Source organism: Orbicella faveolata, unplaced genomic scaffold (assembly GCF_042242905.1).
Source record: "Orbicella faveolata isolate gen_17 unplaced genomic scaffold, um_ofav_v1 contig_46, whole genome shotgun sequence".
In the NCBI taxonomy this organism is placed as follows: Eukaryota; Metazoa; Cnidaria; class Anthozoa; order Scleractinia; family Merulinidae; genus Orbicella; species Orbicella faveolata.
In genome coordinates, this window is record NW_028301576.1 from 10960291 (window position 1) to 11030808 (window position 70518).

Here is a 70518-nt window from a genome sequence, read left to right on the forward strand (position 1 = left end):
TAGCCAAACAATAATTCTTTCACATTTTCAACAGATTTTTTTCCCTGTCACGCGACAAAAAAAATTCCTCGAAGACTAGTCACTGGATAAAGTTAAGAAATTGCAATGTTACAAAAGATAAACAAAGAAGACACTTCTCAACATTTTGCCAAACTTCAGAAATTCGGCAAAATGATTTGTACAAATTACAAAACCCGGCATGGAGTGCTCTGTTGGTGTACCTATGTAATACACCAATATGGTGGCCAAAATAATATCATCTGGAACTTACATTGGCTATCTAGTCTACTGATTATCTGAATTGAACCAGCAAATATTTACAAAAGCACTTTGCCTACTACTTTAACGCCTGAAAACGCTAAAAATCACTAGATAACTGAACAATTTTCAACCAACGCGACCATAGCTTTATGTCACACACTGCCATAAATCTGAAATTCAAAATGTCCCGTTTTCCAAACTAAGCACGCTATTGAGTTGAAAACAGATATGAATTTAGCACCCCTTGTCCTTCATGAGAATAAAACCTTTCATGGCTCATTAGTTGTGGATTTTGGAATTTGATGACATCTAAGAAAACGATCTAAACCCCATTTACACGCGCTAAAAAATCGGCACGGCACGCCAAATTTTTGGCACCCTGCCTAAACAATTTCGGCACGGCACTACCCATTTACACGACCGAAAATGAAAGGTTTTTCTCCAGCTGGGCACGGTTCCAATTTTTAATCGGCACCTCTTCTCTCCATCTGTTTTATCCCCGGGAAATGGTGGATAAACAGCTTGCCGTCATCTTGCATCACATCTTAGGAGTAAAATGTGACTTAAATCGAAACAGGAAGAGCCATCTTCGGTTCAACAAGGAAATTGATCGACATCTCGGCGAAATAAGGAAAAAAAAGACGGAAGGAGAAATGGTTGTTAGCAGCGATGGCGCACGTGGCTTGTTTCAACTTCCGTGAAAGAAGCCTATGGGTGAGACCGAGTAATCAGGCCTGGTTTGAGATGGCAGACACCGAGTTTGATGAGCAACAGTGGTATGAAAATTTTCGAGTTACCAGAGATGCATTTGAATTCATTTTGAACGAGATTGAACGTGAAGTAACGCGACGAAATACGCCAATGCGTCAAGCTATTAGTGCTAGGATCCGACTCGCTATGGGAGGCGCGGTGGCCTCATGGTTTGTGCGATCGTCTCCGGATCGAGCGGTCCGGGTTCGAGCCCTGGCCGGGGACATTGTGCTGTGTTCTTGGGCAAGACACTTTACTCTCGCAGTGCCTCTCTCCACCCAGGTGTATAAATGGGTACCGGCGAACTTAATGCTGGGGGTAACCCTGCGATGGACTAGCATCCCATCCAGGGGGGAGTAGAAATACTCCTAGTCGCTTCATGCTACAGAAACCGGGATAAGCTCCGGCCTGATGGGCCACTTGGCTTGTATGCAGACTTTACCTTTACCTTTACCTCCGACTCGCTATTGTAGTGTACTACTTATCTTCTACAGCAGAATACCGCACTATTGCAAATCTTTTTAGTTTATCTATATCATTTGTGTGTAGCTGCATAAACGAAGTCTCCAGTCATTGTTCAAAAGATAAAACAAAGTTCATTACTCTTCCAAAAGGAGAAGAAGTGAATGAGGTCATGAGAATCTACAAGGACAAGTGGCAATTTCCTATGTGCGCAGGTGCAATAGATGGTACACGTATTCCAATTATTGCTCCAGTAGTTGATCATGCTGACTACGTGAATCGGAAGGGTCATCACAGCATCGTTACGCAAGCTGTTGTGGACAGCAAGTACCTTTTCAGAGATGTTGTTGTGGGGTGGCCGGGCAGCGTCCACGACGCTCGAATTTTTTCCAATTGAGGTCTATACAAGAAGGGAAATGAAGGTACTCTTTTCAGCAGTGATGTCAACGAAACCATACAAGGGTGCGACATACAACCGCTCCTTCTCGGTGACCCAGCCTACCCACTTCTTCCCTGGCTTGTCAAAGGTTATCCAGAGAATTCAAACACATTTGATGTCGAAAGGCATTTCAACCACATGCTAAGCCGAGCAAGAATGACAGTGGAAAACACATTCAGAAGGTGGAAAGGGCGTTTTCCAGTCAGAAATTTCTGAAAAGAGTGGATATGCAGGTGGTAACGCTTGTAAACGTTGTTGTAGCGTCCTGCATATTGCACAACATATGTGAGCTGCAAGACAATGTCTTCCTTGAGGATTGGGAGCCGGACGTGATTCCTCTTGGTCAACCACCTACGGTGGTTATTGTTGACGCGGCAGCGAGAACTGATGCTACAGTGTTGAGTGTTCGAGTGACATTTGAAAGTACTCTTCAGCCCACAATTCTAGTAACGCTTCTGTAAGCTTCATCTGACCAGTTTATTCCTCGGTTTTTCTTAGGGGAGCGCGAACGACGTGTCTCTTCCGTCGACATTTTTGTGACAACTACGCATGCGTTATGGTAAAAAGGGCCTGGAAGATCCCTGGCACGGCACCGGAGAGCTTTTACACGAATGAATCCTTTTGCACGGTACCTCGTTTACCCGTGCCGAGACTACCTCCGGGAGGTAGTCTCGGCAACCCTAAAATTTTGGGCACTGGTGCCACATTACATTTGGGACCGATACGTTTACACGTCGAAAATTGGGAGTGCCGTGCCTTAAAATCGTCAGCACGGTGCCAAAAATTTGGCGTGCCGTGCCGATTTTTTAGCGCGTGTATATGGGGTTCTACTCTGTTTACCAATGAGTCAAGCTAGCTTTCAAAAAGTGCAATTTTTGCTGTTTACCATTCTAATATGAAATTAGGTAATTTATTACGTATGAAGCAATTATAGATTACAAAAATGAAAGTTCAAGAGAACCCAATTAAACAATAATACTGATTTCTCTGTCATGCTTTGAACACTATTACCCCAAAGTCAAAATTTGGCTGAGAGTTGTCTCAAAAATGTCATACTTAATGTCCCCAATGTCACTAAGTGATTCATTACTTTTTGGGCATGCATTTATGAATATGAAAACGGCAGGCCCAAGAATGAAATTAGTAGTATACCACGCTAATAGGGGGGCACAACCAATCAAAGAGCAGTGCATATCATTAAAAAAGGCTCTCGATCAATCAGATTGCTGGATTTGCTAATTTGCATATCCAAGATGGCGCATCTGAAAACACGTGACATTATTGACCAATCAGGAGGCGAATTAAAAATTCAAGATGGCGGCACCCATAGTGTGTAAAAACCGGCCATGTTGGAAAACAACCCACCAGCCTCGACAGAGGACCTGGGATCGGTCTCACCAATTTCCATGGCAACCCAATTGTTAAAAAATCAAACAAAAACCAAGCAAAGCATCAACACAAAGCGTCTGAACAGAAACGGTTATTGACTAACAAAAACTCCGAAGGGCGAAATTGATTACAACTTCAACTTTTTCTTGGCCTGCACGATTCTCTTCACAATCGTTTCAGTCATCGTTTTACTGCCGGGTAACTTGTCGATGGCCTTGAACATCTTTGTATCCGCTTTCCACTTGTCCCTCAAATTCTTAGCCAAAGAATAATCAATATCGTTATGTTTGGCAATCTCGTCTAGTCGACTGATGCCTGGATTACCTCGTTTTAGTCTCTTGGCCAAATTGGTCCCAGGCCCCATGTGCTGATACCCAGGCCAGTGAAATTCAATCCCGTGTTGCCCAGCCATTTTTGAACGTCGAAACCACGTCCAAGTTGATGGCACTTGTGCATACGGGTATTAGTTCGTGTCATAATCGTGTTGTAGATTTCTTCTCAGTTTTTTACCCTCGGTCCAGTCTTCCCAACCACTCGTAGGTTTTAAGCGTTGCGCCTCGTTTTGACGTTTGCCCTCTCCTCTGCGTTTATCACTTGTCTTCGGACAGCTGTGAAACTGCAATGGGTATCTTAGAAGGGGGTCGCTTCTTTTTAACACCTGAGGTGGAAGGTCTGACGGGTGTTTTATCTTTTTTGATATGTACTTCTTTGTTATCACCTCGAGAAGCGCTCTTGATCAATTTTTTGAACATGATTTCCAACGAACTATTCACCAAGGCTCCTTCCTCGTCCTCTTAGCTAACATCAGCACTATTGCTCGACAAAGGACCAACTTGTCTGATGCGTTTGGTTAAGCGACCTCTCTGACGAGCTAAAGGTTTAATTATCTTGATGGCAATTGAATCTGGAATCGATTTATCACATGACTATCACATGAGTATCACATGAGTATCACATGACTTTCGGCGGCCAATCGACCCACTTTGTTCAACAAGGCATTTTCGGTGATTTCTCCTTTGTGATACTGAACTAATTGGTCAAACTCTTTCGTGGGTAACATCATGACCTCTTCTGTCATTCTCGAAATGTTGTTGGAGTAACGTTTTGTAGCAGTTTTGCCAGTAACGGAATTTAGTCTCTTTCTTCTCGAGTTTCAGGGTCAATCGGGCTGTTGTGTCTTTATCTCGACTGCAATTCGTACACAGAGTACTAGTATCTCCGGGTGGCGTGGTGTCTCTGATAGCATGACACCTTTCGCACAGGTCTTCAAACTTGAAAGTCAAATACTCTTGATTGAGGTTCTTGTACTCCCTCTTCCAGTACTGCAAATTGTCTTTCAATTGTTCCAGTCTTTCGTTGGCTTGTTGTAGTAACTTGACCAATTCACTCAAGGTGTCTTGACGTTTACGTTTAGGCTGTTCGGGACGAAGTCGTAACCTTGCAGTGGATAACCTCTGACGTCTCTGGTGTTTAACATCGACGTGCTTAGAACACGTTTAAACCTTGCCAGAATCCTTTTGTTCTTGGAGATCTTCTGTTTGCCTCTTGATCGAGTTTTTTGCGTTTCCCCACCTCATGTAGCGTTGTCTTACAGCAATGCAGTTAAACCACAGTGATCGGGTGAGCGGGAATTCTGCTTCATAATAGATTGAGAACCATTTCGCTCATGGCATTGATTTGATCCGCATCAGCATGTTCTAACATCTCTTGCCTCCTGCTCTGATTGGCCACTTTGAGAATGGCCTCCAAGAAAGGCCATTGTCTGCGTAATTGAGTCATACTTCCCAAGGTGCAGGACGTCTGTTGTAACTGCCTGTGACACCCTTTGCACCCATTCTCTTATACTGTTTGTCCTTTACGAGCTTGTACCAGATCTTGGCCGTGTTCTTGAGAACAGTAAACAGTGCACCTCCACGTTGTCTCTTACTATAGTGATTCACACAGTCTTTGATGCCTTTTGCTACCTGACTCGCTAATTTCAAAGCCAGCGTAGCAAAGGTGGGGGTCCCAATAAAAAAATACTGGCTCCTTCGGCGATCTTGTCTACTAATCGATGCTTACGTCGAGCCAATGCTCCGCCTCGCTGTCTACTTCTTTTCTTGGTCTTTGGTTTATTTTTCATATTCGACGTTTACACGAAGCAGTAACCTGCTACACCAGAGATTCCTCCTAGAGCCGCCGCCTTCCTGCTGCTACTAAAGCTGGAATGAGAGCTGCCAATAATAACAATCCCCTTTTTGTGTCCTCCTACGTCTCCCTGGTTTTCTACGAACTGTTCGTTTGCTCTTGCACGTAGCTTCTCAATTTGATCAATGTTTTGTCATAAGTGGTGTAGGCAAAGCGACACATGTCGTTTTGAACGAAAACGTTTTGAAGTCGTTTCATCCCTTAATTACAGTTTCAGCGGCAGTTAAACAGAAAATGAGGGTACTGTTTTTCAAGACAGATCCTACTACGATGCCTGCTGCCACGATGATCAAAGCCAAAGCGTTCAAACAACTGTGGCACCACTTAAAGTGGTAAAACATCTGGCGATGACACCACCACTGACGGTGTTAAAAGGCAAACAACCCATCCAATTGGTACAGCAAATCTGGGTTTACCAGCTGGGTGCTTTTCCTGGATCCGTTCATTAGAGATACGGCACTGATTGAATCTTGGGAAGAACTCATGACAATGTCTCGATGAATTTGTGACACCGTATACATCCTTCATCCTTTAAAAGGCGGCCGAGAATCCGATGATCGTCGGAACCGCAAAGATGTAAATCCAAGACCATGTATCCGAATGAACGTTCTGTCAAACGTTGAAAAGTGTCGGGTAAAACTTGTCATTGGTTGGGAAAAGCTTGAAGCAGTAAATTCCTCATGCCTAATTGATCTCGTGGATTCTTGAAGGCTACAATGTAGTGGGCGTTTCTGGAAATACTCTTGGCATATTTCCCCAGCAGAAACATGTCTTGGCAGAAGTATAGCACTGTGATGTTCTGATGCAGGGTTCTTGTTAAGAGCTGGTAACCGGTTATTTTTACCGGCTGTTTCACTGAAATATTTACCGAAATTATCCCACGAATGTTCGTCTGATCAAAGGTGAAATCCCATTGCGTTTATGGGAAAATATTGCTTTCCTCTTCCAACCAATGCTGTGAAGATATCTAGCAGATGTTACTGCTTTAAAAATACATAATTTGTTGAAACAATTCAGCTTGTTTTTGCCAATTCACCCCTCAATACGACGTCCGCCATGTTTCCTTTCCATTCCTCTCGCGGCCAGGGGAAATCCCCCATAATCCATTGAGAAACGTTTACAAAATGGCGTCCACATGTGGAATTTGACAGAAAGGTCTTTTGGAATTTGGTTTTCAACCAAAGCGTCAAAAAAGCGGTGGTGAGTGAAAATCAGTAAAATAGCATAACCCTACTTTCTTTTTGCCGAGTATTAAATTAATTTAACAGCCGCTGACACGCGACAGTGATCAATACGAACATCAAGTTAACACTTGAACTCGCTTGCCCGTGAAGTGTGTTCTGAATCCTGAGCTTTGAGCACTTGTATTTTCCCTGTTACAGTTAAAGCTTAGTACTATTTCAAAGTAGTTCCTAGTATTAAATTTGTTGAAGAAAAGTAACATAAGAGAAAAAAAGGAGGACAAGAGTTGCACAATATTTAAGAGACACAGTCATGCAAACTGTAAGTAAGAGACCGAAAAATGATTATGTTACGCTTAGTGGTGCAAACTTCATTTTCAGGTTTCATCATTGAATTATTTGTTCTTCATCTACAGATGACTTGCCCTCTATTTCTACTGCCCCTGATTTATTCCCTGTATCTTCTATCACTTCTAACACAACCGCGGCTATGTCTAGTCTGTCTACTATAGAAAATGCGCCTTGGGCTAGTTCCTCCTTTGATCTTGCATCGAGCTCTACAATTGTCTCCGCTTCTATCAATGCACCTCGCACCTCCCAGTTTAGCAGTAATGTAAGACCTCTGGCAGCTGAAGAGATGCTCGAGACATTAAAAACATGTTTTCTGGGTCACACGTTACATAGCTCCTACAATTGCCAAAACAAGTGCATGAACCTCTCACCTTCAGAGTTGAGAAGCCAGAAGCAACTGAAGTTCAAGTTTAATCATAACTGGCTATTTGCAGACTTCACATATTGCAAGCAGACTGGCATTCACTGGTTGGTCTTCGGTGAACAAAGTCATGGAATGTTGTGCATACTGTGTAACAAACATGCAACTCAGAATCTACGTAACAAGTCCAAGACCTACAGTAGTCAACCAACGATGCGATTTTGGAAACTGGCACTGGAAGAACACGCTGCAAGCAAGCAGCATCATGCTACCATAACAGCTGAAATGCTTAGCCGGGTTTCTGTACTTCATCAAGAGTATGTAAACCAGGTAAACTCGAGAGACAAAGTGCTGTCTAATGTTTTCATGTAATTTTCTTGCAAAGCAAAAAATTTCTAAACGGAAGTTGACCCCCTTTCTTGAATTTCTCGAACAAAGAGGGCTAAATGATATCCAGTATTTTAGGCATCGTTCTGAATATTCAGTGAGAGAAGTATTTCTTACCATTGGCATGACAATCAAGGAGATGATCCTGGAAAACGTCCGAGAAGCAGGGATTTATGGTTTTTTGGCTGATGATGCTACTGATGTTGCAGTTGTGGAACAAATAGTTGCTTTTGTCAGCTACATCAATCCCCCGACTTCACGACAGGAAGTCAAATTTCTCTTTATTGAGGATGTCCTGAATGACCCTGAGGCAGATGGTGCTTCTGCAGATGTGCTCCTTAATGCATGTGCCCATCAATGCAATGCATGTGTCCATCAATGGCCCTGCTGTTACCCCAAGGAAGAAAGCCAGATCATTGACAGAGCTGTCAAACGATGGAGTCAGGTCCCACGAAGGAAGTTACCGAAAGTGCAGTGTTCCACTCCTATGCATGTTACAAGTGTAACAACAGGTTCAAACGGGTGACCAGGAAGATGTTGTCAGCAATTCTGATGATGAGGCACAGGATAACACCTCAGTCAGCGAAGAACCAGCAGCAGAGGCTGCAGTATCTGAAGATGTTCTTGAAAGTCTGGCGGGGGTACACCCAAAATTTGCTGGAAAATTCAAATTTTTGTTTTTCTCGGATTTTGCATCTTTAGGTATTTAAGTTTACTATGGAGTAAGAGTTTATGGCAGTATTTTTTCTTTTATGCCTTTGCGAGCGATTTTAAAATTCCCGCTTCTGTTGGCTAATTTGGTTGCCATAGCAACGAAAAAAGGAATTCGTTGTTTTCCAGTTGTTTATAATGATTTTATGCAGCTTTCTGGACCGCATATCACTAAGGACACTGCATTCACTGAAATCACTGTGTATAGAGAACGAGCAAGGACGATCAAAGTCATTTGGAAGCGATATATTAGCGTAAAATTTACTGGCAATGGTCGGAAAGACGGTGAGATCTTCCTACAAAAAGAAAAGGAAAGGATTTTCTGGGACGCAGAGACATGGAGCATAAGGAAAGAAACCCGCTCCTGCTGATGATTTCGAAACACAACCAAGCACATGTCGTGTTGCAAATCAATCGGACTCAGACTCCGAAAAACCCATTGGTTCATCAAGGAAGAAAATGGAGAATACAAGCAAAAAGCTTTCCATAGAAAACTCTGCCGATGAGATTTCATTCCAACCCGAGGAAAGCAAGGGATACAGAATCATTGACCTGGAAAACTTATCCAAGGCGGTCTCAAGTGCCCACGCGTGTGATGGTGAGAAATTTTCGTAGTGCTATCATAGAGTCCTTACCAAATTTTCCAGATATGGATTTTGTCCTGGTTTTTGCTTTCGACTTCGGCTCCTGAATTCTAACACATTTTTTTGTGTAGTTACTGACCTTTTAGATTGAAGGGCTAGCTCCAAGAAGGCATTGTTATGTTTAGGTTATTTTACACTGCAATATGTGTTCTGTTGTTGTGTGTTCCTATCAAACTGCATGGCAATTTTTCAATTTTTACTTAGTTACACTTAATTTTTCTGTTTAGGGAGTTTAACCCTAGAAGATGACACAACAAAAAGAAAGGGACTAATGTCAGAACTGTCTTTACAGTGTAACACCTGCCATGAGTCTACGCCATTTCTAACCTCCACCAGTGTGACCCAGCGAGGAACATCGTACGACATCAACCGCCGAGCTGTTTATCATGCCATAGAGACTGGTGGTGGCTATGAAGGCCTTGCTACATTTTGTAGCATCATGAACATGCCTTGTCTCACGAAAACTGCGTATTATAAACAAGTAGATAACATCTTAGAAGCACTAGAAGATGAAGCGAAGGAAGAGATGAGGAAAGCTGGAGAACGACTCCGACAACACATCTTGGATGAAAATCCGGATAAAGATGAGAATGACATCCTCGATGCTGCTGTCAGCTTTGACGGCACATGGGCAAAGCGAGGGTTTACTTCATTAACAGGTGTAGCGTTTGCCATCTCAGTAGACACTGGAGAAGTCTTGGACTACCATGTCTTGTCCAAATCATGTCAAAAATGTGCCCTAAAAAAAGTAAAATGCACCGATGAAGAGTTTGAAGAGTGGCTGTTAGAACATGAGTGTGATATTAACTTTACTGGTAGTTCTCCAGCCATGGAAGCTGAAGGAGCTGTTGTCTTGTGGGGTAGGTCAATCGAATGCCACAACCTCAGGTATAAATGGATGGTAAGCGATGGCGACAGTAAGGTATTCAATTCTGTCGAACATATTTATGGCGAAATGTGGAAAAATTGGACTGTGTGGGGCATGTTCAAAAAAGAATGGGAAAACACTTGCTGAACCTCAAAGCTAGAACAATGGGTAAACTGGCTGATGGTCAACTGATTGGAGGTCGTGGGCGACTGACGGAGGGAAAAGTTAAACAGCTGCAGAAGTATTATGGTCTTGCAATTCGCCAAAACACCATTAAAAAGTCAAACCCAACAGAAAGAGAGGCGGATGTTGCAGTTTATGCCATGAAAAAGAACATCATTCCAACTCTTCATCATGGTGTTAAGTCACAAGACCCAGCCAAACAACATCGCTTCTGACCTCCAGGAGAGTCTTCGTGGTGCAAGTGGCAGGAGGATGCAGCATCTGGTACTTCAACGTACAAAGACGATGAGTGCTTACCAGGTCTTTCTTCAGTCAGAAATTGCTGTAAGCCTTTGCAAGGCTGTTAGAACTTCTGGTGAAACTGCAAGGCCACGTGGTAGACCATCTTCAACTTCTCCTGTTCCCGCTGCTACATCATCAAAGAAAAGGAAAGCTACATCAGTGCCAAACCTAAGCCAGGATGTACAGTTTTACCAATGAGGCCATTTTCCAGAGTTTCAAGAAAAGCAACAGTGATGCCGACACTGCAAGACCAGTTACTCGCACGTGAAATGCTCCAAGTGTAATGTACACCTCTGCTTGGTTAAGTCAAGGAACTGCTTCAACATTTTTCATGGTGTTAATTAGATAACTGTTTTACAATGTTGGTCGATTTCATCAGACACTAGAATTAACAAGTTTTGATAACTGTAAATAAAAAGAGAACATGATAGTAAGATAGGGAAAATGCCATAACAAACGTAAAGATGCCAAGTCAGCATTTTGTTGTATTATGGCCACAGGAAAATATCCCCAATTCCCAAACTTGTTTGTCTGTTTGTCTCTAGCTGGGATGTCCCAGCTATCCCACATCCCTCCAAGCCTTAGGAGGCGTAAATTCCACTGACATGTGCTGATGAGGCAAAAGATCTGGACAGACCATAACAAACTCAAGCATGTAATTGTTTTATTATCTTAGTTGTTTTTCTTGGCACACAGTTCATTCACCGACGATAGTTCCATCATTCCAGGAAATTCCCCTTGCACACATGCAGCTTTGGATCACATGAGAGAAGAGGTAAACCCCTTAAACTACGCACGACTGATGCGTGATCTTGGCGCTTGTAGTGCTATAGGCAATCAGTCTATTCAGTCACGGGAAGTTGCATCCACTCCACCTGGCCAAGATCCTGTTACTTCAAGTGAAGATTGACATTATTAAAGAAGGCTTGTACAGAGCACAACTGCTGGTTAATGTAAGACAGCAGATATCAAAGAACATGGAGAGGTTGCACTATTTCCTCCAGGTATGAATGTACCAAATAATGTTGAAAATTAGAACTGAAATGTTCATTGAGTAGTCAAGGTCTAGTATTGGTAAATGCACAGTTCAGTATAGTCAGGCTAATCACTGTAATTTCAGTGTCTTGCAAGAGCCTTTTGCATCAATGTGCAAAAGAAAAATACTTCAGAGGAGAGTGTTACATTTGAAAGACCAGCATTATAACAGGAGAAGCGTTCTCATACTTCATCCTTTGAAGCTTGGAACTTTTTACAAAACAAAATTTCCAAGACAGGATTTTTTTCTTTCTTTAAAGGGTTTGCACAATGAACATCAGCCTTTTTCTCCTGGCTTGAATTTTCCACCTTTTTGGACTTACATTTCTGAAGAGAAACAGAGGTGCAAGTCCTTATGGATGCCTCCCTCAGATACCCAACTTTTTTAGTGTCTTCACAGATGTGAGAAGTTGAGTCCAGTCTTTAGGATAAGTTCGCACTCATTTAACGAAAAATTCATATACTTTAATATTTGGTGGGAAATATGGCACTGACTTGTACATGGAACTTATATTCCAGAAAAGTGTTCCCTATAACCTTTCAAAAGGCAAGCAATGCGACAAAGCCCAAAATAAGAACCAAAGAGAGAAACAGGAGTTTGGGGTGTCAGCTGTTTATTTTACCTGTAGCAACTTGATAGCTTTGATCCAATTAATGACATTACTGTTGCAAACTGTTGACACCTCATGTTTGCATACTAAAGAGAAAGTTTCTGACATATTGTGGGCTGATGCTATGGAAAACATAAACAAAGATGCGAACTAGTACAAACAGGCTGTTAGGGGATTACTCCTCCATGATTTTTCAGATGCTCTCAAGCAGCTATAAAGTGGACAACTGAACAGAGGGCTAGTGGTGTGGCCAAAATGAAGCATCTGACTGACAAACATGGTTGCTGAAAACATGCAGTGTTCGATGTAAACAGCTACAGCAAAATGTGCACATGCATAAAGGTGTCATCTATGTCACAACTGGGGCTCCATAGTTAACATGAACAAAGATGCTTTGCTGCAACGAAGCAGTTTTGGGTGTACTTTTCAAATTTCCAATGAATGTACGTCATTTACATTGTATATTATTTAAGTAGGGCATAATTCACACTCAACTCTCAAATACCTGCCACAACTAGAACCAGCATGTCACCTTCCGGAAAGCCCAGATCAGAATTTACTCTCAACAGTATTCCCAACATTCACCTTGTAACAGGAGTTCCCATTGATTTAGAATCCATTAATTTTACTTAGTAACATGAAGCCAACCTGAAAACACAGAATTAAAAGTACTGAACACAAGGAATTGAGACTTAAAGTGCATGCCCCAAAGAACCAAATGAAACTCAAAATCTTCCTTGCCCCACAACCCAAAAACCCTTGTTATTGAGACCAATAGTCAATGCTGATCGGATCCCTATTAACCAAGCCCCTAGCGTCACAGGACACTCTGGAACTATCCAGTCTGCCACCATAAGACACAGTGCCAACCAACTTTTGGCTCTGGATAACCAGAATAAAGCCAGACTCTCCAGCTACGAAAGCAAAAAGGTAAACCTTCATGATTTTGGTGAGGACAATGCAGTGCTACACAATTTCATACCAGCACTTGAAAAGATAGCCCTACAAGATCCCCTCCACAAAGTAGCAGATAAAGTGAATTGCTACAAGTGCTGAGGCCTCTACCTCAGCTATACATTATGCACTTTCTCAGAATGTAGTTTCTGTGGTGTTTTTGCACATCCAGACAGATGGGTGTTACATAGAAAGAGATTGAGGTTGAGATGGAGATAGACAAACTTATATACCTTAGCAATAGCTCTTTCAGGATTTATTAAAACAACATTCATTTTTTCTTTTCCTTTTATTTTGCTTATTCTTTTTTATGATTATTAATTTTTGTTTTGCATCCCAACTACTTCTCAGCTACTCTAAAATATAACATAAAATTAAGTTCATGTTATTTTCTGGTTAATGAATTCATAACCATCTATTTTCTCTTTTATTTACTTATTCATTCATTAGTTTCTATGTTTATTTGAGCCATGTAAGCGTTAATGTAAAGTCTGGAGCAGTTTGCACACAATGCCACCATTTCCACAAAATTGCACGTAATACAGACACCAATACACCTACTTTTTTGTGTTGGTGACCAAATCCTGAAAACTAGCTGTCAGATTTGCCACTAGAATTCCTTAACCCATTGACTCCTGGAGCTTCTTGCCAAAAATGCATTTTTTGGACATTTTGGAGATTTTCAGCCTAAATATGAGCCAAATTAGCTCCAATCTACTCAAAAAGACATTTCCAACATGACAGCATGTCTTCCTTTCCACTAGCACCACGTTTTACAACATTTCTGCTTGGGCATGCGCAGAAATCAAAATTTTGTGATAGGTTTTGGACAAGAAAGTGACCTACTTCTTAAGGCTTTTAATTTTTTTTTTTCTTCCCACTTTCTCCTTTTCGGATCTTTTTGCTGTGGTGATTGACCTTTACTGAGCTTGCTTCCAGTTCAAACATTTCTGAGAAAGCATCATCAAGAATTGCAATTTGTACCATGGAGTAGCTAAATGTAGTCACAGGAAATTTTGCTCTAAGTTTTTCACTCAAATTTCTGAGCATTTTACTACATATCTCAGGCTTCATTGAGCCGATCACTCTGATCTGGGTATCATTGGAAAGATCTTTTCCTCCTGCACAACTAATTAATACACTTGTTAATACACTTCAATCTAGGACTTTCTAAATTTTTTAACATGTTTAAGACAAAATTCATGGCAGTAACGGGCTTCCAGCAAGGTGGTTTTTGAAAATCTGCACAAAGCGCTAGACACCATCTTGGATTTGAGGTAGTCACATTGTGTACAGTGCATTCTAGTGTCCACTTGGTAGTATTGCATCACCCTGCCAAGTTGTCGTACTACCAGGAAAAGTGAGCTCATTTAAATTTAAAAAGAACCGAGAAATGATTGAGATAATTTAAACTTTTGGATAACCACAAAAAAGTCCATTGGAAGAACAATGTCACAGAATTTGCTCATAAGCTGGATGGTAAATATGCTCAACAGAAGCAGTTCGTTAGAAGTCTGTCAGTAAGTGGACGCGTGGAACTGGCAAAAGTCAAAAGGGCAACATCATTAATTCCAGAAGGTCTACGTCTATAACCGGACATAAGAGCTGCAAAAACAACCGGCAATGGGGACTGTTTGAAAATGCTGTATTGTTGGCATTGGTTGGTGAAGAAACAAATCTAAGTATTCTTCAATTGCTCGTAGCTCTGGTATTTATTATGTCAGCGCATTATATCATTTTCATAATAGATTAAAATGTAGGTTTTTACCCCAACAAAAAATACTACATTTTAAAATAGTTGTTGGAAAAAATGGTGACTAACTTTTTGAAGTTGGTGACCAACTAAAAACATTTAGGAGCCATATGGCTCCTGGACAAAAGTTAATTTCCAGCCCTGTAACAGCTGAAGAATCACCATAAAAAAAAATGCCCTTCAACAACCACCTTCAATGCCTATACTTATTTTAAAAGCCTGTCCATAACTTCACTGATGTTGAAAATTTATGCCCTACATGACCGTATGAGCATACAAGTCTTCAACAACAGGGACGTGCTGTTTTCGAGGACGACAAGGAATCAGAGATTGGCCTTGCCTCTCTTCTAATTTTGACGTGTAGACTGTGGTGTAGTGTATGACTGGAAAGTAACCTTTTAACAAATCAATTTACATTTCTGCCAAGACCAACAGCAGCAAAGCATTCAAAGTGAACAAGAGGGCTGTTTTTGCGACCAGGAACATTGGTGCTGGTCATCAATGCCTTGTGAAATTTGCATGTGTCATGAATATGTTGCTGCTGATGAACAAAAGTGCATGCCAGGATCATGTCCAAGCCATGTGTGAGGCAGCTACACATACTGCTACAGAAAGTATGTCCAAGGCTGCAGATAAAGTTAAACCTTTTTGAGCCTGACAAGGAAGGAGTATACAATACTGCAGTGTCAGGAGATGAAACCTGGCAAAAAGAGGCTTCTCTTCACCTTATGGCGTGGTTATTGTCCTGTCCACTATCAATGGAAAGGCTACTGTGAGATTACGTGAAAGGAAAGTGCTGAATGTAAATTGAGGAGGGGAAAAGAAGGAACTGAAGAGTTTCATCACTGGTGGGAACAACAACAACACAAATGTCATGCAAACTTTGCCCGTTCCTGTGGCTCTATAGATTCTGCAGGTATGCTGGCAATATTCCAGAGATCAATTGAATGACGCACTTCAGAGGTTGATATTTTTGTCAAACTGTTTACTTTTAACAATAAATAAGTAATAGAAATGCAAACTGATTGCAAGGAAGTAATAGCTACACAGTCAGATCGTGGCTGGGAAGTTTGTTGAACTCCACGAGTTGCTGCCCTTGAACATTGTTCTCACAGAGCCTGAGCCTCAGTTGCTGTTCAATGGGCGCTTTGTGTTAATGTCCCCGCCAAAGAAACCTAAGCGGCACATCAGAGATATTTCCATCTGGTTGTAGGCCTTCTCTGTTTACTGCCTCAACATTGTCGTACTTCCCTCACCGCTGGAAAGATCTCCTGCAGTATCAACTCCTGATACATATTGCCAGTTCTACGGTTGGGTTTGGTTGTCGTACAACCGAGCATTTAGAGAGAATGCCATGGCGACTAACTTGACAGATTGGTCTTAACTAAACAGCATGCTGTTCAGCTTCCACTCGGCTGGCTGGTCCACGCGATTCTTTGGATGACATTTACCCAACTGTTCACTACAGATGGATACTATTTATGGAACCAGTAAATGTAACAAAATTGTTACAGTGTTATTATAAATGTACATGTATGTACATGTACCAATTATAATGGTGTACATGTAACTATTAACATAGTAAGTTACCAGCTGACCCACCCTAAATTTTGAAATCACCAATTTGATGGAAAAAATGAAGGAGATGGCCCATGTTCTCAACGGCCTGCAGTACGGGTTCAAACTGGGTTTTCATCAGTCCCGTAGTAAGCTTAACTCCGCTCAAAAGAACAAATTGTCTGCCTTTCAACATCCATCTGTCATTGTTACAAGTAGAACGTGAGGGACTGGGCCCAGCCCCAGGTCACTTATTATTATGGGATCGAAAATCCCACGCGTTGGCGAGAATAAAAACGAAACGAGGATCGATGAGAAAACGTGTTGTCATTGCAGTTTTGTAGTAGTTCCTGTGCGAGATTGAGTAGAGTGTAACATTTGGTGACCCCGACGTGACAAAGAAACCACCGAAATGTCTATAGAAGTCGTCGAAGAGATTCAGATAGAGGTGAGAACAGCAATTTGTCAGCTTAGCGAAGCGAGTCTTCGAGAAATCTGTGCGGGGCTACATATCGAAGTTAAAGAGACGGATACAGGACGCCTGGCGTTAATACAAATCCTAACGAAATATTTAGACGCCGAAGAACTCGGAACTGAAGCACTAACGAATCTCAGAGAAACAACTAAAGAAAAGAAACCGGCAACGAAGGACGCGAAGAGTGAACAAGAGGGTGGTGTGAAAACCGAACATGTGGATCAGAAGTCTGCTGTCAAGTCAAGCACAAATGCAGTTACGCCTAAAGAAACCACAGCGATTCCACCGTTCAGGAAGGAATTTAAAATATCGGGACAGATTGGAGATTCACGTCAGAAAGATCGCTTGAGCTTTACCAGTCTTGCTCACCAAATTAACGCTGGATTGAAACGGGGCTATAAAGAAGAAGAAATTGTCGAGGCTGTTATTCGAGCTATCAATCCAGGCCTTAGATTGAGGAGCTACTTGGAAGGTAAGCCCGATCTAGATCTTGCCAGATTACGTAAAATACTCCGGTCACATTACCAAGAAAGGGGGGCTACGGAAATGTATCAGCTGCTCAGTTCGGCAGTACAGGAAGCTGGGGAGACCCCTCAGGACTTTCTTGTTCGCCTCCTTGATCTAAAGCAGAAAGTACTGTTTGCATCTCAAGAAGCAGGATCTGATTTGAAGTATGACCCAAAGCTGGTACAGTGCATGTTTCTGCATTCATTATTAACTGGGTTACGGAATGATAACATTAAAATGGAGATAAAACCATGCCTGCAAAACACCCAAGTGGAAGATGAAGAACTTTTTGAGAAATTGAATGCAGCAGTTAGTAATGAAACAGAAAGAATGCAGAAGCTTGGTTCCCGTCATGACCAGCTCACAAACCGAACCCCCACACAGCTTGTAGCTCAATTGGCCACCCATGATGACAGCCATGCCTCAGTTGAAGGTAAAACCCCAGAAAAGCCACCAAAAGTTAACCTTCTTACTGAAGTTAGAGAGTTGAAAGCGGAATTGGCTGCTATCCGGGAGGGCATGGAACAACAAAGCCGCGCTAGCCCTCACCCACAGTACAACCCTGTAGAGCAAGGGAGGGTTCGCCCTAGAGGGTGCTGGAATTGTGAAAGACAAGGAAGGGGTTTCCGTTGCAACCATTGTTTCAACTGTGGTGATGTCGGCCACTTCAGTTACCAATGCCTAAGGTCAAGCCGAAGGGGCTATAACTCAGCAAGCCCCCAGGGAAACAGACAAGGGTTGCCCCCACGGGACAAGGAGCAGCCCCCCCGATTCATGAGCAGTCCCAACAATGCATGAACTGTGGAAAGAGGGAGGATTGGGCACATCAATACTTGCGGTGTTCACAGTGCCATACTAGCCACTATTGTTCAAAAGTTTGTCAAAGGGAACATTGGGAGAAGCATAAGAAACTATGTCAAGCCATTAGCGAAGTTGAACTGAGGGAAAGGGCAAGTGTTGAAACATTGAAAACGTCGTTCAGTTCCCACCTAACCCCGAGACAACGCTCTAAACTCACCAAATTAGTGGGAAGAAAATGTGTGGTTTCCTGCTTGATTCAAGGGGAAAAGGTGGATGCCCTGTGGGATACCGGAGCTCAAGTTTGTGTTGTGTCCAAACATTGGAAAGAAATTAACCTACCAAACGAGCCAGTAAGAGACATAAGCGAGTTATTGGGGGAAGATGGATTAAATCTCCAGGCCGTGAACGGTACAAAAATCGCATATGATGGCTGGATTGAGGTGGAGTTCCAGTTGGTTGGGGAGGACGGGTACTCGAAGCCATTGACAGTACCCATACTAATAGGAAGTGAAGATAATCAGGAGTATCCCATCATCGGCTTTAATGTCATTGAAGAGGTCATTAAGAGGAGTAGTAGCCCCAACACAACCAGCCTATTGCCCCGAATAGTGAATGACTCGTTCCCATCTGTGAAAGAGGGCGAAGCAAGAGCGCTGGTTAATTTCATCCAAAGTATGGATGATGAAGCTGACACCGGTATGCTCAGAGTCGGCAGACAAGACATACGTGTTCCACCAGGAGAGACTGTGAGAGTCAAATGTCAGGTACACTTTGGACTACTAGAAGATTTGCCTGTTGTGTTTGAGCCCAAAGAGGAAGGGGCGTGGCCTGAGGGGCTAGAAGTTCAGGGCTGTCTCCACCGAATCTCCCCGAGGTCTTCGAGCCGAATGTATGTTCCAGTATGCAACAACACCGAACGAGAGATGACCTTACGTAGGCGGACAGAACTGGGCACTATACAGTTAGTGCAGTCCGTCACGCCACTGCCAGTCGAAGCTGAACAGAAACAAGAGAAAGAGGAAGGTGAAACTTGGAGTGAGGCAACCAGTTGTGAGCGGGAGCCAAGTCAGCCCGAACAAAGTAAAGCAGAGTGGACTCCCCCAGTTGACTTGAGCCATTTGTCAAGTGAGCAACGGGTGATTGTCAAGGAGATGTTGAGGGAAGAATCCGGGGCCTTCGCTATAGATGATGGTGGCATTGGATGTGCCGAACATTTGAAATTGGAAATCAACCTGAGAGATGACGTCCCAGTACAAAAAACATACAATTCAATTCCAAAGCCCTTGTACGAAGAGGTAAAGTCACACTTGCAGGATATGATCAATCGTGGTTGGATAAGCAACTCAAAGTCACCCTACTCTTCCCCAGTGGTGTGTGTGAGAAAAAAAGACGGCAGTCTGAGACTATGTGTTGACTATAGGCAGTTAAACAGCAAAACTGAGGATGACCGCCAGCCCATCCCTCGCATCCAAGACATCCTGAATAGTCTCAGTGGGAACACTTACTTTTCAGTGTTAGACCAAGGAAAGGCATATCATCAAGGATTCGTAGCAGAAGAACACCGACATCTAACAGCGTTCATCACCCCCTGGGGTTTATACCAGTGGAACCGGATTCCTTTTGGCCTTAAAAATGCACCGGCAGCTTACCAGAGGTAGATGGAGAAATGCCTAGAAGGTCTCCGCGATGAAATATGTATTCCATATCTTGATGATGTCCTGGTGTACAGTAGGACATTTTCTGAGCATGTAGACAATGTGCGAAAGGTACTTAAACGTTTGCAGGAGTATGGTATCAAGCTGAAGCCAAAGAAATGTGAGTTGTTTAAGCCCCGTGTTCGTTACTTAGGCAGAATAGTCTCAGCAGATGGCTACACAATGGACTCAGCAGACGTTGCAGCAGTGGCAGCCCTTAAGGAAACTAAACCAAGAACTGTTGGTGAATTGCGCAAACTCCTGGGTTTCATAAGCTATTACCGCCAATATATTCGCGACTTCTCCAGATTAGCCAAACCCCTTTATGACCTACTTTCAGTTAAAGAATGCAGTGACCAGCCCAGCAGAGCTAAAGGACAGAAAGAGCACCCCAAGTGGAAGTTGCCGACATCGAAAGGACAATCGTCATCAAATCACAAAATCCCGTGGAATGAAAGACACCAAGAGCGATTAAACTTCCTAATTGAACTTCTTATGCAGCCAGGGGTAATGGCTTACCCTGACTTTGAACGACCATTTGTACTGCACACGGATGCCTCAAGCGAAGGACTTGGGGCGGTGCTCTACCAAGAACAAGGGGGGAAATTGAGAGTTGTTGGCTATGGCTCAAGGACATTGACGCCCGCGGAACGGAACTACCACTTGCACTCAGGAAAGTTAGAATTCTTGGCCCTAAAGTGGGCAATTACTGACAAATTCAGGGATTACTTATTCTATGCTCCATCCTTCGCTGTTTTCACTGACAATAACCCGTTAACGTATGTGATGTCATCAGCAAAGTTGAATGCCACGGGGCATCGGTGGGTGGCCGAGTTAGCGGATTATAACTTTACAATCAAGTACCGACCGGGCAAGACTAATGTTGACGCGGATGTTCTGTCAAGAATCCCATTGGACATAGACAAGTATATGAGCGATTGTACAGAGGAAGTACCCAAAGATGTCCTTGAAGCAACCGTGGAAGCAGTTAGGGAACAGGCAAAAGGCACAATCCCATGGGTTACGGCAATTGCCGCAGACTTGACAACTCCTGAACCGACATTAAAGGATCTGAATCTAAAACCCTTCAGCCCTAGTGAAATCAAGGAGGCACAGCACTCGGATAGTGCTATATGCCGCGTGCTTTACTACAAGACACACGGGATCAAACCGGGTGGTGGCCAACTGAAGAATGAACCCCATGGAGTTACCAACCTTATGAGAGAATGGAAGAAACTGGAAGTTGATGAACATGGTATCCTGCGACGAAGAACAAGCTCTAAGATACAATTAGTTCTGCCACACAACTTCATCCCAGTGGTACTTAAAGAACTACACACAGAGATGGGACACCTTGGAGTGGAGAGAGTCGCAGAACTTGCAAGGTCCCGCTTCTACTGGCCACATATGTACCGTGACATAGAGTATTTTGTGACACAACGTTGCAGATGCATCAAACAGAAGAAACCAAACACAGTCACGAAAGCACCTATGATGCACCTGATGACATCAGCACCCTTTGAAGTAGTTTCCATTGATTTTCTGCATCTGGACAAGAGCAAAGGTGGATATGAATATGTACTGCTGATTGTTGATAACTTTACCAAATATGCCCAAGCCTATGCAACGCGCAACAAGACGGCCCGTACTGCTGCTGAGAAGATCTACAATGAGTTTATCCCAAGGTTCGGTTTCCCAGCACGAATACATCACGACCAAGGTGGTGAGTTTGAAAACAAATTGTTCCACAACCTAGAACGTCTCAGTGGAGTTGCCAGCTCGCGAACCACTCCATACCACCCACAGGGCAATGGCCAGGTAGAACGCATGAACCGAACGTTACTCTCGATGCTAAGGACCCTCCCGGAGGAAAAGAAATCGAACTGGAAAGATTCCTTAAACAAGCTTATACATGCGTACAACTGCACAAGACACGAAACGACTGGGTTCTCGCCATTTTACCTGATGTTAGGCCGTTCCCCACGATTACCAGTTGATTTGCTGTTTGACCTAGACAACGACCTTCAACAGGGTGATTACCAGGACTATGTAAAGACGTGGCAAGCAGATATGAGACAGGCCTACGACCTAGCATCTAGGAACACCCAGAAATCGTCAGCCAGGAGTAAAGTGTATTACGACAAGAAGGCTTCCGCAGCAGTCCTACTCCCCGGCGACCGCGTACTTGTTAGAAACCTTTCAGAAAGGGGAGGACCTGGAAAGCTCCGTTCACACTGGGAAGAGCAAATTTATGTAGTTGAGGAACGCATATCTGATAGTCCAGTCTATCGAGTAAAGCCAGAACTTGGCCGTGGGAAACAACGAGTGTTACACCGTAACTTGCTACTTCCTTGTGATGCTTTACCACTGCCTAAACCAATGAGAGCATCATCCAAGACCACCCAACTAAGACCTAGAGTGCCACCTCAGCCTGAAGACATTGGAGAGAGTTCCGATGATGAGTATGAGATGAACACACTGTCCTCTCCAGTCACCCATGAAATAGCCTTTCCGGCGGAAGTAGACACCCCTCCTATGGACCCACAGGACCACTGTGATAATGAAGATTGTGCCACTATGTCAGATACCAGGGACCAACCTGACCCACAAGTGGACACTGGTGACTCATCAGTGCCAAATTCATCTGTCCTAGATGTGACTGATATGGCCCCTGAGGAAAGTGACAATTCAGATTCAGAGGAACACCTAGAGGGAGCTACCCGACCTAGAAGGGAGAGACGACCCCCTCGGATTCTGACTTACAGTCAGATGGGGGTACCCGAGTACCAACGTTTAAACCCAGTAGTAAACGCAATTCAATGCCCTCAGGTGATACTTCCCTACCAAGTCATGGCCAACTGGCTTGTACCTCACTGCCGGTGTGTTCACTGCACCCCGCACATCCCATTCATTCCACAGCTGCAGTATATACCACAGCCCATATGGACAAACCAGTAATGAACACTCCTGAAGTCACAACTGATTACTCCGAGTATTAACCATGGACAAGCAGACCTGTTGCTCGCCTTCTGTGACTTAACTCATAAGCGAAATTTGTGTTGGATTTTCCCTCTAGTTACAAACTGTTAAAGACAAAACCTGCGGATCATGGAACTGCCACAATAAGTATTCAGTTTGAAACATGACGAGAACTGACGCTCCCTCCTAACCATTGTTCTTTTTGGTTTTGTATTTCCTGTTATAATGTCGGGACGACATTTCTGTTGGAGGGGAGTGTGTTACAAGTAGAACGTGAGGGACTGGGCCCAGCCCCAGGTCACTTATTATTATGGGATCGAAAATCCCACGCGTTGGCGAGAATAAAAACGAAACGAGGATCGATGAGAAAACGTGTTGTCATTGCAGTTTTGTAGTAGTTCCTGTGCGAGATTGAGTAGAGTGTAACATCATCGATGACTTCCTGGCCAATGAGGTTGCCCTAGGCCGTGTAGTGAGCCCTTTCCCAGCGCCTTCTCTGCACAATCTAACTCTCTCCTCTGCATCCTAACAAGTCTGTAGGCCCCTCGACCTAACTTGTGGTGCTGGGTATAGAACTGGATACTCAGGCAGAGACAGCTCGCCTCCTGGCAGACCTACTGTTTGCCCTTCAGGAGTTGACTGCATCCTGGCAGTTCTGGCGCTGGTGTAGGAGGCATCAATTAGAATCTCTCATTGGTCAGCTACATCATCTTGCTAAAGTAGTTTGGCTTGGTAGAACCTTCCTCCGGAGCACGATTGACCTGCTATGCTGTTTTCGCAAGCGTGATCATCCCATCCGCCTTAACACCGAGTTTCACCTGGCCTTGCAAGGGTGGCAGGAATTCCTTCTTTCCGGGCAGGATAAGTGGTTCAGTGGTTCCTGGGATCCATTGCAGGCCTCGCACTCAATTGCCTATTTATTTATTTATTTATTTATTTATTTATTTATTTATTTATTTACTTACTTATTTATTTATTTAACTTTATTTATACACGGGTAAAACGTCAGGACTTAAAGTAAATACTAAAATTGCATTAATTACATTAAGATACTAATCTACTCCTAATTAAATCTAATAACAACAAAAATAAAAACAATAACGAACTGCCTGCTTTCCATGAATGCCGTGTGATTAATTAACTTATTTGTTATGAAAAAGGAAACCCCTGCAGCCGGATTTAAAACTAGCAAGAGTTTGTGCTTGCTGCAGATTGGTAGGTAAGCTGTTCCACAGCACCGCACCACTATAGTTGAAACTGTTTTTAGACAATTGGTGTGGGGGAGTGGAACAGCTAGTTTGCCCTCACAATTCCTAAGAGAATTGGTAGATATTACACTCCGATCAGTAAACATTGATTTCAGATAATCAGGGGCGAGACCATTAAGAGATTTATAGACCATAGTGGCTGTTTTCAATTTCCGTTGAAAATTAAGTTTTTGCCAGCCAAGTTTAACAAAGAGATCATCCGCATTGGCATCATATGAAGAAGAGGTCAAAATACGTGCAGCGTGATTCTGTAGTTTTTGTAGTTTAATGGAAAGAGATTTGTTATTCTCCTATAAGGAGCTGTTTCCCATAGTTATTGCCACGCACATCTGGGGACATCAGTGGTTTTGACGTAACATCCTCTTTCGCTCAGACAATCAGGCCGTGGTGCATATCCTCACAACTAAAACATCAAAGGTCCAGTTTATCGTGCAACTACTGCGCAAGTTGCTAGGTTCAGCAGCCCCTCCATGCTTGCATGTTACTTGCTAATTATCAACTGATTGTTTTGGCAGATACTAGATATTCTGTATATGCTTGGTGAGTTGGATGCCATTAAAGAGAAGCTGAAAACAGTAAACCTTCCCACTTATCTGAAAAGTGGAGGGTCCGAACATTCCTCGAATTCAGCTGAAAACGTTAACAAAGTGGAGAAACTACTCCATAATCAGCTGCCAAAAAATCTGCTCAATGAAGGCCGAAAAGAAGTGAGCATATTTAAATTTTAATTATAGTAGGGGTACTGATTCAGTGAATTTCAAGTTTGAAATTGGCTACATCTCAAGCCATGTGATTGCACATACAGCAACATGCAGAGTACAGGCCAACAAAACCGTTATTGGGAGCTTAACCCAGGTGAAGTGTCCTTTGAAAACCTCAATTATACTTGACTGGGACACACTGGAACATCATCACCCCTTATAAATCGATGTTAAATGCTTTTAATTCTTACATTTGTAGCACTTAGCCTCCTCTACATCTTTTTAGAGGTTGTATAGGCATTATGCATTGAAAGTCTACCTCTGTCATAAGTATAAATTATTAAATTAGGAGACTTTTTGTAAAATTGCCTACCTGTTTGCCAGTTAATTTGAGGAGAGATCACTTTCATGAACGCTGATGAAGTTAGATGAAGGGAAATGAAGCTGGGTGAAGTTATATGAAGGGAAATGAAGGTAGATAAAGTTAGATGAAGGGAAATGAAGGTAGATGAAGGGAAATGAAGGGGGATGAAGTTAGATGAAGGTAAATGAAATGTACATCACAAAAGAAACAGAATGACACCTACTGTTGTTGCCATGGCAACACTCTTGGCTCCAGTCTCTTTCTGTGAAAAACCAAATATCCCCATTTACTACCTTTTAAATAGGGACAGAGGGTCTTGCTCGGAACACACATGGTTCCCATATTGTCTTAACTCTCTCCATTAGATTGGTGGGAGTGGATGATCCTTGTTTAAGATAAAATCTGGGAATTTTAGTCTCAGTTAAAACAGAACTAGCGGCATAACTGTTGTCGTGGCAATGGCACGACGGGTGTCATTACGTTTCTTTTGATGCACATTTCTGGTGTCAAGTTTAAAGAACACTGCTTTAATATTACCAGTTATTCTCGATTGAGTGTTGTGCTGTTTTGTTGGAACCACCAATAAAGTCATCACTTTCCTTACATAAATGTAAATATCTCTAAAACGAAAAAAGATATTCCAAAAACGAAAATCCCACTCTTCTTTACTTTGAAAAGCCTTTCAAGTAAGCATCAATTATTTTTTTATGTTATAGGCACTTTAAGAGATTTCCAGAACTTTCCAGGACCAGTAGCCCTTTTCCAGGACGTTCCAGTCCTGGAAAAGGCCACAATAAAATTCCAGGACTTTCCAGGTTTTCCAGAACCCGTACGAACCCTGATTCTCACGTGCATTCTTGCCTTTTCAACTGTGCTTGGTAACTTCGCTCCCTGCCCACCCTCCCTTCCTGGTAAGTATGAGGTAGGTATCATGGTACCACTGTTTTTTGCAATGTGACGGTGCTGGTGTTTGCCGCTCACAGGGTTGTCATGTCTTGTGCTCGAGGCTCCACTATCTTTCCAGGCACCTTCCCCAAGCTCATCTATTGTTGGTGAGTTTAAAGGGAGTTGTTGCCAGGACTTGACGGTAGAGTAAGAGCAGCAGTGGTTCAAGTAGCAGGTTCGAGAAATTTGTTGAAGAGGAGTGTCAAACACCCGTTCCCAATTAAAGTGCGATCCAACATTGATGAGTTAACAGCACCTGATAGCCCAGAGCCGTGTGACTCTTCACACTGACCAGTCACTGCTGTTAACAGACCTCGCCAAAAGCGGCGATCAATGGAGAACTTTTGCAAAGATTTAGACCGTAACACTTGGGAAATGAACACTTTCAAAACTTGAACTTACCAGTTTGTACCAGTTTTCGCAAATTGCTATTTCTTACGAACTAAACTACGAGATGTGGATGTGGCCCGTTCATTCAATGTTTTCGCTTGTTTTGTTATTTTCCATCTGTATCACCACCATGTGAACAGATGCGGCGAGTGTAAGAATTATTGACAGAATATATCACGTGGTTTTTGTCACCGCATGTTCTACGATCGGTGTAAGGTTCCAATCTTGTATGATTTTCTCAAGTCAATTAAAGACGATTGTTGCTGACGTGGAACGCGCATGGGGAGAAATCCGTGACAGTCAGCGAAACGCATTGAGGGCTCGGGAATCAAGCGAAAGCTCATACTGATCATGCGCGAAAGTATCAAATTGCGGCCAGCAAAAAAAAACCACTGTAATGGCGAGCGGTGTGCGAAGTTCAAGCAAAAATTCTCGCGGTTTTTTCGTGCAAATGCACAATGATTCCTCCTCAGATCTTCTCTGGGGAGGGAAAAGCTTTAAAAAGATTAAAAGAAATGTTAGCTCGCATTATTTCGCTGTGGAGCGATTGATTTCCAAGAGGAGTTCGGGCGGAACGGTGAGTTCAAGTTTTGGTTTTAATATTGTGGTTTGTCAGGTATTGCTGTTGCATTTCTCTTGTTCTTTAACACATGTACTTACGCTTATAATATATCATTTTCAGACGCAGTATTTGGTAAAATGGCTAGGTTACAGCACATTTGAAAACAGTTGGGGAGAAGAGGAAAACCTCACCATTGATCTTGTCAGGTCAGTTTTATGGACACTTTGACTGTTTAGTAAATGAGGTGTTGTATAATAGTTAAAGGAACTATAGCGTCTTCCTTGTTTTTCAATTGCGTTTTCTTCGAGGAGACACAACAACTGCATGTATAAAGACCAGTTGGAGTGTCCCAAATTTTACTTAAACCTTTGGTAGAGTTTTTATTGGCAGTGTTCTAACTTCAGTCAAATGTGTACACCGATAATTTATGTTAATAGTTTCCAGTACTAGGATGTCTACACCGTAATAAAATAATAAGTCTGTTTTTTAATTAAATGTATTTATTTATGTTTGCACATTAATGTTTTTGGAATAAAATCCTGATTAATGTGCATGTATTTCATACAATTTTGGTTTCCTAGTTAATTTCAGTGCATTTCTATAAATTCAAAATTTTGGTTGCTGTCAAGAAGAGCTGACCTAGTTTCTATTTTGATTCTGTTGCAGAACTTATGAGAAGCCCAAAGTGCAACCAGAGAGGTTGATGAGAGCTGTACATACTTTAAGGGTATCAGTGCTCTCAAAACTTAAAAATAAGAGTAGATGTAATGTAGTGATTGACTTTGACCATGATTGCTTTCGAAGCTTGTTTCATGGAAAGGGAAGAGAGGCCAGGGAAAAGGGGTATATTTTATTATATGAAGTGGACTTCAGTAGATGCAAACTCCCTGAAAAATGGGATTTAGTTTGTGGCTCCAATGGGGATGGGGTAAGGGTAAAATACCCTTTTAAGGTGCGACTATTTTTAGCAAAGTCACCTAAAACTTTTACACTTGTCCAGGGAAAACTTCTAGAAGATAAGCGAATGCTTATTGAGAAACTTTCTCTGGACTTTAACCGTCAGCCATTCACACTTTTAAGTTAGATTACCTCCTTTGAGCTTAACCCAATCTACTCCTGCAGCCAAACCTTGAGCCTCTTGACATGGTCTTGTAGTGTGTCAGTGAAACCATATTGTCTAACCATTCAAATGAAAGTTTCACATTTTTCTTTAAATTAAGCCAAATCAAATTTAGGATTTTACCAAAGTTTGATTTTGGCCTTGGGAGTGAAAGGGTTACAACAAAGGAGGTAAAACAAAACAGACAGTTTTATAAGGTCAACATATTTGCCTTGTTTCCATATGTCAAAGTACCATTGCCGAGCCCATGGTGTAACAAGCACTCACAACAAATCATGATTTCACTGCCCAGCAGTTTTCACCAAAGACAATTTGAGATTTGGAACAAGTCACTACCCAGGTCAACAACTCTCTTTCATCAAAGATTTTGATTTGGTCCCTTTTAAAACATGATTTCTCATTTATTCAATGCTTACTGCCATGTCTAACTTAAAGGGTGTTGACCTTATAATTTTACTGTATGTTAAGTAACAAGTTGTCTGATTTATTCAGGAAGAAAACTTGGAAAAATCAGAATGTATTGACTGCTTGCTAGCTGTTTGCTGATTGCTGATTTTCTTGTTTACAAATCTCCTCCAGCTGTTTGATAAGCTCAGCTTTGTTGTTTTGACTGAAACCTTTGGCATTTCTCTGTTTCAGTTCATTTTTTCATTCTTTAACTGTCATTTTTGAAAAATCAGTATTGGAGCTTGTGCATTGTGTAGGAGGTTGTTCATTTTGAGCTTCACTTGGTTGCTGCAGATGTTCAGTTAGATGAATTTTTGCTCGCTTTCGCGCTTCTTTAATTTCAACGTCCCGGTAGCTTTCTTTTCTCCTTGTGTAATTTTGCACCTCCCTTTCATGTTCTTTAAGCTCCCATTGACGCCTTTCTTGTCGGAGGACATCCCCAGCAGAATCCCATTTATTGGACTTCCGCAAAATAATCCCATGAGCCATGTCGTTGTTCTTTTCGACTCCTTACCCTGTGAAAATTTTGACTGATTTGTGGAGCTCAAAGAACCTGGGGATGTGTGTTACCATGATATGCATATATGGTGTTATTCGATTTCTTTCGTACCCCTCCCTTTTGCCATTTAAGCTGAGGAACAAAGAAATCCACTGCTTTGCTTTCATAAAAAACTGTTTTGGGTCTTTTTCTGGATTCCAGTTGTTGACAACTTTGTAGATGTCAGCAAATGCTGTCCAAACCTCTACAACTGTTGATACAGTTTCTGGGCGTAGGGTATTGAGCAGTTTACTGGGGAGGTCAGCCAGCAGGATCTTCTTGTCAGATCCCAAGAGGCTTGTCGAGTCATATCTGCCACTGGCTTTCCCATCAGCATTTTTTTGTTCCCACACATCAAAAGAAACACCACAAGATCTGATCACTTGAATTAGGTTTTTGAGGTGTGCCCGCTTTGCTTCCCCCTTTTTTTGTCTAAGTCATCTTCACGGTCCCAGTCTAAACATTCATTGACCAAATTTTCAATCAAAATATCTGTAACACGTAGCATCAAGTGAAGTTCATCTACTACTGTATGATCCAGTGGAATGTTCAACAAAGGTTGCTTATCACAGCAGTAATTATCTTTAGATGTTGTTGACATTTCACGGATCTCTTTGAGAGTTCTTACCATGGGTGGAGTGTTATAAATAAGGTAGTTGTCACTTATGTTCCAACAATCAGCCTTGTGTACTTTACACCAAGCACAGGCATGGTTGGATGTGGCTCCTTTGAGTCCAAGCATCAGTAAAATAAATTTGTAATCACCTCCAAGGTAAAATTCAGTGTTGAGGTCATGACCATCTACAGTTAATTTTGCTGAGTCAATCAAGCTGTTTATTTCCTTGAATAAACTTCCAAATGACACCTTTATTGTCTGATACCCTTCAGTTCCATTGACTATACCAATAGTTCTGTTTCCTTTTGCAGACATGACAGATTCCCCAGTTTGAAGAGTAGAAAATGAAAGTAAAATGAAATTTGAATTTCTTGTCATTCTGGCACCATCACCATTGATTTTAATTTTGATTTTGTCATTGATAGTATCAAAGTCAGGGTTTTGCTTGAGGAAATCTGAAATGTGTTCTTTGAAAACGGTTTCAACTGAACTCACTTTGCCTCCTTCAAAATTTCCATCCAGTGCCTCAATGTGGCACATTTTGTTCAACTGTTCGTGGCACTGCTTCACCAAATAAGACCTGGGTAGGCTGTCTGTAATCATGGAGATTTCATGATAGAATGAATCTCCCACAGAAAACTTGTCTAACAAGAAAAGGATTTGCTGAACTTTTCTTTTTTGATCTTCTGACAAGGAGCTGTACCTGTCTTCCCCCTCTGCAGATTGAGATATAGAATTACTGGAATTAGGCAAGCAACTAACCTTGTGAATCACACCGGTGTCTGATTCTTTGACACTTAAACTTTCCAATTCAATACCGAAAGAATTGGCGAACCATAGAGCAGTCTGTACTCTAGAGAGAAAGGTTTTCAATGTCCTGGACTTGTTTTTAACTTGTGAAAGAGGCTTTCCTTTGAACGATGAAATGTCCAAAGAGTTTTCTAATGATTTAATGTAATCTTCCAGTTCTTTGTTTTCTTCTTGTAAACTTTGGGTTTTGCTTTCACTTTGTTTTGCCTCTAACAACATCTCCTCATAGATCCTTTCCTTCTCTTCCTCTAAATTATTACACCTTGATTTCCATTCTTGTAGCTCATAATGTAGGATTCCTATTTCATCATGCAGGTTTTCCATTTTGTTGTAAAACTCTTGAATCGTTTTCACCTGCCCTTCCATTACATGAAATTTCCGGACTAGCTCGTCTAACTCTTTTCTTGCCCTACCTTTGGCTTTTTTGTACTGCAGAGAAATGTTGTATGCAATTTTCATCAAAGCTGAATCAATTTCTCTTCTAATATTTGGGTCATTGCTGAAGGCAAAACATTCACCAAATATGCACTTTTTGACCAAGTCTATGTAGGTGAATTGTTAGGCGACCGATGAAGATGATGCCTTGTCTTCTTTTGGGCTTGTAGCCGAAGAACTTGGCTTTTCATAGTTACTTCTGGTTAAAGAATTTTCACCGGAAGTGTCTGTAGAGCACGCGATTCCTTCTTGCACGATTTTGTGCGCATCCTTGAAAAAGGGGTAAGGAATTCCTAAAGTGAAAATGATTCTTCTTTCTTTTTCTCTCCCATCAAATATTATATCTGGTCCAGTGACCCTGATTGCCTCCTCGAAACGAGCGCAACAATGACTAAATTCGTCCGACATACTTGCAAATTATTCTATGATGTAATGCTTCAGCATTGTTTATTTTGCAATGAGGAAAGGCTACTAAGCTTTATACAAAGCACTATGGGATTCAAAATGGAGGACGTCCCGTAAGAAAAATGGCTTTCCGGCGCTTCTAAAACATGGCGATTTTGCAGTGTTTCCCTGGCGTTTTAAAAATGGCTTCCCTTTCAGTCTTACTCAGCAATGTTTAAGAGATTCTTTCACCAAGTTTGGAACTAGTTTAATGCCATCGATGGGTCGTAAATCTGGATGAAAACTAAAGTTTCGCATGTAAACAAAACAGTCAGATATGAGAAAAACTTCCAGGAATCGTACAAAGTGGTTAAGCTTTGGCAGTTTTGTGCACTCTCAGGTGTAATTAAGAGGTATGACAGAACAATTGGAGGATTATTATGTGCAAAAGAAACAGCCTCAGGGAACCGCTTAAACAACGTCGAAAACACCTAAAGGAGGAATCGAAGGTTTGAACACATCTATGACTTTATTTAATGATAAAAGAAAACAGTTCATGTCCGGCGGTGAAAACACAGTGGAAAAAAGAAAACGAAGGTTAGCACAATTGTCACTGTTTTCTTTGTTACGATGTTAGCGACGCATTTGAAATCTAAGACCAAATTTGATACCCGTACGCTTGCGCGGCGACCATGTTGTATCGGATTTCTCCCCATGATATGTTTGGTTTTACGCTATAGTTTACGAAACGATTTATGAAAACTACCAAGTTTCGACCATGTAAAAAGAGTAATGAAAAGTAATGAAAATACTATGACTAGTCTACCCATCACTGATTCCCAAGTCAAGATGGCGACGGAGGCTGTTGTTGTCAATAAAAAGTCACCAACCTTTATAATTTAGCTTTGTTAATTCTTCCATTAAACTCCAGTTTGAGACCTTGATACAATTAACTGTGCTTCTATACAGGGTTCCATTGCTTCCCTTAGAGAAACAAAAAGATGTTAAATACTGTAAAATCAAACTGAACTTCACTGTAAACTATAAGAAGTTTGGGTCGAGAAACGACCGCTTTTTGCAGGACGTAACATGTCGATTATTTCGATAGTCGATGAAGATCGATCATTGTCGATACTAATTAATCGACAAATATCGGAAATCGATAAAAGTCAATCACACAATTTATTGTTATTATCGACTTTATTTGATTACGATTGATTTTGATCAATTTTGATCGATTTCAATCGACAAGTATCGGAAATACAAAAAACGATGTATGGCGTAGGCATACGTAGGTTGTGGACTGGTACAACAGTCACAGGTGCAAGGAGAAGCAAGGGGCATACAAACCCTGTGAATACAGCACACCTAGCGGAGAGGGAGGAGAGTCGTAGCAGCTTGTATTTGTCAAATGTTGAACTGAACAAAAACACTGATGAAATAAAATGTCAATTTACTTTACGTTACTTCTTAATTACTTTGCTGGCCTCGATTTTATCCCGCATCTAGTCTAAACTTTGGCCCGTTCTGTCCACCCAAAGAAACACGACTTTGAATTCCCAGGATCCCTCATCTCCCCCGCTTAGAGAGACTCTGGGAACTAGGTTGATTAGAGTTATGTTATAGATCGCGATTTAGTTTAGCTGAAACTGTTAACCGATCATTTCTCGAGGTAATTTAAACATTCTATTCTGTAATGAATAACAGACCACTTGGTTGTTCAGGTTTTTATTTAAGTTATTGTCATACAGATTTACTTTAGAGCTCTTTAAACTCGGCATAAAAAAAGTCATTGGAGCTATTATTGGTTTGGTTACTTGAATTTTGTAGCTGATTGAAACATTTGTCTGCATTTTTGTCGATAAAATCGATAATCAGTTGAAAACCTTGTGATTATCGACTTTTATCGACAAACGTAACTTGTCGATTGACAATTATCGACAAATATCGAGTACTATCGACTTATCGACTACGTTTTCGATGATCGACTTTGATTGACATGTTACGTCCTGCTTTTTGGTAAATAAAAGCTGACGAGCTGGGAATCAATTCACTGCCCGGAATCAGCCGGAATGCAAAATTAAACCACGCACTGCTTTTTAAGTCTACCTTAGGAAGCTTATTACGAATAAACTTACCAAAGTGCACCGTTGAATTCACCTTTTACAGTCTCAGTGAAACAGAACGAAATTTCAGCTGTTATTTCAGCTGATTTCAGCAAAAGATTTGCACGCTTCGCCCGGTCAGGGCAAGTCAAAATTAAACAGCACCATGCACTATTACTTCTCGCTCCGTTAGCCACTTTCCAATGTTAAAAAAAGACATTTCAACAACCGAAACGTGACCCAGTTCCCAGGTTTGTGAGAAGAAGTCAACACGACGAACACCACTGCTAACTGAGCACAGGCCAACGGACAGGAGGAAGAGCGGTAAACGCCAGAGTGAGGCAAATCGTCCAGAAAATCTGGTACATGTAGGCCTGGGAAAGACTCTTGCCCAGTCTTTCTTCAGTTTGCAAGCGTCTCGCCGGCCGCCGCCATCTTTGTGTTATCCTCTGTTCAACATGGATTTTCAAAACCGTGCTGGAGGAAAAACAGGCTCGGGTGGCGTTGCTTCGTGGTCAGAATCGAATAGAGACCGTCGAGAACGCTTAAGGCAGCTAGCATTGGAGACAATAGACCTCAACAAGGTGAAAATAATCAATTCTTTGTGTGTAGCAAGAAGTTTGTAATAGCTCTAAATACTCTTCCATGTGGTTTACCAGCTACCAAGCTAGATCGGAGTAAGAACGCGATACCAATTCATCAGTCGCATTCAATATGTCGCGATGTAGAAAAAGCATCCCACACTCACATACTAACTCCCACAGATCAAACTGAAAAAATACTTTTGCTGTCAAAGGCTTGGTGCTAACTGAACAGGATTTCAACAAAATCAACTTCAATGACGCTTAGTGTATCATTATTTTTTTTTCCATGAAGATAGGAACATAAGATGTCTATTTCGTACGGGATGGAAATGCACCAATAGATAAATTGGTTAAAAAATTACTCTATAAAAAGAGGTATAACTATCTGGCTGATGACCTTATTGAACAATTTCCAGACATACAGTTGGTTTTGCAAATACTGTAATCCGAATCCACATGCGATCATGCCCAGGGATGGTGGCCACTGAAGCATATTAGTCATATAATTTTGTCATATTAGACTAGGAAGTGCAAGTGTGACCCAATGATAAGTCCCAAAATAAAACCCTATTACACTGAAACCAGAGCCCAGAAAAGCTCTGTGGCTCACAATGTAACCAAAAAGTCCTTAGTTGACATGAAAACAGGAATTTGTCTTGGAGGGATAGCAATGCAGGGATAGCCCTGTGATAAAAGTATCCCCTCCCACCAGTGTGGCATGGGGTTTGATTCCTCAAACTTGTGTTGTGGATTGAGCTTGTTGTTGGTTCTTGTCCTTGCCTCAAAGGCTTTTTCCCAAAGGTCTCAATTTTTTTTTCCTCTCCACAAAAACCAACATTTCTATATTCTTATTTGGACTAAATTCAAAGGGCCTCATATTTCTTGATCAGTTGCACATGTTACACTGTTACATGTTACCTTTATTAAACAACATTGATTTATTTAAATCATTTTTCTGCTAAATAATAAATGCTGTTCACATTTATACTGTAGAGAAAGTGAAGGAATGTTTCTACAAGGTTATTTTTGTTTTTCAGGATCCATATTTTATGAAAAATCATCTTGGTTCTTATGAATGCAAGTTATGTCTCACACTGCACAACAATGAGGTTAGTTCCAACACTTTTTTCATATACATATAGGATCAAGATGAGCCATTTTCAGATCTTCAAAATAAAGTTAGTTGGAGATTCAGGTATAAACTCACATTGGGCTTGTCATACGACTTCTCAAGGCTGTGCTCTAGAAGTGCCCTGATGCCACAGCTGACTAACTTTTGCGTAAATTTTGCAACAACAGTAATTTTGTTTTCGCTGCATGCATCAGAGCACTTGCAGAATCCAAACTGTATTGTGGAGCGGTTTTCAGTAATCAGTGATTAGTCTGGTTTTGGTTTTACTACAGTTTGAGATTGGCTGGGTAGTCTAACTGGTAAGTAATTGGTTTAGTTTTTGTTGTACAACACTCGATTGAAAACCGCTCTAATCAAAGCAAATTCATTTCTGTGAAACATCTTGAGTGTACGTGTAGTTGTCTATAAAAAACACAATGTTGATTAATAAAGTTATTAAGTATAGTCAACTTCATTTGTTCTCACCCGTAAGATTTATTTCTTTTTGTTCCTTTGTTATAGGGAAGCTATCTGGCTCATACACAAGGAAAAAAGCATCAATCAAACCTGTAAGTATTATATTCAATATAACTTTCTTGTTAATCTTGATTCTATCAATCAAGACAGTATATTTAAAATACAGGGTAAGGGAGGCTGTTGTAGACAGTGTTTAATTTTGCATGATTCCTTATCTTCAAAATTACTGCATCTATCTAGAGAGTGCTTCCCCTAGTAGTTAAATGTGAATAACTTTTATTGTTTTCAGAGCTCGTCGTGCTGCTAAGGAAGCTAAAGAGGCCCCAGCACAACCAGCCCCTGTGAGTACTTTATTTATGTTTCAGTAATGCACATTTTAGCAAAGTACATGTAGGGCTTGAAAAAACTTGAATTCTAGCTGGCCCTTCAGACCATCATCTCCCAAATTTTGCTTGGCCTGGAAAGATTTATACACCTTTCACACCAACTAAACATGTTTAATAAAACCAAGTTTATCGAAAAAAATCAGCAATAGAAAACTGGTAGACTGGATCTACTAAGCTCTAGTGGGTGCATTCATTATGCTAAACATCAAGTCGACAAACCTCAGTTCAAAGCTTTTGTGACAAGAAACTTATAAACTGTGTTTAAAATAAACAGCTTTTAAACATGTTTAAGCTTTGGTGTGAATGGGGTATTAGTGTACATTTTTAAACAATTATTGGATGAGGTTTTTGTGATATCCAGAAAAATCAAGGATATCAGCCAAAGCCGAAGGCTGAGGCTGATAACCCTTACCAAGACCTTGATTATTCTGGATATCACAAAAACTGAATCTATTAATTGTTTTATTATACATTGAATGAAAATATATGTTACATATGACAATTGGAATAATTTTAACTTTCACTTTCTGCAGGAAAAACCAAGGGTATCTGTTAAAAAGTTTGTCAAGATAGGACGTCCAGGTTATAAAGGTATAAAAACTCAACCCTTGTGATAACTTGAGAGGAGAGACTTTATCTGGAAGATCTGGGCGGGCATGTTTGCCTTGCTTGACAATCAACTCAAAAGTTTCTATGTTTAGGAAATATAGAAGAAGTACTGCAAAGGAATATTTATGACAAAAGTCAATGAACAAAATCCTAAATACAGGGATAATTTATTTTGTCAAGGGAGTTTGTGATGTAGATGACCATAGAGAGTTAAGCTCTGTGATTTACATTCTAAATACTCTATTTTTCCCTTTAGTTACAAAACAGAGAGATCCAGACACAGGGCAGCATAGTCTACTGTTTCAGGTTAGAATTTTAAAGTAGTTTAAAGACCTTTATATGTTGATCCAAAGGCAAGTCTGTGCATGAGCTCAAGTTTTCTCAAGTTTTTTCATGAGCTCAAGTTTTCTCAGAATAGTTTGTTCAGTCTGAAATATGCATTTCTATTGTCTCTATTTGTGCAGAATCTTGCAAGACAATAGCAATATTTATTTTTTTATTGTTTTTACTTTATATTGATTGGATGTGAAAGTGTTATCAATTATTAGATGTAGATGTAGATGTAGATGAGTTCTTCGTTGTATGCAGTTTCCAATGTGTTCTCATGTGATATCTGCAGGTGGATTATCCTGAGATAGCAGAAGCCATTACACCAAGACACCGCTTCATGTCAGCGTATGAACAGCGTATTGAACCACCTGATAAGGCATGGCAGTACCTCTTGTTTGCGGCAGAACCTTACGAGACAATAGCATTCAAGGTGTGTTAACACTGACTTAGTTTGAGGCTGATATATTCCACTACTGCAGCTGTCATTCCTGAATAGTAATTGAAGTAACTTTATTAGTCACTCCAGTAAGAGTGGTTTGCAATAAGAGTGAAAGATGTGAAAGCTCTATGAACGAATAAATAGAAATTAAGAAATCAAACAATATCTCATGCACACCTCTTAAAAGCAGCCTTAAAATTTGGTTATTTTTTAAAAGTATTTACAACTGTTAGAGTTTGAGGGAGTTAATTCCAAACCCAAACAACGCCATATACAAAAGACCTCTGTCAGGAAGCTGTTGTGGATAGTAGCAGCTCTAAATTACATGTATTTCTATGTCTAGTAAAATATTAGTCTGCTCTAGCTATGAATTTGCTGTGCAAATATACATGAGCAAGGCTATAATCACTGTTCAGGCATTCAATCACCATTTCAGCTTCGCTGACCTCAGTTTGATCCATTGGGCAACTTGTGGCCAATAGAGGGAGTTCCTTTCATTTTGCCTGTTGTTCAAACAAAATTCCATGCCCCATTGACAACCTGCGCTGCAAAATTTTGCATTGTCTGAAGTAGAACAATGTTCTTCTTTGCTGTGTTGGCGCAAACTGACAAACAGTGAAACATTTTACCGAAACCACTGAGAGACTATGGGAAACAAAACATGTCAACTGCTTTTTTCTCTTGCTGACATAGATTCCAAGTCGGGAAATTGACAAAGATGAAGGTAGACTTTGGACTCAGTGGAATAAGGACACAAAACAGGTCAGTGTGCTGTGTATGCTATTAATGTATGACTCCTGATATTTCTTATTGGAATTGAAAATGCATAACAGCATTTTTTTTTGTACCATGGAAACTCTTGGAATTATGGTCTCTTGCAATCACATGCTTAAGGGTGCTTTTTAAAGAAAGGAAGGACTATTGCCCCAGTAATACACATGTAAGAATGTTTAAATAATAATGATAATACCAAGGCTTCGTAGCAGCGCAAAGTAAGATATCGCTTAAAAAAAAAAGAAAGAAAGGAGAAAGAAAGGAGACTGTAATTAGTATGAAAGGGATAAATTAAGATGTTAGTAATGTTAGTCTCCTTTCTGAGCTTAAATAGTTTTACCCTTTATTTTTTGGTTCACGCCTTCACCCTTAATTATTCTTGTTAATATCTCACTATGTTATTCTATTTGTTGCATATTTTCATTTTATTTCTCACTGTACAACTGACAATGGATGATATCTCATCCGAAACATGTATTGTCTTCATTAAAAAATGAACTTCAAAAACATTGTGTGGTTCATCAAAGGAACATTGATAATGATAACGACTTTATTTCGGCATTTCCACAAAAGATAAGCTCTTCATCCAAAAGTAAAACTAACTGCCTTACTAATACCTTAAGTAGAAAAAGTACATTATACTACACTATATTCTATTTACATTCATGTAAAACTAATTAATTGAATAATAACCACTGAATTATGAGTATAGAATTAAAAATAAAAACTGTGTAGTACATAAGTATTTTGAAATAATCTGTGCAGTGGGGCTTTCGCTCTGTTTCTTTGAAATTTTCGTACTTCCATCCTAAAATAGTTATAATTAGTACTTTCACACAGCAAACAATGCAATTTATTTGAATATTGCACTGGCGTTATGTTGAAATGTTGCCATCTCAAGTGGAACTTTAAGAGTGGTTGTGCCAGATCTCTGAGACCTCCCTGGATTTCGCTGTTCCAGTAATAATTTGTTTTAACAAAATGCAACATCTCTATTCATTTTTTTTGGCAGTTTTTCCTCCAGTTCCATTTCCGATTGACACCTGGTCAAATACAACAGCAACAGCAGAAGAGAGGCAGCAATCAGCCAGGTGGGCCACCAGGTCTAGCTCCACCTCCACCAAGGAACATTCCATCTGCCAACCCTCTCAACCCTTTCGCTCAGCGCTAGTAACTTAGCAACCAACACACTGTCACACTGAACAGTCGCTAATCAGCTTGTTGCAATAGGTTTTTGACACATTCATTTGCTGTACATTTGTGTAACGGTTGTGTAGAAAATTTTAAGTTGGTTTATAATCACGAACTTAATGTCATTGCTTGAGTAATAAAAGTGTGTGTTTTGCGTGGAAGGTGTAAGTTTCTTTTTTGTTTTACTGATTCTGACGTAAAGATCATCAAACCAAAACTGGGAGGTGGTATAACTTGAAAGAACCAGTCATCTAACCAACCAGATTGTAACTTCATCTCAGTGCTTTTTCTTTTCCCTTTGCAAGCACTTTTTAGAAATAACCCTTTTGAAGATGAAGAATCACGCCAAATTAGAAATTCTGTGTATTTCACATATGCACTGTCTTGATTGACATCTAGACTGTTGTTGCTTGAAAATTACTTTTTCAGTTATTTATTTGGCAACTTTTAGACAAATGGCTGATTTCATTTGTTTCAAATAGCCTATCAAACAACAAAAATAACGTCCTTTATTTACCCTTCATCTTACAAATTGATTGAAATTAATTTAAAGTTATAATTAAATATTTAAGGGTACTGGTAACCTGAAGTAACCAGTGGATTAAAAATGCCAGATTGCCAGGTTACAAGCTCATTACGCAAAAAATGGTCAGACACACACCAAAGAACACACAGACACATACCTGGAATTATGAGAGGCAGAGTTGTCAAGCTACAAATTCTTGTCTAAAGGTATTGAAATCAATACTTCCTTCAGTTCTCACTATTTGCTAGGTTAAACAAGCCATCAGAAAGTTGTCAATAGTTTAAAACTTTGTCAAGTGGCAGACTAAACCCTTAAAGATAATAATCCACATTTACATAAGAACCCCCCTCTCCCCCCCACGGTCCTGCACGGGGATATACCCATCACTCACTGCAAGGTTAAAGGGTAACAAAGTGGGGGAGGGAATAAAAAAAATTAATTTGTCTAAATGAGATCCATTCTTTAATAGTTCTACAATAGAATAGGTTTCTATAAGTTTCAGTGTTTGGTCTTGAAAGACCATATTTGTTATCCCAGTAGTGGACTGGAATTAGGCAACTGACGTTAATGCAGGAAGAATGTGGGGAGTCATTTCAAATGCAAATAGAATTTATCGCTTTCTTCCCTGCACAAGCCTCCACTGCAAGCTAGTTCCAGTCCAATACCAAGAATACAAATTTCCCCTATGCAATAAACTTGCCTTTGTGGTGGGTTCGTAGTTGACAATTGCATATCTTTATCTGCAATTTTTATAAGTTCTATCAATTGCAAAGCTTTCTGCATCAGCTGACAAGTGTGTAATATTTATAATACATGTATATCCATTCTTTTGAGACTGTCTTGAATGTTAAGACCAGTCATACTGACACAAAAACATATCACCACACAAGTTAAAAGGAACATTAAACATCTTAGCATTTTACTTATTACAGGTATGTGGGTATACAAGTGAAATTCTCCTCGTAGATCAAAATGTTCATGTATGTCCAAGGCCCCAATCATTTGTGGCACGTGTAGAAACACTTGTGCAAAGAGGAGATGAAAGCCCTTAATACAAGTAGCTGGCTTACAGTGATTGAGACAAACATACACTGCAGCAATACCTTTGGGTGACAGAAGTATTATTGGTGGGGATGCTACAACCAGAAATTGCTGGGAGACTTCAAAGTCAAACTATCTGGGGTATTTAAGGGGAGGGGTACATTGGGCTGCTAGACACCCCACCCCTGCCCCACCCACCTTTGACGAAGTGCAAAATTAAAGAAAACTGGAAAAGATTGTGAATATTATGGCAGAAATAAAGGCAAACAACCAACCATTGCTAGTGTAAAGCCCTGTCAGAACGAGAAATGTTTGGCAGCCAAACATATTCCCTGTTTGGACAAGGCTTAACAGTTTCATATCTAATTGGGTTTTTATTTTCAAATTACAACATTTCTGGGCATTTCCCATTGATTCTGCAACCCAAAGGTACCAACCACACCCCTCTTGAAAAACCCTGTATCCACCCCTGGAGAGGGGTGGCAAGATAGGATAGCTTAGGTGCAGAGTGGATGTTCACATCAGGAGGCTATCACTTTCATAAATCTTCCTCAACGTTTTTATTTTCGTAACAAAATCCTATGTGTACTTCAGTAGACTCTACCCATTCCAAATGGGAAATTTGATTTGCCATAAAAACTTTTAATAACATACTTTGTCAAGATAGATGGCATAGAATTTCACAATCATGATAATTTCTGACCAAAACCTGTGATAACAAGAGGCTTGATGACTAAGAATGGAGAAGTCATTTCATCTACTAGTAACTACCGTACAGACTATCTGCAGTAGCCATGCTATTTTACAGCCAGTTGGAAACCTACTTAACTTTAATATGGTATTGAATATCATTGTTGATCCCATACCTTATAGAATATAGCCTATCACAAGGCTTGAAAGAAATTGGCATTCAGCAGCATCCAATGCCATGCTTTTTTGCACCAGTGTTTTTATTCCAGTTATATGCTTATGTGCATTACGAGTATGGAATTAAAAAAGCTGGCATTTGTCCCAAGCTTTCTTGTATCCATGAATATTTCACTTCGACCTTGATTTTTTTCTAAATATGCACACTCGTCATGTCACAAGAAATATTCTCATGAAATGCACCTTAAAAGTATGGCATATACATGCTTGCTACTGAAATCTGACACATACAGATTACATTTTACTTCAAGGCTTAGCATCACAACAAATAGCCATCAGTGTCACATGATCAGCAATTCACAAGGTAAAGTCAGATCTGTCCAACAAATTATCAAAAATGATTTGTAGACTTCCACATTGTTAATAGCTAACATGGTATTTAAATTGTCACAAGAATATACTAATGAGAACATCTTCTGATTTCACTTATTACTTCTGAGCAAAAACAATGTTATGTTAAGACTAATAATTCCTCTTCTATAATAACTATTAATAATTTATATAACACATCATGAGGGCCGAGTCCAACTACTGGCTTAAAGACTGTTAAGTTGCTCAGAATTAAAAGTGTAATATAATAAAACTGTCTTTACATGATCCACCCTTATTGCCTGCTACAGAAGTACACTTATCGACTTGATCATCAAGATAAGGACACTTATCAACTAGATAAGTACAATAACCATGTACCATGAAGTACCATACCACACCATATGTAACCGCTCAATAAAAGTTTTTGATTGATTTATGATACATTTTGTTCATAGTTTGTACACACACACACTTTTCAGTTTGGGCAAGGCAGACAAACTAACCACAAGCCCATAAATTATATGTGAAGCTGTGGACTTTTGGATTGCCTAAGAAGTGTGCAAAATCCAAGAGAAATCAAAAACCATTATAAGTGGCAATATTAGCGGTTTTCACTGAGTGTCAAAAATTATTTGTTTTTGCACTACTACGCACACAATAGGCTCAAAAGAACTCGTGCCACTATTTCATCCAACCAGAAGTAAAACTAAAACCAACTGTGACTTGTTTGTACATGTTTTCCTGTGCTTTGCACCAGCTACATGCATTTACTTCAAGTTTTAATTGGCTCACTGTATTGTTTTTGTCCTTTGTGATTGGCTAGAGTGATTAGTTTGGTTTTGATTTTAACACTCAATTGAGAACCACTCTATAGTAATAAGTATTTCACAGCAGTGATATTTTCTGACCCACATATAGTGGCTTTGCTATGTGTATAAACAAACTTTCACAGTTCATGGCCTGTTCAAATTGTTATGCTGTAATACAATTCCACATTAAGGCCAACACAGATTCAATAACCACAACAAAATTTTTGTCTCAACATCCAAAATGCCCTCATAGCTGATAATGTACAAAAACTTTAGCTGATATTACAATAAGAAAACAACAAAAATATAATAAACTTCAAATTCTACCCATAGATCCTTTGCAGAGAACTGCATGACTGTATCAGTCATTTTTTAAAACAAAAAAAAAAACATTGGTATGGTAGAAAATTGCGCTAGGTTCCAGAAATCAGGACAAAATTTGTATTGAAGATTGCCTTTTGAGACCACTGATGTTTGGAGGAGAGATTCTGTGGCATATTGAACAATGATATTATAGATTAAAAATTAAGAAGCTTTTCTGCATAAAGCAACTCAACTGCAATGTGTACTATAGAAATTCTCTCACTTTACGCATCAATTTTCCACTTTCCACTTTTTTACCATAAACCCCTGGGGATAACAGGCTTGAACACTGATGGCATTTATTCTTACAAAGTTTAAACTACTGATTTTGAATTTTTGGAAATATGGACTTGCATGTGACTTTCTCACTCAAATAGACTTCCATAAGCAGGTCAATAAAAGATAATTCCTGTCTTGCATATCACAAGAAAAAAAACATTAGTTTTTTATGGTACGAATTTTTTTTTTTTAGTGAGTTAAAATGTTCAACACAGTCATGTGTCAACATACTGCAAAGGACCTATTGCTTCTCAGAATGAATTAAATGTAGCAATTGAAAGTTGTTTTATCCAAAGCAAGTAATTTTTGGCCTTAAGTAGGCAGGATAAACCTAACTGGTCAAACTCAAATTCAAAGTAGAAGCTCTAAAATTTTTCTTGAAGCAGAACCTTGAATTACATATTTTGCTAGCATAATAAGTTTCATTATGTACTGTATGTTATTTGGAGGTAACTTGTGATACAAATAATCTACAATGCAAAGCTTTTCCTTTATGATTTTTCTTTTTGTTCAAGCTTGTTATGCAGCAGATTACTCCTCCAACCACCATAGAGAGAATTTAATGAATCAACATGGCTATACATACAATGTAATTATAGTCTTACGTAACTCTCATATTATTAGTTACTTACTTTATATGAGAATACCTCTTACAGTTGTCAAGGTAGCTATTGAAAGACAAGAATTTATAGTACAATAGAGCTGTTAAAAAGCATCTAAATAGCTCTCAAGATCCTGCCTTCAAGAAAATTTTAATGTTTGTGATTAGAACACAGCCAGGTTAATCCGTCGTATAAACCATCTCCAGATGTAGCACATGATGGTTGTACATACCAATTTCTGTCTCTTAGTTTTGTTAGGTGTAGTCTTTCTTGAATTTCATGAGGTTTGATGGCTAAAACAAAGAGAAAAAGTATCAGGTTTGGGGGGTTTAACCTCTTAGCTCACAAAATAAAGTCTTGAGCAACTTAAAGTGCACCTAACCCCCAAATTTTTTTTTCCCTAAAACGAATCTACTTGTTATTTGATATAGTTCTGGATTCCGTTAAATCCTCGATTTTCTGTGCCCCGACGAAATCTCAAAAATAGCTCCAAAACACCACCATTTTCTTTCACGACCAAGTTTGAGGAGAATGGGTCCAGCGGCTCTTGTGACGTCTACCCAGGAAGGTTGAATATCTCACGTCCTCTCATTTCCTTCAGGATGGTGCAATACACATTCGAAAAGTGCGCAGAAATGCCTTCCAGAGGTGCTATCAGCTGTTGCAGCAATATTCCAGATTTAAAGAAAGATATACTGTACAATTTGCTGACGATCATCGGCTAATGGTGCAATAAAGACGTAAACAATGGTTGATTTTGTCGAACTGAATCTGTGAGAACCATTGAAGAACTTTCACTGGAATTTGTTCCGCAGACTTTCGAACGCTATTTTCATAAATTTTCTGCTTAAAGCTAACCAGCAATTTATAGAAATACTACTGACAACCTATATCTTCCAATCCTGCAGTATTTATAACATAACCGGCAAAGTTGTGTGATCCGATCATGATCAAGAAGTATTATACTGATATGTAAATAGATCGCAACTGTATGCCGCTAACCAACACTTATTTCTCTTTCGATTTAGATGAAAGTCGAAGATTAATCCTTTAGAATTACATGATAACAAAATTGTTAGACTCACAGACTATTTCGAAGGTTTGGAAATCAGCAGTGCGACAAAGATTCTGTGCAATAGCCTCGAAAATATGACCGCGTAACATTATCTGCGCACCGCTTAGGGAACACATCCTTTTCGCTTATCCGACGAATTTCACTGCAAACTTTGAGAGTAATTTACATTGGTTATTTGGAGTTACAACTTAAAACGTGTGACAATGTGAAATCGGTAATTGTATGAAATGTTTCCTTCCGCCTTGCTTCCCGCAGCTTCAAAAATACAGGTCCAAACAATATGATTTTCAATCGATCAAAGCCAATGTTTTGGAGGTCACTGAGTCTTGAAAACTGCAACACGTACGTTGCTCTTATAAACATGAAGCATTCAACTGAAAGTAAAACACAACCTGGATTTAACAGAACAATCACACCTTGACAAAATGCATTCTCGCTAAGGACAAATGTAAATGGGCTATAAACACGCGTGGGAATCTTATGTCTAGTTGACGAAATTACCATCCAAAGCAGTCCTTGAGTTTTCTTTCCTACTTTTCGTTTGCCTACTCCTCCACTTCGTATCTAGCTTTCCATTCCTAATATACAAGCAGCTCGTCCACAAAGAAGTCTTCCCCTTCGTCGCTTGAAATATTGTAAATTGCTCTCAAAGCTCTAAGCAGTGCGTTCACAGTTGTCAAATGTGCTCAATCGAAGTTTATTTCAGAGTCTTCCGAATCGAAACTTAACTCTCACTTCCGTGACGAAAAAGAAATTATTCTGAGACAAAACTTGGACGTTTTAGTCCCAAAATATATCGGAACGATTAGTTTTATGTTCCATTTCCTCAAGCAAATACAGAGAGTTGACTGAGGTGCTGTTGTGTTTCGTTCCTGGGTAGACGTCATCAGGTACCGCCGCCCCAGACTCCCTAAAACGCGGTCGTGAAACACTTCAAGTGCGACTTTGAAAGGGCATAGAAAATCGAGGATTCAACCAAATTCAAAAATTTCTTCGCCCAAATGTGTCAAATAAAGTCTAGATTCGATTTAGCGAAAAAAAAATTCTGGGGTTAGGTGCACTTTAAATAAAGACATTGTCGAACAGACCAAAGATGTGCAGGAAACTGCTCAATCGTATGACCAAAACGTTCCAGGAACCACCACGCTGGAACATGCTAGTACAAAGGCGAAGTGCACTGAGCCAGCAATACCATACGAATACTGCTGACCAGAAGTACCAGCTACTCTTTGTTGTTAACTTTGTTAAATGAATTTACATGTAACAGTATTAAGTGGTATCTTTTAGGGGTCAAATAAAGCCCACGTCATACCCAGATTGGTCTCCTTCAAGGGTTTAATAATTAATTCAAATTTTCCAATGAACATCCCCATCATTTTCATATGGGAAAGACCCGCTTATCCTGGATTTAAATCCAGACCAGTCAATCCAGAGTTATGCAGACCTTTAATTAGGCCACTGTAGCTTCCTGTGCTACCCAAGTTAGGACAAGAATAAACTTTCCTTACTTAGCAGACACTCACCATCTTCTAAATCTTGTTTATTAGCAAATATCAAAATAAGGGCATCTTTCATCTCCCTGTCATTCACTATTCGATGAAGTTCTGTTCTTGCCTCATCTATTCGGTCTCGATCAGCACAATCCACTACAAATATCAAGCCTTGGGTTCCATTGTAATAGTGACGCCATAAAGGGCGAATCTTATCCTGGCCACCAACATCCTGAAAAGAAGATTCCAATGCCAGAGAGTGATTAGCATATGTTTGTAATTTCTTTGCAAAATAACAGGACATTGCCAAGCAGCGGGTTAATGTTATCTATTCAGTTCAGGGATATTTTCTTGACCTAACACCATATTCTCTCCACTGATTTCAGGAGAATCGTATGGAAAATAAATGCAGTGGATTCATTAAGGGTCAGGCACCAGGCAAATTGACCGCCTGTGAGCACAACTTTGCCTGGCTGTTCAACTCTGGGCTTTCAATGCAGCTTTTGTGAATAAAACTTGAATGCAAGTTGCTTTTCTTTGATTTCTGCATGTGCCTTCCCAAAAATAAAACTGAAATTCATTTTAAAAAAGAAAATCTCCTTGTCTTATTCCTTCCTTGACACTGCTCATGTATTGCCCCATGATTCATTGCAAAAGGAAAATTGATTGATGCTCTACATGAAAACCCATCTTGAAATCTCCCAGAATTGCGATGGCTACTGGCAAAAGAACGATCGCACAATATTTTCCTGTTCGACCTCCACCTGAGAAAAAGTCAAGAGGAAAGTAGTGATTTGACCATTTCTTTTCGGAATGTTGAATGGCTAACTTCATGCTCAGTGAAGAGTGAAATCTTTTCAACACCCAGTTAAAATTATTATCGTAGTGTCAAGATTTTTAAATATGATTAAGCAATGTTTAACACATGCAAATATCGAACTCTCTTGTTCAAGGCGATTTCATGTATAGAGTTGAAACATTTCAAAATATTTTGTATAGACAAAATGTTCTAGATTTTTTGTTCAAAAAAAGAAGGCAACAAACGATTGTTATTCATGTTCAGTGAAGAGTGAAATATTTTCAAAGACCCAATTAATTATAAGCTTATTAACAACAAACCAGTTTGCACGGAAATATAAGCTTGAATATTATTCACAGACACAGACATGCTGCTGCTTGTGCAGTCAATCGCTAATTTATTGTTCGAAAAGTCCAGTTTTAGATATACTATGAGCAAACAGTATTTTTCTTTTAGTCCATTGAGAATGGAGCGAAAAAAAAAAAAAGGACACGCCAAAGCTGGAGGCAAGGAGAGGCGAAATTTTTTTTTGTTCCACAACTACAAGAAAATTAAATAGGGACTGCTGGTAGTCTAAGTTTTAGACTGTTAAGATTCACTCCCAAAATTTATTCTCTCCGTAGCCGGTGTCCGTTTCATGTGTTTTTTGACTTAATGCAATGCAAAATTTTACTTGTGAAAATTTTTCGTTTACGATTACTTTTTAAGTAATGGACTTGAAATATCCTGAGATTGTATTTTTTAAAATTTGCCATGGGAGCATGTCCGGACCCATAGGAGGGGAACGGCCATTAGCCCTTCCCATTTATGTGCCCGGCTGCTAAATCCGTATGCCCTCCTGTCAGAAATCTTAATGAATCCCCTGATAACCTAAAATAAAACATCGTGTGCAAAACAACAATCATAACATCAAGCCATAATTTCACTTATAATACTAAATAATGGTAGCAAAGTTACAAAAAGATTTCATTGACAAAGGAAGGAAAATCTGCTGATAAATCGTTACTCAATCTAACCCATCTTTTTACATCAATCAGATACAAACAACCGTGACAGAACTGTATTAAATTTGTTACAGCTAAACCAATGTTCTCTTTTAATGCAATTAAGCAATGTTTTACATATAAATGAAATGTTCCAATACAGTACTGATTTCTTGAAATGAATATAAGCTTGCTAATTAATATCAAACTTGCTAAAATAAATGAACATCTTGCTAAGTTCCACTTGAAATGTGACAACTTCCAGTTTGCTTCTGACAAGTTGTGTATTTGTAAGCACAAATAATACCCTTTCTGTGTCAATGACCAAAGAATCATTGTTAAAGGTTTAACTTTTTATTGACAGACTGCAAAAAAATTGTTGACTTCAAATCACTAAACTGGGAACCATGCCTCATTGAAATTCAAGTTTGCAAGCCCAAGTTGTGGTGTAAGAAAATAATATTATCCACACCTTCACGGAAAGTTTTTAAGTTCAAGACCCCCCAGACCACCCATCTGGAATACCCAGTTGGGCTTCACACTTTCCTTTCAAAATGTTTGCATTGGAGACCACCACCAAATCAAAATTTCCAGTGAACATTCCACGGGATGGGTGTGGATATTGTATGAAACTGCACTTTCAATAATATTGCAGACAGAACTTCAAGTTTGAAAGGATCTTTGGAACTTGCTAGTGAAGAGCAAATTTGGCTTGACATGGTTTGTTACCCTTGAAAGCAAACTGACAATTGATATTGGAACTTTGCTCTGCAAAAGTGCCTAGTTATCAGGGTTGTCAAAAGTAGATGACAGCTGACGAAAATCACCGTCTACTTAATGATCTTGGCCTGCTACTCTACTGGGCTATTCATGTTTCTTCAAAAAAGATGGCAATGTAATCAGTCGCCTACTCCATCAGTATTGCAGCCCACTTCAAAACTTTTTGACAACCCTGAGTTGTGCAGAAAGCAAGATCCAGTTAGACTTAACTCAGTTAGAGTTAGACTTCACTTAGGCTTATTGTGCAGTACCAGAAAATATCCATACTCCCCCCACAGAAGGGATTGGAATTTCCAGGGGGAGTGGGGGGTTCTCTAAGTCCAAAAAAGTGAAAGAAATGCGTCAAGTTTAATTGGAATTTCCAGAGGGGTGCGGGGGGGGGGGGGGGGGGGGTCTTGGAAAAAATCCCTTCCGTGGGGGAGGTATGAATATTCTCTGGAACTACACATTCTGGAAACATTCAAACACTTACCCACACATTGAATTTTACATTCTTGTAAGACACTGTCTCCACATTGAATCCTACGGTTGGTATAGTTGTGACTGACTGCCCAAGCTTAAGTTTGTATAAAATGGCTGACAGGAAGGTTAAGAAAATTCACCAGAATCTAACAACACTTAACAAGATGCTGTTTGCAGCTATATTTCACAGACTCGATAGGAATAATAAATAAATAAATAAATAAATAAATAAATAATTAAAGAGCAAGTCACATCAGCCTTAGTTGGTTTTCATGCAGGTCCTCTTTCCTGGTGGAGTTGGAATTTGGAGATGCTGGGTTTTGTGGAGGGAGGAAAATTGGAGAACCCAGATAAAAACCCTCGGAACAAGGCAAGAACCAATAACAAACTCAACCCACATATAGCACCAGTGCACCAGGGCAGAATCAAAATCCAGGCCACATTGGTGGGAGACAAGCCCTCTCACCACTGCACCATCCCTGCTCCCCTACTAGAAAAATAATGCTTATAAATGATAACTATGATATAGTTTCAATGCAGCATGGTAGCAAAAAATCTATAAAAATTACTGTCAATATTTCATGAGTTTCATTGAGGCCAGGCACCAGGTAAATTAACCAGCTCTCAGAACTTTTTCGCCTCCATGTTTGGCCATCTCAAGAAATTTATTAATTTTACTTTGAATTCTTGTTTAGAAGTTCAGTTCAAGAAGACATTCCTGCCTGTGAAAGCCAATTGATTTTCTGCCGAAACCATGATAAAACCGCTGCAAATTTGATTTCAGTTTGACATTTTGCAAAAGCTAGGTCATCCAAATATTATTTTGATTTAATTCAGGTATGGGCAAGAAATATGACGCAAACTAATTAAAAATGAAAAGCACGCTAAATTCAAAAGGATACTTGTTTTTCCAGCAGCATCTAGACCTAACATCAAAATTCTCATTTCTTTGTTACCAAAGATTTTAGATAATAATTTCCCCATGTTGAACAATGCCTGCAAATCAAAAGTAAAGAAAGATGTTAAAGTCAGTCCTAGAGCTCTCTTTTGAACATTACCATGGCATGCCCTGTATTTGAGACCTGTACCACGAAAATCACCTCCCATAATGGAGTAAGAGGTGAAACACAGTCCCTTAATACCCTTACGGTATAAACAGAGGGTAGAATAAAAATATCTATGCTGTAATTTATATTCACCATAAGAAAATGCCCTGCAAGATAACACTCACCAAAAACTGTATTTCTACAATTTGAAAAAGACATAACACAAGCGTGAGCTGTTGACTTAATGGTGTGAGAAAAGAGAGTTTACATTTTAATCAAAATAACAATTTTTCTTCCTTTTTCTTAGTGTTTTTTAAAAGAAGTAGAAAGCATCTTCTGTGTTTCTATCAAGTTATAGAAAGCACTTCGAAGAACTCAAAAAAGCTGTGAAACACTTGCTTGTGGCTCATGTTCACACGGAATTTCTCTTTCTTCCAAACTTCCCCACATGATTCGAACAAAACACAAAAAGTTTTAATAGAAAGATGGAAAATATTTTCCATTTCTTAATTTATGAGAGAATTTTAATTGTATTCCCACTGGTGGTATCAAAGAATAAATTAGACAGTTTAGAAATTAAAGCCTGAGAACAGGAATCCGAAACATGATCTCTGCAATAATGGTGTAGTGCTCTACCAACTGGAGCTGGTAACTTGTGAGTTCACAATAAACTCCTAGTTGGTGAGGACAAGCAAGTGGATGTATCATATCACATATCTGAACTATGGGAGAAAAATATACTAGATGAAAGATCATTACACCAACTCCATATGGTAACATGTCCATGACATGAGAGTCTAAAAGATTACAAATGATACAAAATTGTCTAACATCCTTACTAAATTCAAAGGAATTAGTTCCCTGGTAACCACACTTGAGTTAGGAGCCACAGTGGACTAATAGTTAGAGCACTGGACATCGCTTCAAGTAGCCCAGGTTTGAGTCCTGGCAAGCATCATGGACAGGACACTACTCTACACTGTCTCGCAGTTCCTCCTTCAAGTAATTGTATAATGGGCACTGGTGAATGTAATGCTATCGTTTAACCCTGAAAATACTGAGCGACGAAGGACTTTAATTTTGCGAAAAATTGTCCACCAATGGAACGAGAAGGAGAAGGCTGACAATGGAGCAGTCTATGGTGCAATATGTTCGGATTGCATTGGGTCGAGAACGGGCAAGTTTCTTCTTTTTCTTTGGTTGGAAAACATTTCTGCATTCTCAATACATTAACATAATGTATGCATTAGATTCAACACAGTAGAAATTCGACGTCAGAATCGGTGTCGCATTTCCGTCAGATAATGCGACAAGACCAGTCAAACGTGCAGCAGAAATGCGGCAGCCGATTCAGACTTCGAATTTCTGTCAAATTTAATTTGTTGAATTGAATTCAACACAGCTAAAATGCGACATATGAACCAGGCCTAACAAGTCAACAAACAGCAAAATAGTTTGCCTTTGTTACCACTAACTACATATTTATCAGTTAGGATTCTCAAAGTAAAATGGAGACATTCACAATGCTGACACCTTGTGATTAAACAAGAAATTTGCTTGGTACCAGCAGTTACATGTAGTTATCATTATCACTATTAATTAACTTTAATTTATGGTATATAACCCTGAGTATATTTAGTGTGCCCTGTGAAACTCAGTTTCGTCAGTTTTATACTAGTAAATTCCACATTTTGTGGGTAGTTATTCAGTCAAAGGCTTTTATTGCAGGAAAACTAAAGAACAGAATGCCAAAAATGATTGACTTAACAAAGACCAGTAAAACGTAGGTGTGTGAACCTTCAAATTTCCAAAATTAGCATTAATCAATTAATATAAATAAATGCATGGACCAGAAATAAATTAAAAGTTGTGGTTTACCCTACCTTAAGTTGGGAAGCTAGAGACTTGAAATTTTTTGGAGACATTTGACACAGATGACAGTTTAGAAAATTAAGGGAATTCAAAGACAGACCCCTCTGGGGGAGTATTCGTACTTTGCATTACATTGTTGACAATACCTGCACACTTTTGGCATATATCAAACCTGTATTACAAAGAATGCTCACTACTCACAAATCTGCATCCAATATTCATTATTATAGGCATTCTATAAATGATAACCTGTGTTATCATTTCAGCATAATTGTTAGTATTTTTCCGTTTCCTAAACTTCATTGTACGTTTCTCCCCTCAAAGGATAGCTGCTCTTTTTGCAACAGTTGCTTCAGGATGTAACCCTCTTAAAAACGAAAATTCTTTTATTACACGAATATAACGAAAGTTGAAATACGTACGTTTGATATCGACAATCGAGATCTAGACGAAGCAAGGCTTATATTCTCAAGCCATTTGATCTGCCATTGCACAACCCTATATACGATAAACTAAAATTGATTATTTTTCACCGAAAACAAGGTAATACAAGAAAAAGATAGAAAAATACATTATTAACGATTTACATACAATGAAAACTGTGTCAAACACTGTTACAGACAGGACAAAAAATAAACACGATGGCAAAGCGTTCGGCGAAGTGCTCGCCTTTGATTCAAAAACTCCTCAAAGACGGTGAAAATTACCATGCAGATGCCGTAAGTTACGACACTAGATCACACAAACAATGCAATACAACATATGGACGGGAAAAAGTTGCAAAAATGCCTAAATAAACATGGTTTTGATTAGAAGTTTCAAGATTTTCTCAAAGACATGACGGCGTTCGTAGTGTCATGACGAACACGAAAACTTGATTAAAAGCACTTTGTATAAAAAACTAGACTAAAAGCATAGAACAATACATTACCTTGAGGCTTAATCGGCAAATCAGGGTTACTGATCGAAGAAAAGATGGCTTTATGGCTTTCAAAATCTCGTTACTGCATTGTTATATTCTCCGCCATTTTTAGAAAAGAAACACACCTTGGCGAACAACATCCTAGAACCCAGCCCTCTTGAAGAGAAATACGCAAGGAGCACTATGGGTAATAGGTAACTCGGTCGGTTTCGTGATGTTTTGTGCTTACGTTATAACACAGGGTTACAACAAGTTCTCACCAAAAGAGCAAACAACATTAAGCCTACGAACTCACTCAGATTCAAGCCTGTAGATTTACAATACTGGTTTGCTGGTTGCCACAACTGGATGGGTGAGACTTTGGTAACGCGACACTCCTCCACTGTCATTTGTCACACAACTCTTTACGCCTCACTGCCTCAGCCAGTTGCGTGATCGTGACGAGGCAAACATATCGCTGCCTATCGTCAGCTCTAGTTTATTTTTTTTGAAATCTCAGTTAGTTTTTCATTACAACTTTGTGGTTTGTTTTCTTCGAGTAAGTTACAATAGGAAGTCATCTATAAAGAGGGTCAAGACCAAAACTAGCAGGCAATTTTGGAAAATAAAGTAAGTGTTCAATGAAAAATGAGAGAAAACATCAGTTTAATTTCATTTTCCATGCTGCCTCTTTCTTCCCCACTAACTTTACTGTATCTCAAAAAAAAAAAGAGCCAATTGTATAAAACTATCCCCCATAATTCTGGCACTGTTGTTTGCTGTATAGAATTGTACCCAATTTATTACTTGTCAGAGAACATTATTTCATTGTCATTGGTTGAGGGCAAACCAATTTATCATAATTTTCTTACTCAATAAAAAGTGGAATAAGCAATTACACTGCAAGGATTTACACTGTCCACGAAAATTGAAATTCTTCCAAATTTATCTCACCTAAAGGCACATACAAATTTGCAAGGATTTCTAAATATCACTCATCATGTATATTCTTGATTGCACCCAAGAAATAAGGAAAGAGAACTTTCAATAACCAGCCAAGACAATTGTGGTTCACTTTTATGACTTTTATCTAAGAGTGTTTTAATGGAGCTAAATTTGATTTACTCACATTTCCAACCCTTGTTTACTGTGTGTGGGAAATGAAAACTAAGCTGGTTTGCCAAGTCTTTTACTATCAAGTATAAATTTGGAGTTTTGTTTCACAGTGCGAAGATTAGAACCTTAACACTTCACTCTTAATGTACATTTTTTAGTGGCCATAGCCTAAGGACCCTTCATATTAAGACTAATGTATAAAACTAGCATTTTGGCAGTGAAAAAATGCTGGTCTTAACACATTATTAGAAGAGCCTTCATTCCATGGTCACCAGAAAGAATGTCAAAAAAATGTTTAGTGTTCACAGTTCAAGTACCTTTACCATAATACAATGGATGATAAATTACTTTCTCGTTTCCACCAGCAATAATTTTTATTAGTCAGTTTGTAAATTTAACCAGCCCAGCATGCAGCAAGATACTTAGAAATCACAAACTTCAAAGTGACAGGACACTTCCAAGTAAAATTAATTCCACACTCAAAATTTCTCATCTCCTTGAGATGGTCAAGATTCTATATAAATAGCACTGACTAAACTGCTTGACGATCATGTGATACAATGTAATGTTTAACTGCGCCATATGATCAGAGTTTCAACATAAAACAAGAAAGCATGTGACTGAAGCAAATCAAGCACCTGGGGCAGACTTGACAAGCCATGTCTATGTTTGGAACCGCCTCACAAACAGTTGGCCAAAAGAAATGTGAATATTTCAACTCCATTGTTCCCAAAAGAACCAAAGTTCAAAATTAACGTCCAAAAATAATCATTTAGCAAAATATTGAAATTAAAACAAGTCATCGTCCAGGCTCAGGTTGTTCAAAAGGTGAATAACAATATCCTCCAGACAAATCACCATCCAGAGGATAGCATGGTTAGTTTTGTCAACACTTATCCACTGGATAGCGATTTATCCATTGGATAGTGTTGTCCAGCCTTCAAACAACTGGGGCCAGAGGTTATTTTGACAGTTGGGACGTGCCAGTAGTGGCTGTTACTGATGCAGAGAGGTGGCTGTTGTATGGGGGTTAAAATAAGAAAGGACTAAAAAATTGGCTGTTGAAGAGAGGTGGTCATTATTGGAGGTTTGACTGTATATAACTGGAAATGGACTGCATTGATTTGTAAAGAACTCTGGCAGATATGCCTTTGGTATTCATACAAATCCAACACTCTTTTTTACTTAATTTGTATTGTATTTATTACAGACTCTTTATTTCTTGCTCCTCAAATGCACCACGGGCGAGGTGACAATAAAGTATGTAAGTAAAGTAAAATAAAGAAAATGTGCCATGAGAATTGAATGGTGATCACTGGAGAGGAACTGTCTAGATACTTAAAAATTTCCCCCAAACTTGTAGTAGCAGTAAGGAGAGTTTCTATGCTGATCATGGTGCTATCGGGGTTCTTTAGGAATGACATACTGTCAGTAAAGTTCCAAAAGAAATGACTCTCCAAAGGTAACTACTCTCCAAATAATTATAACAACTTCCACAAACAAACATTATCAACACTGATTTTTTTGCAACAAAGTGTGCATTATCTTTTTCCCTCTAGATAACTAGAAGTTGTTTACACACAAAACTAGACATTGTCAGCCTCTTCCTGCTACATATATGTTGTGCCCACGACTAAAACAAAAATAACCAAACAAACTAAGAAACTTTAAAAAAAGGGCTGTTAAATATGGAAATTAAAAGTGGTGAGTACATAAAGTAGAAATTATTCCATTGATCACTTCATTGGCTACTCAACTCAGTCATAAGTAAGCATAAAAGTTTTACTAGTGACCCAGTACATTAATTTTATTGAGAATCGTTCCGTTAGATTGGTCACCGTACTACATGTACTATGAACAATAATATTGTTATTGATGTGGACTGCACTGAAATGTCATTTAATCATGCGGGTGCATTAAGCACGGTTGCCACACATGATAGAAAACTAACACTCTTATCAAAGTAATATACACAGCAGTAGTGGCAGTCAACAAATTTCAAGCCTCGTACAAAGTATTTAATGATAAAAAACAGTCCTACTGAGTTCACTCTGTGTACAACATGTTCAGAGTTTCATCCAGGATGACCATAAGGTAAAAGAATATTAATTATTCAATTGTTGTGAAAACAATATCCATTTTTCTAGCCATTCATCAGGACCGGTGATTGGAACTGAGCCATTGCAATCCTTGAAACAAGCCATCTCCACTTGTCGCACACGATGGTTGCACATACCAGTTTCTGTCCCGGATTCTTGTGAGCCCCAGTTTTTCTTGCACTTCATGTGGTTTCATTGCTGGAATTAAAGAAGTTGTTTGCTAAATCAGCGATTACTAGCTGTATCACTCATGGAACTCTATACCCAACAGAGAAAATAATATGATTGTACTTATTGACTGAGTGGGAAGACATATGGCCCTTGTAGGGCCGTACCCATTTTTAGTAGGGCCATATGCATTTTCCAGCCCTATCACTTCAACGCGTATGACCCTTATACAGGACCTTTTTTCTTATGGTTTTCCAGCGAGTGGGGCCGTATGGGTCATATGATAACACCAATTACTAAATACTCAATCACTGGATAAATTTTAGTGCTGTCAATTTTAAGAATTTTCATTGGCTTAGCCATCATGGTACTGCATATGAGCCACTGTACCATGATCTGCAAATATAGCAAGTATATTGTGAAATTTTTGGGTTCATTTTTATCAATTTTACTTTAGTTTGCTATAATGTTGGGGGTCTTTTTAATAAAGCAATTATTCAACTCGCACATGATTATAGCCAACTCAGCGCTATGCACTTTGTTGGCTATCTATCATCTCATATCCAACATGTGCTTGTGAAATAGTTGTTTATTATAGTCTCAATGAAAATTTCATACAATACTACTGTACATTTACATGTATAATCATAGTATTTAGAAATGATGAAATTGCAGGTGTTTCCAGGGTACAAAATATTCATATCTAGGTAAAAATTCCAGTACCCATAACTCGTAACTCATAAAAGAAATTTCATGGTGTAAATGGTTAACATCATCATACTTTTCAAGCAGTTTAATTTATTTTTCACCACATATAAAATCCCGTACATTTTCCACCAGTAGGTATTCTCAAAGTGCTTTCCAGGGCGAACTCCGGGAAAAGACCTTTTTAGCTTGAACAGTCCTATTACAGAGCACGTGATATTCTCTAGAGAATTCTTCTTTTACACATCTAAACCTTATTGATTCTTATCCACGTAACTATGTGAAAATTTGAAAACAACAATTCTCAGGAGTATCATCACATGGTCTGAAATGGGGCAACAAACCTCCCAAGCTAAAAAGGTCCATTGCCTGGAATTCTTGGAGCATTAGCACAGAAACTATTCATAAACAGACGTATCGATCTTCAAACTCTACTTACCATCTGGTAAATCTTGTTTGTTCGCAAATATTAAAATAATGGCTTCCTTCATGAGTCTGTCATTAATGATTCTGTGGAGTTCTTGTCTGGCTTCATCAATTCTATCCCGATCAGCACAGTCTACTACAAATATCAGGCCCTGGGTACCAGCATAATAATGCCGCCAGAGAGGACGGATCTTGTCTTGTCCTCCAACATCCTGAATTTAAAACAAAATCACCTTAACTTAATTATTGAAAACCGCCTTCTACGCTTACCAGCAACTCACACTCTTTAAAGGCAGCTTGCGAATGCTACATGTAGTTTAGGTAGCTACAAGTAATATTAATAAAAATCACTTATTAAAGTTAATATATAGATTTAGGCCAGCCTAAAAGCATAGCTCCTGGGCCGGGTTGTTTAGAGTCCGATTAAGCTAACCCAGGTAAAGCTAGAATTTTGATTTGAGTTTTGTAACTTTGTGGTGAGGTTTTCTGTAAATTGCTTGGCCTTCTGTTTTGAGTTTTCATAATCATCATATACACAAAACAAAGCAGCAAAACACATTGTCAGTAGAAGAAAAAGTTGTAATTCGGTTAACTTTTAATCCTGGGTTACCGTTAACCAGCTTACGAACAATCCTGCCCTGTTTTCAACAAGTTAACCTGACATGAGCCCGCGATCCAATCGAAAACGGTCAGCGGTCAACGTCCAAAAAAACACGTTACCTCGATGAGTTAAAAAACTTGAGCCCACGATATGGTCACGTGATACTGGTCAGTGGATACCTTGTTTTGACTGGTGTCAATTGATCATAACATGGCTGTCCAATATCAAAGAAGTACATGGTAAACCAAGGCTGCATGTCTCTGTCAACCTATTTGGAGTATGGCCGCCGCGCCATGTTGCGCAACTCCGTCGTCATCGCCGTCGTGCGTACACGCCCACAAGCAATACCGCTAGCCATGATAACCATGAGAAAATCAACTCAAGGGTTGCCTTTTCTTTCCTATATGAGTATGGGGCTCCGCTTGGCGGCCCTTTGGGCCGCCGGAGCTCCGCTCTTATGGTTTCAAATTGAAAAACAAATGCACTTGAGCACTTGACTAGCCACCACAAGTTGGTGGTATCACTGTGACAACAGAATTTAATGGTTTGTTAAATAAAACAGGTTCTGCTGAAATGTGTTCCATTAGGTGAGCGAGAGTGCACAAAATCAAATGAGCTTACAGAGGGTAGTACCACTGAGAACACTTCAATACATGGAAACCAAGTCTACCATGTGGTGAAAGAAAATTCATGTACATATCACTGAAAATAAACCAAGCCAGACATAAAACACATCATATAACATTCATGTAATTTATTTAAGTCAAACCAAAGAACTTCCATATTACCGAAAAGTACTCTATACAAGAAGTATTGAAACATTTAATTTAAGGTTGTGCTACTTACCCAAACATTGAATTTTACATTCTTGTAAGAGACTGTCTCAACATTGAAACCTACAGTTGGTATCGTTGTGACGGACTGACCAAGTTTAAGTTTGTATAATACAGCTAAACATGAGTTAAGAGTAAATACACTCTGCTTTGCTACTGATACAGTTAAAAATGATAACTAGCATAGATCTTCAACTTATTACATGTGTAATCAGGAAAACCAACCCATGAAATAATAGCTATATATTCCTGTTGATAAAAATACTTTCAGTATCTACTACATGTAGTTATAATAGGTTGACAATAAAAGATCTCATATATCTTACAATGTAACTGTAAAAATCATAAATTATGATAAAACTGTAAACCATTATACATTATTTTACCTCACACTGAGTATTGACAAAAGGCAATATTAGCAACTATTATTGTAATAATCACAGCAAAGATACTAGTTTTTCCTGCAGCATCAAGACCCAGCATCAAAATTCTCATTTCCCTGTTACCAAATATTTTGGATAATAATTTCCCCATGTCGGCAAAGCCTGCAAAGAAAGAGCATGATGCGGTTTGTTAGTTACCTCCCAGTCAATTACATTCAACACAATTTACATGTAGCTTGAAACAAGCAAGAAATCATTGTGGCTTACACAATGGTTTCAAGCACATCTATATTAAAAGAACAAACAAAAGTGGAGCCATTGGTTGGTTCATTTATTATAAATCATTTCTGGATTTTGTTTCAAAGTAGACAGGGCTGTCAGTAACGGCTGTAACCCATGACACCTGTTAAAGTTAGGTGATTTGATTTTGAGTAGGTTTTCACAGGTGATGGATTTCTTTGCAATGCTCCAGTACAGTACAGGAACATTGATCCAAGATGACTTGGAAGATGGCAACTCAAGGAAACCAATGAATCCTTGCACAGAATAGATTCATCTTTTCCTTTGTTACAACAAGATACAAGATATGTTGGATCGTTGATTCTGATGTGGGTCATCCCAAAGAAATGCACCCCCAAAAATACAAATTGCTGAGTGATTAGTTCAGGTGAAACATAAAAGCTAACAAATGGTTCGTAAGCCTAATGAAATGGTAACCAGTGACGTCATGAAATACATGCATTTTGTCAAAATTCTAATAATTTCCTGAGCCTTTAGGCAAGGGAAGTTATTTGAATTTGACAAAACACAAGTGAAATTATTTCTTAATTTCACAAGTAAACTACTTGATTACCCTTTAATATCATGGGTGACAAATTACACTCTTACAATCATAGGGTTTTGACTTGTTTACTTATCAAGAAATTTCACACCACGTGTTGGCATGTTAATTGTAATTTCACAAGCAAAATTATAAATTAATACTGAAATTTTTGCACCCAAATTAAGGAGAAATTTGTCACCCATGATATTAAAAATGTAATGTCAGTTAATTTAAACAAAATGACTATTGGGCTGCCCAAGTTTTACATCTATATGGATGGATATCATTTTTCCATCTAGAAGCTAAACACAGAGCTCTACATGTACATGCAGGCAGTACAACAGCAAATATCCAAACAAGGTTATTCAAAGGTTGAGAAAAGATCCCAGTAAAAATTAGGTTAAAATCAAATCCATGTCCAAATATCCTCCCTAATGCCTAATCATGAAATTGTAACAACAAGTACTTAATCGTATGACTACATTTACCATGGCTAATTGGGTAAACAATTTTATTAGTCACAATCTAGGGCAAAAGCTCCTCTCACCACTTTCACTAAGAGAGAAAGAGCTCTACATGGTAACAATTTTTTTAACGTCATAAACCAATTTGAGTGTGTGTGACTTGACCAAAGTGGAAAACTCTCACTGGAAATAATTATTGTTGTAAGGAAGATAAAATATCAAAGAATGCTGTGCCCTGAATTGATCAACATGCAAAATAATGTAGATGTTTAACATTCTATTTTGGCACATGCAAAACACTAAATTGTCCCTGCAGTTATACCCACATCAATTATTTAATTTACAGACATCTGGAAAACTCCTTCAATACTTATTTTAAAGTCGTGAACTGCAAAACCCTAGTATTTATGATCATTAAAACGTAATTGCAACGCTTGCCAATATAAGGTGCTGCAAAATCTTCCAGAAACAGCCTCTCAAGAGATGTGAATTCCTCTGAACAACAGTTATGACGACAATCTTTCATTAAATGATTACCGTTGAATATTGTTTTACGGCATATACCTGTGACTGCGTAAAATTCACAGTGTTGGCAATATTTACTCGCCAGAGATGACGTCTTTAAAATCCCTCGGGCTTGTAACTGCATGCGAATTTGTAAGAGAACTTCTATAAATGGAGACATTAAAGGGAAACCATTAAAGGTCCAAATGACGTTATCAAACGCTAAATTCCGAAGGATAATTCGGCATAACGGCTGAATCAAAGACCAATGGATCGAAATATGAATTATGTTGCAACCACAACATTGACCGGCGTTGAAAGTTTGCAGTGCACTTTACACCAAAAATCAACCCAGCAAACATTTAGTTTAACAATTGCCACAGGAACAGATACACAGGAACAGATACACCAAAACATCGTGATTTCACACTCAAAAATGGCAGGCATTTCTCCGCTTACAATGTAAGCATACGCTTAAGTTGAGCTCAACTTAAAATATTTCCGAACTGTAAGCCTATTTCCAAAAGATGCCCTTACCGAGGCAGTATCGCCAACCTGCTCGCCCCAAAACTTGACAATCTTCGGTTTTCTTGTTGGGCGCAAACGTTAAATGTCTCAACAAAGTCTCATCCGATTACCCTGGTATATTAAATGAAGATGAATTTACAATTCGCAGCGAATTGCTTAGTCTATGTGGCGCACCGTGAGGGCGTGCCGACTGGTAAAACACAACATGGCCGTCACGGTCGATGATTTCCGAAGGCCATGTGCCTGGCTACCAAGCTACTATCCGATCTTTTATCGAATAGAATCTAAAACCGACGATATTTCGATGTAATACAAGAAGAGATCGCGTGCAAGACAGACAACATGGCTGCCTCCATCCGAAACAGCGAAGAAGAAATTCCAGCAAAAAAGATCAAACTAACAAATGAAGAAGGCCAAGAGGATAACAGCGATCTTCACACTTTTCGCGGTTTTCAGCTCATCAAAGTCTTGAACGAAAATGCTCAAGCCAAGACTGTTGCTGTGCATGGTGAGTGACTCAAGTTTTCAATTTGCATCTAAGCTTATTTCTTCTAGCTATAAGCTTAACCTTTTTTTTAACTTACTGGTCAAGGGGTACCGGCCAAGAGGGAAAATGTGTTGAATTTTAATAACTAGAATTCGCTGATAGCTCTCTTAAGACGCGGCAAAAGAATGTAGAGTTTAAATTTGCCAAATGTACAGCATGTAGCTCTACCAGGAATGTATCCGCACACCCCCCCCCCCCTCCCCTCCCCTCTCCCTTTTCATGAAGGGTAACCTCTGGTACAGGGCCTGTCGCATTTTTTTAAAGGCACCAACAAAATGACAAAAATTTGAACCCCTCAGATGCAAACTTCAAAGGTGTGTGAGGAGGTGCAGATAAGAAATGGAATGTCCCAAATGGTGTAGAAGTTTATAATATGTAGTTATTATATGGCTGTGTCTCACAAGGACTGGGAACTACCGAATTCACGAATTTGATTGGCTGAAATCGATATTGACCGCGGTCTAGATTTTCCCATCTAGACCGGCACCTAGACCGGTTTCATTTTGCATTGAAAAAGTAGCAAACTCAAATACAAAAATGTTCACCATTTTCTTTTATTTTCTTCTCAATCATTTATGGAAGTGCCAAAAAGCCTGATGACAAAAAAAAAAAAGTAAAGAGAACGAGCAAATTTCGGCAGGTTTAAGTTAAGCTCCTCTCTGTTTGTAAGCAAAATGTCAGCAAACCAGTTACATTAAATGAATTAAAGTTTTCTTCTGTGCCATGTAATAAACATCTTATTAACCAAACTAAGTCAGTCTGTATGGAAAGATCTTGACCTCAGTAGTGTGTATAGACCTCACTGCATTCGGTCTGTACTCACGACCTTGGTCTAATATCAAATATCGGTCCACGGTCCAATATCAAATATGTACGCTGTAAACCAAGGCTGTATGCCTTGGTCGACCTATTAGTTGGAGTATGGCACAATGTTGTCATTGTCATAGGGCGCACACGCCCACAACCCACTCTGCTAGCCATGTTGACCTTTAAAAAAGAGTTGCATTGTTTTCTATTCCTATGCATGCATTTGGTTCTGTTGCTATAGTTACTGGGCTCCGCTTGGCGGCCCTTTGGGTTGCTGAAGCTCCACTAATAAGTCTAAATTTAAGTTTATATGGATTTTCCTGTTTTCAACACATTACACTGGAGGCTTTTAGGGTTAAAAATGTGTAAATAAAGGCTGAAACAAATATTGTATTAAACACAACAAGGTTTAAAATCCCAACAAACAGGAGGCAGACCAGTTAGCTATTCAGGAGCTCAGCTGTGGAGTTGAACTGGGGATTACCCAGAACAACCCCCGGCTAGTGGTCAGAGTGGGATTTGAACCTGTGACCTTCAGATGTCAAGACTAGCACTGTAATTACTTGCCCATGCTGCCTATAGTGAGCTTCCACAATCAATTTTAATGTAAGTCTAACCTTGCTAATACAGACACCAAAGCACCATAACTGAATGTGTAGTTCTGGAAAATATCCATACCTTCGCTATGGAAGGAATATCTTCCAAGACCTGCCCCCCACCCCCCATCCCTCTGGAAATTCCAATTAAACTTGATACATTTCTTTAAATCTTTTGGTCTTAGAGAACCCCCACCCCCCATCCCCCAGGAAATTCTAATCCCCTCTGTGTGGGAAGTATGGATATTTTCTGGAACTCTGCTCAGTGTCCATATTATAGAAAGACCACTGAATTGTTTAAGACAAAACTGATAATTAATTTTACTTAGGAAAATTTGCCAATTCTGACTCTGATGCTGTGGTTCTTTTGGAGAAAACACCCTTCTCAGAGGATACCTTGTCTCAAATGTTATCAGCAGAAACCAGTTTGGTGATGGAATTTAACAATGACATTTACAGGCAGTACACATGTCAACCACAGCCTCAATTTAACACTTTGAAGGGAACAGTTATTTGCCCAGCCACAGCTAAACATCTGGATAAGTATTCTGCTCAGAACATACACTTTTTGTATGAGACACCAGCAGATTATAAATCAATTACTCTGCCATTTATTGAAGAGCAGTCCTTCAGTATTCAGGTATGTTTAAAGTAGATCAGGCTAAAAAGACATTACTGTAGGCCCTGGCTGTTTGAAAGTCCTTCATTACTGTTACTGTTGCTATTGCTGTTACCGTTACTGTTCCTTTTTGGTATGATTTTTATATCTAATCATACCTTTTTGGTATGCTACAGTGGCATATCAGACAAGACCAAACAAGCCTGATATGCTGCTGTATTGCATACCAAAAAGGTATGATTAGGTATTTAGCATACCCAAATTCAGCCAAGTGACCATGACATCATAGCCATGTCAGGTCAGTGACTTGATATCACAGGATATCAGGGCAGTAAACACGGCTCCTGATTGACTTATTGTAAATTTTAGTATGGTAAACAATCAAAGTGCAATATACATTGTAGGGTGTGCAGTTGTATCACTTAGGCCCAGTCCACACCATGTCAGAGAAATTTGAAATCACAGCTTTATCTCAATGATCAGGCCTCCTGTCCACACTAATCTATCACGAAAATGGAGCTTTTCGAAAATGCTCTTCAAAGTGGAGGAAATTGAAAACGCTGGCCTAATGCGTTATAGTGTGGGCAGAAAACATTTTGAAAATGGAGCTTTTTAAAAATGATTACGTCACAAATATCGTGTGATTTCCCAACAAATCCAAAATGGCCGGTGGTTGATGTGTTTTGAAATTTCTCCAGCTAATGTAGACGGAAAACATTTGATGCATTTTCAGAGTGAAAATGCTGTTTTCAAATTTGTCCGCTGAATTGTGGACAGGGACTTGTGTCCCCTGCATTAAAACGCTGTCCCTTTTTCACTTGAAGACTTCACATGTTTTTAACCTTGTTTTAGTGGGTGTACAACATTTTAGAAAAGAAAGCTGAAGTGGAGCGTGTTGTGTTTGAAGACAGCGATCCTGTGACAGGCTTTGTGTTGTTACCAGATCTGAAATGGAATCAGAAGCAGATGGAGAATATGTATCTTGTAGCTATTTGCCATGCGAGAGGAATCAAATCTCTCAGAGATCTCAGTCAGTCACATCTCCCTCTCTTGAAGAACATCCTGCTAAAAGGACAGGTAACAATATTGGTTTGTTTTGAACCTGTTATCCTGCCTTTCGTATCTCTAATTAGTGAGTAATGTGGTGGGACTAGAAGAGTAAATAGAAGTGGTACAGTACGGCAGACAAACAATGGATTATTTCTGCCAAATGAGATTGAACATGAAAGCGTGAATACTGTTATTATCACACTTATAATTACTATTGCACTTCAGTGAGGATACTAAGACCATGAGCATTTTTCTGATGATCATCCAAGGGACTTGATCCCTTCAGGGACTCAGACTTTATGTGCCAAAGTCAAAGCATGCTGAACATTTCATTATTCATATTTATTCACTGAGCTTAAAACTTACCATTTTTCATTACATTGTATTTCTCTCTGCATAGGACACTTTCAACATTGCTTGATTTGTGAGTGGAACAAAGACCAACGTTTGTCGCGGGCGGTTACGGGAGTCAGCGGTTAAAAATGTTTCCATTTATCTCTTTGTCTCTGTTGTTTCTTTTTGCAGGAAGCCATTAAGGAAAAGTACGATGTCCCTTCAGACCAGCTTCGGATTTATGTGCATTATCAACCCTCCTATTATCATTTTCATGTTCATTTCACCCATCTGAAGTACGATGCTCCCGGCTGTGGTATTGGCAGGGCTCACCTTCTACCAGAAGTGATTGATAACATAGAGAACATTGATTCAGAGTATTACGTCAAGAAAACCTTTTCGTGTCTCTTCAAAGAAAATGACAAACTCTATAAAAGGTTTCAGTCAGTAAAACAAGACAAAGCTACTCAGGGTGAGGATCATTGATCGTTTTTGTCATAAAACATGTACATTGCTCTGTCAGCATCATCATTTCTTCTCACACAAGTAGATGCATAAGGCGTCCACGCTGGTTGACTATGCTCTTCTGTCCCTGGCTGCTGCCTTCGCTGCATTCCAACTGCTCCAGTCTGCCGTGTCTTGCTCCTTTTCCGTGGTCCTTCGCCAGGTTGTTTTTGTACTTCCTCTTGCTCTTGTTTCCTCTGCTGGCTATACAAGCCCTTGGCACAGTGCATTGTGTACTGAAGCCTATTTAAGTCAAAGTTCCTTTAGTAAAACCACCGCAACTGAGGGCTCATTTGTTTAATTGCAATAGCGTGTGGAAAGCTCCGTTGGTTTAGCGACATATTTATTGTCCGTACAGCTGAAACCCCAACTCCAAAAAAAAATCTTGTACATAGCGGGAGTTCGAAATAGCCCTTAGTAATTGGCTGAAGGGCAAATCTAAAATATGGTTTTGAGTTCGTAATAATGAGGAATTCTTAATAGCCAAGTTCGACTTATATTATTTAACAAATAAAGAAGTCTAAGCTATGTATTACGTTGTGATTAAACACGAGCCATTTTCGCGTTTGGTTCAAAACTCGATTTAATGTGTAGAAAATCTTCTTTTAACAGTTAAAGGAACAACATTAAATTATAATTGCAACGCGGCTAAACAAACTGCTATGATATATCTATACTTCAAAAAAAAAAAGAATTGGGACTTTTGAGCGAATACTTTTTTTAGAGCGCCGGCAATATGTGCTATTTTTCCAGTTTCGGCAGGCATGCAACTTGTGTCGAGCGGACCGAACTTCAATCAATCCTAGAAAAATTCAATTAGAATTTTTAATCAACTAAAACTCACTTTAGTTATTGACTAGGTAAGGGCTTCGAAATCCCAGCTTATGAGAAAAATCGAATTTTCGAAGTAAAATCAGTGGTCGGTTTTTACAGAGACAGCCTCTTAAGTGCTACATGCCTCGTCTTTCTGCTGCTTCGCAGAGAACTCCATCACAAATTTCTTCAAAAAATGTTTTTCGCCATCTCCAATAAAAATGTTGACCAGAAGTAATGTGGCGAAAAACAATAAAACACGCTTTTTCTATGTTTTATACTCTGATAAAAAATGGGTTTTTGACCGATCAGAGCGCGCGCAGTGTCCTATCTATATATTAGTAATGGTAATAGGACTGAGTGGAGTCCAATTCGATCTCCTATCAGACGAGTGATAACAAAATCGGACGACCACACAGCGAAAGTCCGATTTGTTTATCACGATTATGATTACAGACCGAATTGGACGATACGAAGTCTTATTACCAATAAATCATAAAAATTACAGTTTCTGAGAAAAGAAGAATAGCTAAGTTATGAAAGAAAAGGAAAATTTACATTAAAATACCTATGAAGGAGATGTAAACACTCTAAGGCCACCGCGCCTCCTACCGGCAATTAGGCGCCAAAAACACAAAAGCAAGCGCGTTCACGCACGCACGCACGTAACTATAACTTTGAATGTGATTGGCTTATTGAACTGTCCGATAACAAACTGTCCAATAACAAACTGTCCGATAACAACTTGGCAAGTGAATTAGTGGAAAATAGAAGTTTTTTAAACCAATCAAAATCGAGGAAATTTTAATTTTTATGATTATAAATTGTTATCACAAATTGTTTGTAGTATAACATATTGCTCTCTTCCAAAACCTGTTAACGCTTTCTATTAGATATCGTCAAGGAAAAGGCAAAAAAAATACGTTTGGATTGTTTCATGCGGCTGGAAATATAGGCAAAATGTGAAGGTTTATTTCCATCAATTTAAAATCAGTTTAAATAGGTAGATTGTTAAAAGTGGCTGAAGGCTTGCAAGACAATTACAAGTATGAGGCACTTTTATTTCAAGTCAACCCAACAGTTGCAAACTTTTATCGTTGTCTCACGGCCTAATTAAAGATAAATTAAAACGGCATTGAAAAAAACTTTTCTGCAAAGAGCAAAATCACAGCCTCGTTGGAAACAAACGCCAGTTTAACACAAGCATTAAGATGAACATCTGTTGTAAAACATCTAGGCCTACACGCAGATTGATTTTATATGAACTCCGTAAAATCTGAAAGCTTAATTTAACATTTTTCGTCTTACCTCAGCACCAGAACAAAGGCTGACGTAAGTTACCAGACGAAGAATCTCCAATTAAGATTTTAGCTTTTACGGAGAAAAACACTCAGGACATTTGCCCGAGCCGAGGAAAAAAAGTGCAGATCAGATTCAGTATAAAGCACGTAGTCGATTGAGCAATCCTTTCCGGGAGAATGTCTAACTCGACAAATGAGAACGTTTCTACCATGATTGAGGGAAGCTATCCTTCGACATCCGCAATACCAAGAAGTCTCGCCATGGCCGTCTTCGTAATGTTGTCGATCTTGATTTTGGCGGGAGCTTCAGGAAACGCCTACGTCTACAATCTGCTTCGAAGACGCCGTGACCTTCGCAAAGTGCCTCACTATTTGCTCGGCAGCCTTTCCCTGATTGGAGTTCTGACATCGCTTTTCAGTATGTCGTCCCTGTTAATAGCAACCATTGTTAATTACCTTCAGGTTGGCCATTCTCCAGTCGCTGAGATACTGTGTAAAGTTGGCTTTCCTCTCACCATTGGCTGCGTATCGCTAGATTCGTTGAATGTAATTCTTATGACGATAGATCGTCACGACTGCGTTGTTCGTCCATTCAGTCGTCGGTTATCAACGCAAAATGTTCAGAAAATTTTACTTTTTACTTGGCTTGTGTCCTTCATAATTGCTGCTGTGCTCCTCGTACTAATAAGAAAAGAAATATCTGTTTGCTATACATGGTTTCCCTATAACCATACCAAGGCTTTCCAAACGGAACAAGGTAATTTTATCCTAATTTACCTAGCGATAATTGCACAGCTAGATACGCTAGCGATAGTGCTAGTGATAATTACTTTTCTTCGTGTCGTGAAGACGCTACGCGCGCCGACCATTCTACAATCGACAAATTCATCCATTCGCCAACGCCAGGAGAGACAACTTACATGGCTGACGTATGGAATTTGTGGAAATTACATTTTATTCAAGCTTCCATTGCTCATTTGCAGCATGGTTGGCCTCAACAAAGAACTTCAAGGGACGACGCTCAACACCGCCATGCTTGTGATAGCCACAATGATGTATTCCCTTTTCGTGTTGAACCCAATTCTTCATTTCAAAATTATCAGAGTTAGGCGGCCAAACCGTGTTCTTCATGTCGTACCACAAGTGCCACAGGCACAAATTGACTGAGAGTAGGAAACGCCCGATCAGACCAACTAGAACAAAGATCAATTCGTGAGGTCAAACATCGTTGGACATCCTCAGATTATGTTGGAACTTAACGAAGGACAATGCAGTAACGATTTTTTTTTTTCAAGCGTACACTTGGTTTACCTCTCGTATCTCGGTTCACTCAGATTTCTTTTAAGTTTTATTTCTACGAAATAATAAGAAATGCAAATCCATTTTGCCACTATTTGGCCGTCAACGAGTGAAAATATGTTGAGTTAATTGTTTTTCAAACCATGATGTAAATAGATGCTGTAGTGTAAATTAAATAAGAAATTATGTTTTAAAATTTGCTAACAAGCTCTGTTGTGGCCTCTTTCTCATCCCCTCTTTTCTCCTTCTTGCTTATGACTTTTCCTTTTTATTTAAAAATGTTTGATCCCCCACCTAGTTTTCACTTGCACTCCCCTCCCTCTA

The 70518-nt window shown here is 39.4% G+C and overlaps 7 protein-coding genes and 1 pseudogene across 9 annotated transcripts; 5 read left to right on the forward strand and 3 right to left on the reverse strand.

Moving 5' to 3' along the window:
- Positions 1-8717: 8717 nt before the first annotated feature.
- LOC149098354 (uncharacterized) lies at positions 8718-11366 on the forward strand (annotated as a pseudogene).
- A 15521-nt stretch (positions 11367-26887) lies between these two features.
- LOC149098355 (uncharacterized) lies at positions 26888-30025 on the forward strand. 2 transcript variants are annotated; one of them, XM_089277832.1, is made up of 3 exons: positions 26888-27067; positions 27173-27258; positions 27719-30025. In XM_089277832.1, the coding sequence occupies exons 1-3, from the start codon at positions 26888-26890 to the stop codon at positions 28134-28136; spliced, it is 684 nt and encodes a 227-aa protein (XP_089133958.1). In that variant the 3' UTR covers positions 28137-30025. The 2 variants fall into 2 exon arrangements, with proteins under 2 accessions (XP_089133958.1, XP_089133957.1); XM_089277831.1 differs by having other exon boundaries at positions 26888-27258.
- Positions 27350-33830, reverse strand: LOC110054020 (uncharacterized). Its single transcript, XM_089277830.1, has 3 exons — positions 33541-33830; positions 32293-32386; positions 27350-30489 (listed from the first exon to the last, which is right to left on the reverse strand). The coding sequence occupies exons 2-3, from the start codon at positions 32321-32323 to the stop codon at positions 29546-29548; spliced, it is 975 nt and encodes a 324-aa protein (XP_089133956.1). The 5' UTR covers positions 32324-32386; positions 33541-33830; the 3' UTR covers positions 27350-29545.
- Positions 33831-33890: 60 nt separating this feature from the next.
- On the forward strand, positions 33891-39569 carry LOC110052439 (splicing factor 3A subunit 2-like). The gene is made up of 9 exons (XM_020758573.2): positions 33891-34091; positions 35129-35200; positions 35725-35771; positions 35969-36020; positions 36599-36656; positions 36931-36980; positions 37294-37434; positions 38137-38205; positions 39230-39569. The coding sequence occupies exons 1-9, from the start codon at positions 33966-33968 to the stop codon at positions 39386-39388; spliced, it is 774 nt and encodes a 257-aa protein (XP_020614232.1). The 5' UTR covers positions 33891-33965; the 3' UTR covers positions 39389-39569.
- Positions 39570-41511: 1942 nt separating this feature from the next.
- LOC110052441 (ADP-ribosylation factor 6-like) lies at positions 41512-53858 on the reverse strand. Its single transcript, XM_020758575.2, has 5 exons — positions 53706-53858; positions 50759-50852; positions 49867-49970; positions 46866-47064; positions 41512-44560 (listed from the first exon to the last, which is right to left on the reverse strand). The coding sequence occupies exons 2-5, from the start codon at positions 50838-50840 to the stop codon at positions 44418-44420; spliced, it is 528 nt and encodes a 175-aa protein (XP_020614234.1). The 5' UTR covers positions 50841-50852; positions 53706-53858; the 3' UTR covers positions 41512-44417.
- Positions 53859-55968: 2110 nt separating this feature from the next.
- LOC110052440 (ADP-ribosylation factor 6) lies at positions 55969-62527 on the reverse strand. The gene is made up of 5 exons (XM_020758574.2): positions 62335-62527; positions 60076-60168; positions 59637-59740; positions 58203-58401; positions 55969-57088 (listed from the first exon to the last, which is right to left on the reverse strand). Exons 2-5 carry the CDS (start codon positions 60155-60157, stop codon positions 56946-56948), a joined length of 528 nt encoding a protein of 175 aa, XP_020614233.1. The 5' UTR covers positions 60158-60168; positions 62335-62527; the 3' UTR covers positions 55969-56945.
- Positions 62528-62585: 58 nt separating this feature from the next.
- Positions 62586-67363, forward strand: LOC110052486 (m7GpppX diphosphatase-like). Of its 2 annotated transcripts, none has more exons than XM_089277537.1 (4): positions 62586-62833; positions 64605-64915; positions 65747-65971; positions 66470-67363. In XM_089277537.1, the coding sequence occupies exons 1-4, from the start codon at positions 62668-62670 to the stop codon at positions 66761-66763; spliced, it is 996 nt and encodes a 331-aa protein (XP_089133663.1). In that variant the 5' UTR covers positions 62586-62667; the 3' UTR covers positions 66764-67363. The 2 variants fall into 2 exon arrangements, with proteins under 2 accessions (XP_089133663.1, XP_089133664.1); XM_089277538.1 differs by having other exon boundaries at positions 62681-62833; positions 64649-64915.
- Positions 67364-67445: 82 nt separating this feature from the next.
- On the forward strand, positions 67446-70498 carry LOC149098356 (uncharacterized). Its single transcript, XM_089277539.1, has one exon. It carries the CDS (start codon positions 69073-69075, stop codon positions 70060-70062), a length of 990 nt encoding a protein of 329 aa, XP_089133665.1. The 5' UTR covers positions 67446-69072; the 3' UTR covers positions 70063-70498.
- The last annotated feature ends 20 nt before the right edge of the window (positions 70499-70518 follow it).

Excerpts from the sequence above, each read along its gene's own strand:
- LOC149098355 (XM_089277831.1), top strand. The coding sequence starts at position 26,888 with ATGGCGAGCGGTGTGCGAAGTTCAAGCAAAAATTCTCGCGGTTTTTTC. Across the intron at positions 27,259-27,718 it reads CTCACCATTGATCTTGTCAG|AACTTATGAGAAGCCCAAAG; the intron begins GTCAGTTTTATG and ends ATTCTGTTGCAG.
- LOC110054020 (XM_089277830.1), bottom strand. The coding sequence starts at position 32,323 with ATGGAAGAATTAACAAAGCTAAATTATAAAG. Across the intron at positions 30,490-32,292 it reads AACAAAGCTAAATTATAAAG|AGGGGGAAGACAGGTACAGC; the intron begins GTTGGTGACTTT and ends CTCAATCTGCAG.
- LOC110052439 (XM_020758573.2), top strand. The coding sequence starts at position 33,966 with ATGGATTTTCAAAACCGTGCTGGAGGAAAAACAGGCTCGGGTGGCGTT. Across the intron at positions 35,201-35,724 it reads TCACACTGCACAACAATGAG|GGAAGCTATCTGGCTCATAC; the intron begins GTTAGTTCCAAC and ends CCTTTGTTATAG. Across the intron at positions 35,772-35,968 it reads AAAAAGCATCAATCAAACCT|AGCTCGTCGTGCTGCTAAGG; the intron begins GTAAGTATTATA and ends TATTGTTTTCAG.
- LOC110052441 (XM_020758575.2), bottom strand. The coding sequence starts at position 50,840 with ATGGGGAAATTATTATCTAAAATCTTTGGTAACAAAGAAATGAGAATT. Across the intron at positions 49,971-50,758 it reads AGATGCTGCTGGAAAAACAA|CCATTTTATACAAACTTAAG; the intron begins GTATCCTTTTGA and ends CCTTCCTGTCAG. Across the intron at positions 47,065-49,866 it reads ATGTAAAATTCAATGTGTGG|GATGTTGGTGGCCAGGATAA; the intron begins GTAAGTGTTTGA and ends TCTTCTTTTCAG.
- LOC110052440 (XM_020758574.2), bottom strand. The coding sequence starts at position 60,157 with ATGGGGAAATTATTATCCAAAATATTTGGTAACAGGGAAATGAGAATT. Across the intron at positions 58,402-59,636 it reads ATGTAAAATTCAATGTTTGG|GATGTTGGAGGACAAGACAA; the intron begins GTAAGTAGCACA and ends TTTTAAATTCAG. Across the intron at positions 57,089-58,202 it reads CAAACAAGATTTACCAGATG|CAATGAAACCACATGAAGTG; the intron begins GTAAGTAGAGTT and ends CTTTAATTCCAG.
- LOC110052486 (XM_089277537.1), top strand. The coding sequence starts at position 62,668 with ATGGCTGCCTCCATCCGAAACAGCGAAGAAGAAATTCCAGCAAAAAAG. Across the intron at positions 62,834-64,604 it reads CAAGACTGTTGCTGTGCATG|GAAAATTTGCCAATTCTGAC; the intron begins GTGAGTGACTCA and ends AATTTTACTTAG. Across the intron at positions 65,972-66,469 it reads ACATCCTGCTAAAAGGACAG|GAAGCCATTAAGGAAAAGTA; the intron begins GTAACAATATTG and ends TTCTTTTTGCAG.
- LOC149098356 (XM_089277539.1), top strand. The coding sequence starts at position 69,073 with ATGTCTAACTCGACAAATGAGAACGTTTCTACCATGATTGAGGGAAGC.